Below are 72,089 nucleotides of genomic sequence, written 5' to 3' on the forward strand. Positions count from 1 at the left end.
ACAGTCTTATGCACTCCATCACTCCTCCTTGACCCCCTGCCCCTGGGTCGGTGCTTGTTTATTAAGGGGTGAATTGAATAAGGGGGCCTCTGTCCCCATTAATTCACTGCTTTCTCATTTGGCTGGTCATCCCTTTTTTTTCCTACTCAGAGAAATCATGTTTCGGATGCTTGAGTACTGCAAGTCCTCTCTGAAGGGTACTCCCTCGACTTTGAATCCCTCCCTCCTCGAACTGGGCCAGTGGACTCTCTCTCCAGTCCCTCAGACCTCCCTGCTCTTTCCCAGGAGATTGCGGATTTGGTCAGCAAGAGAGCTGTGGTTCCTGTCGCAGTGGGGCAGCGAGGGAAAGGCTTTTACTCTCTGGTCTTTCTGGTCCCGAAACCTGCTGGGAAGGTCCAGCTCATTTTCAATCTCAAGCATCTGAACGTGTTCCTACGGAAGCCTTGGTTCAAAATGGACACTTTACAGCGCATTATCCCTCTTGTTCGCCCAAGAGAATGGCTTGCCTCCTTGGACTTAAGGGACGCCTACCTTCACATTTCAATTGCTTATTCCCATCAGATGTTTCTCTGCTTTTGTATGAATTGGGGCCATTGGCAGTTCACCAAAGTGATGCCCCCTCCCAGGTGGCTCATCTTCATGGTCTTGGCATCATGATTCATCCGTATCTGGACGGTTGGCTCCTGCATCATCCCATCCTATCAGTGCTCTAATTGCAGATTTTGCTGTTGTGCAAAACTCTGGAGGACTTTGGCCTGCTGGTGAACTGGGAGAAATCACATCTGTCTCTGTCTCAAGATTTGCAGTTTAACGGGGCTCATTTCCAGATGGATGTGGACGTGGTCACTTTTCCTTTGGACCGGGCACATGTATTGCAAGACCTACTTTGTGCACTAGGTCAGAAGTCTGTGGCGACAGCTCGAGAATGGCTCCAACTTCAATGTCACATGGAATGTAGACTTTGTTTTTGGTTCGCCTTCTTTTGAGCAACTGTCATGTGGTGTCTTGGCCTTTTTTTTTTTTTTTTCAGGCATCCTACATGTTTGCCATCCCTTGGGCTCGTCTGCACCTGGGTCTTCTGGTAAAACATCTGCTCCCTCATTGGACCCCGCAACTTCATTTCCTGGACTCTCTGGTCCCTGTGTCTCCCCACGTTTTGCCCTTGCTCCAGTGGTGGCTCGATCCCGCCAATTTGGCCAGGGGCTTTCCTCTTGCTGTTCCCCCTCCCTAGGTCCTTACTACCGATGCCAGCAGTCAGGGTTGGGGGGCTACTTTGGGCAGCCTGTCCATTCAGGGGAGGTGGTCTCCTCAGGAGAGTAGGTTCTCTTCGAATTGGAGGGAACTGAAAGCTATTTATCTGGCTCTCTTACATTTTTCTCCCTTCCTCCACAATCAGGTGTTCCTCATGAGGACAAACAATACTGTTGCAAAGTCCTGCCTCAACATTTCAGATAGGGTGTTGGGAAGAATCTCCCCTCCTCTCCCTGTCGGCAACATACATTCACGGGAAGGACAATGTGCAAGCAGACAGACTGAGCAGGGTTTTTCCTTCTTCGTCTCGATTGCTGCCTGGCTCCTTGCATTTTTTACCCAGCTGTGTCACAGGTTTGCCTCTCCTATAGTGTAATTGTTTGCCTCGACAGAGAATGCACTCTTTCCCCGCTTTGTTTCCAGGTCCCCAGAACCAGTGTAAGGGGGTGGATGCTCTGTCCCTGCCCTGGCCTCCTGGCCTTCTGTTTGCCTTCCCCCATTTCCTTTTCTACTCAAGCTCCTGGCCAGGCTTCAGAGGGAGTCTGCTTCTCTCGTCCTGGTTGCCCCATTTTGGCCTCAGATGGATTGGTTTCCTTTGTTGAAGTTGATGGCTACTGCACCAGAATGGATCCTTCTATTCCATCCATGTCTCCTCCGGACACCCATTCTTCCCCCTGCCACTTGTCGACAGATGCATCTGATTGTTTGGCTCTTGAAAGAAGGGGTATGATGTTACAGGTTTTTTTCTCTCCGGTGGCAACCTCCATTGAACACTCTTGTAAGGGGTACAATAGGAAGGCTTATGCCCATCATTTGTCTTCATTTGTTCAGTGGTGCATGGTTAGATCTTTGGATCCTGCTTCTTGTCCAGCTACTAAAGCTATTCAGTTTCTGCAAAACGGGTTTCAGAATGGTCTGGCAGTCTCTACTTTGAGGGTCCAATGGGCTGTTATTAGGGCTCTTCGTTCCCCTTTTGGCATGCCTGAATTGCTTCCTTTGGGGTCTCATCTTCAAAGGCTTTTTCTTTGATGAAACTTCACGTTCTTTAAGTGGTACCTGTCTGGGATTTACCCTTGGGCCTTCTGGCTCTTCAGTCTGCTCCCTTTGAACCACTGGATAGTGTGTGCCTGAAATATCTTTCTTTGAAGGTGTTCTTTTTGATGGCCATCACTTCTGCACCTAGATTGGGAGAACTTGGCTCTCTGTTTAGCAGACCCCCCCTATTTGCAGATTTTTGCTGACAGACTTGTTCTTCTTTCCAAAGTTGTTACCTCCTTTCACATACGCCAGGAGATAACTTTGCCCTCTTATTCCAGAGCCTGCTACTCCTGAGGAGGAGACCTTACATGTCTTGGATGTGGTGAGAGTAGTGTCAACCTTTCTTTCACCCACGCAGGATTTTCATCTTTGTGAACACATTTTTCTGAACTTTGGTGTGTTTCCACCTGGACTGAAAGCTTTTACACCCACTTTGAGGCATTGGATTTGTTCCTTGATCTCCCTGACTTATGATTCACAAAATGTCAGTCGACTAGGCGGTGACCAGGGGCTTTCCACGAGAGGCATGGTTGCTTCCTGGGCTTAGGCACAGGGCGTTTCAGTTCTTTATATTTGGCAGGCAGCTACGTGGGCCACGCCCTCTACTTTTATTTCGCATAACAGGTTGGATGTGCATGAATCCATGACCTTTTACTCACAAATCCTGGCTGCTGTTGTTCAGTGATCAACTGAGTCTCCTATTTGTGGTACTTCTGGTTTGCAATAAATTTGTTCTGCTTCATCCAGAGGTTTTCAGATTCGTTTTTGTGGGGAGTCTAGTTGTTCGGAGTTTGCTTGGTACATCCTCATACAAGTAAGTATTGGGACTAGAAACATGGTATTTGGAGTAATGAGAATTACCAGTAAGTAATGAATTCAATAGAATGAATTCCGCAAGATCTTCCGCTGGATCCCCGCCGACACCAGAAAAACCGTGACCCACGCCCTCGTCACGAGCCGCCTGGACTGCGGCAACACCCTCTACGCCGGGACCACAGCCAAACTCCAAAATCGCCTGCAACGCATTCAAAACGCCTCGGCCCGCCTCATCCTCGACATACCCCGCAGCAGCCACATCTCCGCACACCTGAGACACCTGCACTGGCTCCCAGTCAGCAAAAGGATCACCTTCCGACTTCTCACCCACGCACACAAAGCCCTCCACGACAAGGGACCGGAATACCTCAACAGACGCCTCAGCTTCTACGTCCCCACCCGCCTCCTCCGCTCCTCTGGCCTCGCACTCGCTGCTGTCCCTCGCATCCGCCGCTCCACGGCGGGTGGGAGATCTTTCTCCTTCCTGGCGGCCAAGACCTGGAACTCCCTCCCCACCAGCCTCAGGACCACCCAGGACCACTCCGCTTTCCGGAGACTCCTAAAGACCTGGCTGTTCGAGCAGCGATAACCCCCCCTTTTTCCCCTAGCGCCTTGAGACCCGCACGGGTGAGTAGAGCGCTTTATAAATATTAATGATGAATAGTCGTCAAGTGCAATGACTGTGGACTGGAGGGCCATCCAGTATTGACATTTTTTGCTCTGTTGCGGGTCTTGCTCTTTTAGAATGTTTTTTTAATCTTGGTACTGCTTTTAATGCGTTTACATGTTGATGTGTTTTGTAAAGATTTTAGGTAATCATATAATAAATTCATGCATTCATTCATTATCTCTTGGCTATAAATCTGCTGGGTCCAAGCCAGGTAATATTTATCTCCATTCTCCTGGGTGCGAGCTGTAGAAAACTACAAATACATACACAAAGTACACGGTGCAGCCTCCTTGAAGTGGAAGGACAAGCTGCTGGCTCGGCTCCTATACAACGTGCATCCTCCTCCGCAGTGAGTGGGAGAGCTCTTGTACCTTTTGCATTCTCGTGCAGTGTGGGTGGATGGGCTGGGCCCAGCAGCTATGCGCTGTTCAGTGTAAGAGGAGGAAGCTGTCTGTGGTGGAATAGGGGGGAGGGAGAGGAGGAAGGCAGTCATTTATCGTTAACACACGTCGTGCTGTTGCCCTGACAGTAAGCAGACATAAGAAATGTTTGTACAGAGTGAATAAACAGTCTCATGCACGAGGATCGTCGCCTGCAGGTGGGGAGTGTGGGCGGGGCATGCGTGAGCGAACAAGGGAATAATGGGGTAGCAGATCTAGCCAATGGAGACCTCAGGATATTTTTTCCCTTACAGTGGAAAGGGACACCAACTCCCGGGGTGAGCTTCCCCTAATAGAGAGAAGTCGCAGCCTGCAGCTTCAACTGAAAGCAGGCTAGCAGCATTTACGATATGTTATTTCACCGTCCCTTGATATCCTTGCGCTCGCTAGCAATTCATGGTTTGTTTGCAGTATTTATTTAGTTTAATAATATTTCACATTGTTATTGGTATTTAAATAGTCTGCATTGCAATGTAGCCCAGAAATATTTGGGCGTATGATGAGGGCATTGACTGATATATATACCCCTTGACGCCTTCAGCCGGAGCTGGATCTAAGAGGCTGGTGTGGCTAAATGAAAAACTCTGTTTATGTGCAGATAAAAGTAGGAAGGTGAAATAAGGCTTATGTCCTTTTGGATGAGGTTGATGGGGGTCGATAAATCATAGGCGATAGAGAGAGATCAGACTGTAGCTGGGGCAAACTCGAGGGTGGTTAGGGCATATGATGCGGGTGGGTAGTAGCTCCAAGGAAGGGTTTACAGGCAGACTACAGTGGTACGCAGAACAGGGGGAATGGGTAATCGGTGGTGTTGAAGATCACTGGAGGTCCAGGATGATCAGAGGGCGTTATGCGCAAATGGGAGGATGGATTGCTCAGCTCACAGTAGAAGGGCAAATCAAAGCAGATTGAGAGCGGACATAAACAGATGAGGGTGTCTATATGCATATTGCGGGTAATCTCTGGGGGACAGGGCGCACATCAAACAGGTAAAACAAGGAAGGTTAACATAATACATATACTCGTGAAGCGCAGGTTCGCCTTGAGGTCTTGCATGAGTAACAGATTTTCTTATCGCCCAACTCAATGGTCCTCATTTTATTGACCGTGGAATGATGAGTGGAAGAGAAAGGATTTGAATTCTATGTCAGGACGGGAGGCTCCGATCATGTTTCCTCTTTCTTTTACTGTTCCAAACAGCAACCAATAAAATAACAGTAAACAAAAAACTTCAATACCCATGAAGAATAGCAACAGTCACATGGTCCAATCAACACACGGGACCTCTCTCCATAAAAGCCATGACCTCGACAGTCACTTCCTCTTTCTTTGCTGCTCAGCAGCAGATAAGTACTCTTTACATTTTCTCTCACATTTATGTAATATTTTACAGATTGCTTGCGTGTGTCAGCTTTTATTGTACGGCTATCAGCAGGTTTTGGCATTCTTTGTGGAGCGGGAGTGGGAGCGGACTACGTGCGTTCTACGTAGTCATTTTTCTATTTTTAACATCACGTTGTGTCGTGCGCACACTCAGCTCTTTTTCATTTCAGGGTGAAGAGCTGGTGTTTTGCTGCGACACAACGCTGCTTTGTTCCCCTGCTTTGTGGCCCCTTACTGTGCTCCCTGATGCCCCACAGCTCTGCTTGGGGTTGTAAAAATCGAATAGGCTCTGCCTAGAGTGTTGTTTTTTGTGCCAGGCTGCTCCCTCCACACTTTATTACAGATTCGCTCTGTTTTGACCTGGCAGGGTTTTTTTACACTCCCGCTCTGGATCCCGTCTTTACTATATTGCTCTTCAGTCATATAGTATTATATGTATATTTTTATACTTAACACAGGAGCATGGCTCAATGGTATGAAGATGAATCAGGATTTTTTCCTGAAGATAATTATGACCAGCTGGAAATGAACCTGGTCGAAGCCCTTGACACTAGGGTGCAACAATCAGTTAATGATGCTCTGGTTAAAGCTTTGGGGCCCTTTTCGGGCCAGCTGCTTGATTAAGCTTGTAATCAAGGTTGGATGCCGGGTCTCCCAGCTCCTTCTGAACATCCTATCTCTAGGGACAAAGGGAAACAGAGCGAGTCCAATACCTCTTCTGACCAGGCTGATGCTTTTGAGAAATTATGCCGCAAAAGAGAGGGTGAACACAATTACAGCAGTAAAAAGGATGCTGATACCTCCTCTTCCTCTAGCGACGACGCTTCTTCTGATTCTGATTCTGATGTCCCAGGCCCTAGCAAGAAGGCCAAGAGACAGCTGTCTCCGCCTAAAGTTCTAGACTTTGATCCCACGGATATTATTCACCCTAGGGCGTCCACCTGGATTCCTCCTTCTGAGGTGGTTAACTATGTTCAATGGTATTTGCGTAAAGCATTTGATAAGGAGGTTCGAGCTCGTCTCCGGGCCGAATGTCCCAGACCCGACCTAGATGGGAAGGTGGCAGATATGCCTGAAGTGGATCCCACGATAGTAGTTTTTATGGAAAAAAATTTGAAAGATCTAAAAAAGGGTTTAGACAGAGCTTGGCGCGCTTGTCAAGATAAACTCCTGGACATGTCTGGTCCCCTTACAAAAATCTTGGAGTTGACCTTTCATTCCAAAGAATCGGGTATGACAATAGACACTGACATTCTTATTGGTTGGGCACAGAGGGCCATTTGCCAACTCGGCAACACTATGACTGTGCTATTTCTACTGAGCGCAGACTGACTTTTTTGATGCGCATTGACCCCAAACGTAATGATCTGTCTTCCTCGGAAGCTGGCCCTGCTGCGAATGGCATGCTGTTTGGTGCACCGTTAAAAGGAACTGTCTAAATTTTGCTCTACTTGCACATCCATCGACAAGGCTCAGATGTCCTCAAGAAAGTTACGGAGAGCGTATGCCCGGCCGAGGAGCCTATTCTAGCCCTCATGCCTATTACCCCAGAGGTCGTGGTGGCTGGTATGAGGAACCAGCTAAGCCCACCTTCTATCTAAACTGTTCTCGTGGCGGACTAGCTAGATTCCGCAGAGGTCCCAGAAGAGAACAACAGGGTGCAATTCAAGACGCAGGATATTCTGGTTAGTGTTATTCCACATTCACCTGTAATATTGGGGGGCAGAGTCAGTTCCTTCCTCCACATTTGGAAACTGATTTTGGGGGACCCTTGGGTTCTTCAAACAGTGACAGGTTTCAGACTAGAGTTTTTCAGTACCCCGAAACAAACTCTCTTTCCTACTCCAATGTATTTTTCCCTAGCAGATCTCTCCATTATAGATCAACAAGTGCAATCTCTTATAGACAAGGGAACTGTGGAATTTCCCACTCCCCATCCAGGGGGTTTCATCAGCCCTATTTTTCTGGTCAACAAGAAGGGTGGAGGTCATCGCCTTGTCTTGAATCTCAAAGAATTCAATGGCTGGATTGTATACAGACACTTCAAGATGGAAGGAATTCACATGTTGAGGGATATTCTGTTAGAAGGTGACTGGTTGGTGCGTCTAGATCTAAAAGACGCCTACCTGGCAATTCCTATTTTCGCACCTCACAGATGTTTCCTCCAGTTTCTGTGGAGGGATCATTGCTTGGAGTTCAAAGCATTCCCATTCAGCCTGTCGTCTGCCCCATGGTTCTTCACAAAATTGATGAGACCTGTGGTAGAGTCTCTTCGTGCCATGGGAGTCAGGTTGATAATTTATCTGGACGATATTTTGCTGATGGCTCGGGCCACCCAGACTCTCCTGAGGCATTTGTCGTGAACTATTCAGCTGTTACAGGCTCTGGGATTCATTATCAATGTGCAGAAGTCACTATTGATTCCCACCCAGTTGATAGACTTTCTGGGTTTCCAGATAGACTCAGTGCGAGCCCAGCTCATTCTACCCTCTCCCAAGATTCGCAACATCAAGAGGGAACTGAGGTCGGCTCTGTCCAACCAGACAGTATCTTTGGGAGCCATTGCCAGGATAGTGGGACTCCTGTCCTCCTCTATTCAAGCAATTTTTCCAGCTCCCCTTCATTACCGGGCTTTCCAGAGGTTAAAGATTCAACATCTGCGCAAGGGCCTTTCCTACTCGGAACAGATTCCTTTAACCGAGGAGGTAAGGTCGGAGATTCTATGGTGTTTGAACCATATGGAAGCCTGGAATGGCAGGGCCATATTTGGTTCTCTCCCGGAAGTTGTAATAGAGTCGGACGTCAGTCAGTGGGGCTGGGGAGCACGTTGTGGCTCGATTGCGACGGGGGTCGTTGGTCCCAGACAGAAATGAAGCTTCTCATCAATTGTCTACAACTCCTAGCGGGTTCTTTCGCCATCAAGAGCCTCTTTCCCATGAAGGGAGATTGTTGTATCTTGCTGAGGATGGACAACATATTAGCAGTGAGATACATCAACAAACTGGGGGGTACGCAGTCCAAAATGTTAGCAGAGATAGCAAAGGAGTTTTTGCATTATTGCCTTACTCACCACTTGAGTGTCACAGCAGTGTATCTCCCGGGGGATCAGAACGTCATTGCGGACTGGAACTCCAGGTATTTGAGGGATGCCAGCGATTGGAAACTGAATCTGGATCTCTTTCATCAGATCCTTCTGGAACTGGGTCATTGCAACATAGATCTTTTTGCCTCACGTCTCAATTGTCAGATTCCGATATTTTTCAGTTGGTGCCCAGATCCGATGGCTTGGGCGACAGATGCCTTCCTTCAGGATTGGAGCCCATTTTGGGGTTATGCCTTCCCCCCCCTTGTGATGATCCCCAGAGTATTAGCCCAGGTGAGAAGACAAAAAGTAGAGCTTGTACTTCTAACCCCTCTGTGGAGAGCACAACACTGGTTCCCAGTAGCTCTGCAGTTAGCTTGCTCTCCTCCTCTTCTCATTCCTCCTCGTCTGAATCTTCTGATGAGTCCGGAAGGCCTTCAACATCCCTTGGTTCTGTCGACCCAGCTTTGGTTGATGGCTTGGACGATTTCAGGGTGAGATGGAGCTCCCCAGGCATTTTGCAACAGGCTGCGGACTTCATTAAACAGGCCTGGTCTTCAGGCAAGCATAAGCGGTATGCTTCAGCCTGGCGGAGATAGTCCAGTTGGTGTGATGGACGGAGTATCAATCCCGTGGGGTCGAATATTGACATGATTTTGAAGTTTTTAGCACAACTTGCTAGATGGGGTCTGGCCTATCGTTCTGTGAATAATTTCAGGTCAGCTATTTCTGCAGGTCATTCTCATGTAGAAGGGAAACCAGTAGGTGAACACCCTTTAGTATGTAAGGTGATGAGAGGTATTCGTTTGGCGGCTCCTCCGCAATCTAGATATACTGCCCTTTGGGATGTGGATATCATTTTAAGATTTCTAGATAAATGGCCTTCTAACCGTTATTTGTCTAGGAAACAAATTTCAGCTATGTTACTCTGTCTTATTTCTTGTAATGTGTTTCAGACGTTAGGGCTTTAGATTTGGCGGGTAGAATTTATTCACCGGAAGGAGTTACTTTTAATGTCACCAGGAGAACTAAAACTAATTGCAGGTTGATAACTTATCCTAGGTTTCCTGATAATCAACAATTGTGTGTAGTTCACTGTTTGAAGGATTATGAATTGGCTACTGTGAACACTAGACAAAATGGTAAAGGGCAGGTTTTAATCTCTTTACAAAAACCATTTAATCTGGTTTCAGCTGCCACTTTGGCTAGATGGATGAGGTGGTTGATGAATGAGGCAGGTATTGACACCTCTAAATTTGGAGCTCATTCAGCTAGAGGAGCTATGGCTTCCAAGACTTTTGCTCTTGGGTCTCGTCTGGAAGGCATTATGAGAGAAGCTGATTGGTCTTCAGAATCTACTTTTAGGAAATTCTATCATAAACCAGTAGTTGATGTGGCATCTGTGGTGGTTGGTCAGCTTTAAACAAGCATAATCGGAGCCTCCAGTCCTGACATAGAATAAAAGAATTTCTAGCTTACGCGTCAAGATTTTTCAATTCTATTAAGGACACAGAGGCAAGGATTATCCCACCCATATACTGATATGTCACTTTATGTTTCATTAATGTAAATAATAGCATTCAAAGGATTTTGATATTTCTTATTGTATTTCCCACCCTGGTGTATCTTGACAAAGTATAGATTGCAAGTGGATGTTATATCCAATGAAGATATTACTGGTAACTTTGTATCTCTTCTAAGAACAGATCAGAAGCCTCCGTGAGGTTTTCGAATGTTTCATTTCTTTGCGCTGCACAACTACAGTTCCTGAGCCTCTTGTTCGTGGAGGTGCTGGTTGGTGTTACAACCTGTTCGGGTCGCTGGTAGTTCTGGACCATGATGTTGGACTGCACAGAGTTTTTCCTTGGACTGTTATTCCGTAAGGAGTTTCGTTTTCATTCAGTGTTGGATTCTTATCTATTACAAAGAAAGAGGAAGTGACTGTCCAGGTCATGGCTTTGATGGAGAGAGGTCCTGTGTTGATTGGACCATGTGACTGTTGCTATGCTTCATGGGTATTAAAGTTTTTTGTTAATTGTTATTTTATTGGCTGCTGTTTGGAACAGTAAAAGAAAGAGAAAGCATAATCCTCGCCTCCCTGTCCTTAATAGAATTGAAAATTCTTGACATAAACTAGAATTTTTTTTACTTGTGACCACTGGGTAAAAAAAGAGAGGGCTGAAGTTAATGCTCAAATCCACTAAAACACCTTTGGGATTATAGGAGGCGTATTGACAAAGGGAGTTATTTGGCAGTAAGGAGTGAGGCACAAAAGTGAGATTTATGGGATTATTAGGTGCGGTGCGGTTAGATGTAACTGCAGATGTAATCGAAGCATGGTTACATACTCGGGAAGCCCTTATCTTACATCTGTGCAACTACTTTAGGAATACACACATTGCGTAACCGCCTCTTCCCTAAAGTCAGCGGGTGGACGGTTCCCGAAGGTTTCCAACGGTAACCTCTGGCTGTCCCTGCGGCCCCGCCCTCCCGAGCAGCCAATCAGGGCTTGAGGGTGTAGTCGCAGTGCGGGGCTTGACGCTCTTCTAGAATTAGACTTTGCCCGGTCCCGCTGCTCGGTTCTGCTCGCGCTCAGCGTTAAAGTGCACGTGAACCAACTACAGCAACGCGGCCGTGGTCCCCCCGTACCCCGAGAGCTGCTGCCTGACACAGTGCCTTCGACCATGCTGCCCGTCGTTCGCTCCCTCGGGCTCCTGAGGAGTGCAACCCGCCGCCCGTTTCTTCAGAGAGCTCATATCTCTGCCAAGCCCGCCAAGGAGGTCGTGACCCCCGCGGTGAGTACACCAGCCCAGCAGGTGGTGCTGGGGCGGGGGGTCAAGGTGATCCTAAAATAAGCTTTTGAGACAGAAGATGGGTTTGACGTGCGGAGGAGTGCGGGTTATTTTGGGATGGAACAAGTAGCGCAAAAAAGGAAAAGAACGTAAAGATGCCTTTTTAACTCCTAATTAGTAAGTAGCCTTCATCCTAAAGTGACTTTTGCCTTGTATGTACCTGACATGGGGCTGTTGCATTTTGCGGGTTCATTCCTGATATATCCCGTGTTTATGTACTGTGAGCTGGCCACTCCTATGCTCCAAATGGCTCTCAGAGGCCCATCGCTCGGATGTGATGGGGTCTTGTGTGGGGGGGGGCTTCCCCTGGAGTTCAGGTGAGCCTTTCAGTAGGACTTGCGCTATTGTACCCCCAACATCTGAGGCGAGAACTATGAACTTTAATTAAATCACAAGGTCATTGTCAGGGTCGCCGAAGAAGGTCAACGTGGCGACAAATATACTTTTTTCTCTAAGTGATTTGCCTGCATTTCCGCCTTGATCGAGTGGACAAGGAGGAAAAGAGTGGGGGTGTCAGGTCAATTTCGTTCTTAAGTGATCAGTGACAAAAGTATATTCAACACAGTAAGCAAGTGCGGGTAAAACTCGTGTTGGGTTTTGCCGACGAAACGTAATATAATGACTGTTTAAACCGGCAGCAGGTGCACTTTGCTCACTAGCGACGAGCGTTGCGGTTACACCCAGACGGGAAAAGCGCACTGGGCAGCCGGCCGAGAGAGCCGCGTGGGACAGCTGCGGCGCCTCTCCTGCAGTCACATGCCGCATACAGAACCGGAAGAACACATTTGATAAGGGGTGGCGTGTTGTGTGCTAACGCATCCTCGAGGTCACATATCGAGTGCGTGGAAAACACAAGGCGGCAGGATGTGCCTGTGCCTTTTTATGGGCATTATGATATGCGTTGAAGACTTCTGAATAACAGTGGCCGGAGCTTGATAGCGCTTCGAGCTGCAGACTTTCACGTGGCATTGTCTTAACTTTTTTATTTCTTTATAGTGCGCTATGGTTCGTTATGGACGGCCCCTTAGCGCTATTGGATAACATCGGGGCATGTATCTTTAACTAAATGAGCGAGACTGGAGTGTTGTTCTTTGTTGCGAGCACTCCCAAAGTTGGGGCTCCGAACGGAGTATTTATTGGCACTTGGCTTTGCTTACTAGTGTGTTTGTGTGTCTTCCTGTTGTAAGTAGACAGTTGTCTCCTGATTTGGAGTCATGAATGTGCGTATTTTTTTACACTAGTTGATTAGCTGAGGTCGTAGGGGTGTCGAGGCGGTGCTGGGTACTTCGTCCTGTAAAATACACAACGCCCTGTATAACAATCCTCTCTAAGATAATATGGAATCGACGTGCTAGATGTTGCCTATTGTTCGTCGGTGACACTATTGTTTTCCAAATGCGTGCCTCCTGGGGCGCAACCAAGGGTCACTGCGCACCTGTGAGTGAGCATTTCCTCACTGTTTATTTTGGGCTGGGTTTTTTTATAGTTACATCTCTGCGGGGCCATGGCGCTGCTTCCTAGTAGCACGTACCAGGAAGAGGCAGAAGGCAATGTTATCGTACAAAAGCCAGAGCGCAGAAACGTCGTTCATAGGGGAACGTGGGGGTTCTTTTTCTCTGACGATTTCGGTCTGTCAACGCACCGCACTCACCACAGCATAGTCAAAGGACCACATGAAGTATGATCAATGCACCCCATAAGCAACGGGCCTATTATTGTAGTTCAGGGATCACAAATCCTGCCAATGCACCTCAGTCTTGCTCCTTCATTGCGCGTCGTTCCCGTTATGTACATGGTTGAGGGACCACAAAGAACTCGCAGAATGCGATTCGACCCTGTCGTACAGGAACATTCGTTTCTAGTTTATGGCCCACATATCCTTCAAGGAACTTCACTTTTTATGTGCAACAAACCTGCTAGTCGAACTGTACGTGTACGGCACATCCGAATCAGGTCTGCAAGGTACCCTTAACCTACACCACAACATGCAAGTCCCGCTGCTTTAGAAGCGTATCCAGCACTTGGCTCTGTTAATCGCAACATGCAGCATATCTGATGTGGTGATGCTCGGGCCACGTTGTCAGCGTCTATGTTTTAGGCTGTACAGAGTGAAGTATTCCCCACTCTCGGATGTATTTACTACTCCAACATTGAGAACTAGGTGTAACCCTGTCCAGAAAAGCCACACGTGACTTTAAACACTGCCGCACAAATTCAATAGTGGGGCCGCGGCACTCCCCAAAGATGAATCTCAATCTTGACCCTTAGCACTCATGCTAGTCTAGGGTGACCATGCGTCCCGGATTTGCCGGGATAGTCCTGGTTTTCACTTGCTGTCCCGGCAGCTTTTGGCAATTTGGTTTACGTCCCGGTTTTTAGAGAGGTTAGACTGAAAGAGTGAGACACGCAATTCTGCTAATGCGCATCCATCTCTACCAGCACCACTATGCTCACAGCCCAGTGGTGCGTCGCCTCTAACAACCACTCTCCCGTCCTTCTCCTGCTTCCCTCGAGGAAGAGAACATCACTAGCTGCGGCCTGGGGGAGGGCGTGTTTCAAAGATAGCTTTACATGCCCGTGGATCGCGTTTCATTTGAGTGGCAGAAAAACAAGCAGTTAATCAGTAACTGCGCCGCGGGGCTAATGCATGCTGGGAGCATGTATTGCTCGCCAGTACAGTACGATTTTGCAAGGTCATTCGAGGCAAAGCCACCTTGTTAATGTTAAGAGCTTCTGCCACCATTTCAGATTCGAGCCCAGACAGGATCCGTATGACCTGAACGCGCCCTTTTTATTTTTAATTATCACCGACTGGTCCACAAGTGAGTCCAGGGAATACCGAACATTGGACGACCCGAGACAAACGATATCAACCTGGCTCTTGTGGCGGAAATGAACGCGGGGCCTAAATGACCTAGGACAGACCCAGATTGACGTGAATAGGCCCGGCCACCACTAGGCAGGGTAAACCAACGTCCACAACGGAGATTAATTGTACCCAGATCATAATCCACACTGCATGGTGCTGTGAAGTTTAACACGAGAATGCGATGATTTTGAGGCAAATGTTATTGCTAGGGTCACTCAAAGCCCTGTGTTGGCATCCTAAGTGTGAATAAAGTGCTTCCTATGTGTGAATACATTTTTTTTTTTTTTAAAGCAGACTTGAGTGATCAGTGGTCGCCACGCCTTCTAGGGTTGGCTACCGCGAAGGTGCATTGGTACCTAATAATAACTGTGCCTCTTTCCTTTGCATTTTAATTGCAGCATATAGTGCGTCCAGCATAGAGATTGGGTCAAAACAAGTACACGGGCGTTAACTATAGGAACATACACATTTTCGAACCAAACAGGTGAGGTGAGCAGGTGTATGGTATCTTATGCCCATTTCTTAGCTACTTTTGGCATCAAACACGTTGACGGATAAAACATCAGTATTTAAACACTCCCAGGGTTGGACTGGGACAAAAAAATAGGCAAGGACACCAAAATAAAAGGAGCCACCATTTACACAGATGGCTTAAAAAAAAAAATTGGGCCATATTTGCAAACAGGCCTGGTTTGAATTTGTAAAGACACATGGTAGGGGTATTCTGCAAAGTATGAGAGGGTACATGCATTTGTGTTTGCTGCAGGCAGTGTCTGTGGTAGGGAAATCAACAGTAAAAACTGGACACCTGCCCACAAACTGTTTTTAAAAAAGTGTCCCTCACTCTTGTGTCACATTTCAGACGCCCATTAGTTGGCTTTCTTGTCAATCTTATTTGCTCGCTTCTTATTCAATAGCTTTCTTACTGTGATTCCATGCCCTTTAACATAGCTCTTCTTCTTTACAGTTCTTTTGATTGAATGACTTGTTTTCTACTGCTTGCATTAAGGGAACTCATTTTTAGGTCAAAGCCTACCAGACAGCACAGCTATCTGGTTTGGTTACATCTTCTTGTGGGGATTCTGAAAGCTTCCCTGAGAATACATTTTGCTCATTGCTTTCTTTTGGCTTAGTGAGTGGTAACTCAGTTGCTTGCTTTGTTTTTTGCTGGCTTTGTTTACTTTAGACTGTCCGGCTTTGTGTGCTTTCACATAAGCATCTATTGTTTACTGTATCCTTCAGAGTTCTCACTTTCTGTAAACAGGCTTTTAAATCGTGTTCTTATCTTGTTACATTTGCTGGGCACTTTAAAAATAGAGGTCACATGTCATGCTCTGTCTTAAACGAGGAAGTGTGGCGTTTACCTTTCTCCTATTTAAAGTGAGAGAATTTCTGTGACAATCCTGTTGAGTACCCATGTAAGAGGAGAGGACGTAGGAAGTTTTTTCTATTAACTGTGCTGATGTTTTCAGAATTAGGAAAGTACAAATGAAGCACATCTTTTGTAGTTCTGAAATGTGATGAAAACAATTTTTTTAATATGGTCAAAACACCTCAATATACTGGATGATATTTCCAGATATTAGCATTTGTGTGAAGTAAAACTGTATATTGGTGCACATGTAATGATCATTTCTATTGAAAAATGTTGTCTGTAATGGCACAGTGCCCTCACGTCATGCATACTCCACACCACTCCACTTTACACCAGTCCATTCTACATCTCTCTACTCAGTGCCCTTCCACTCTACACCACACATTTCTACGACACTCCTCTCTAAGACACACTGCAACACAAAATGCCCTTCTACTCTACGCAATTCGCTCCATGACTTTATCCACCATTCACTCCTCACTACTGAACTCCAGTCCAGTCTACCACACACCATTCCAATTTCCACACTAAACCACTCTAATCTACTCTGCCCACTCAAGTCTACCCCCACATACCTGCTCCTATCTAATCTATCCCACAATAATCTACCCTGCCACAGTCTACCATCCCAATCTCCTATACCCCACTCCAGTCTACTGTACCCTACCCCACTTCACTCCACGCCACTGTTAGCCATGCTGAACAGCAGCCACACTCCTGTACAACATCACTAAAACAGATTGCCAAAGCCAGTAGCTCTCTCATAGGTGAGCCCTTTTGTGTTTGCCTGTTTGTTTCTGTTAGGACTCCATAGAAGTATTAGTGTTTTCTTGCTCCCATATCTGTATGAGCACTCGGCTCTCTCACCCTGCCGGCTCACTTATTGCTACTTCCATCCCTCCCAGTCCTGCTCAGCTTCTTTTTATAACCTTCCTGAACTGCTCTCCTGCTTGACCCTTATTCTTTTTCTAAATGCTCTTTCATGCACTATTGCATTTATTTATTTTCATGTATAACTCCAAAGGCTTCAACCATCTTTGAACTGCAAATTGAAAAGACAACACGGGTACTGTGTTATGATGTATGCATGCATTATGCTGTCATCAGGCAGATGTATCCATGAGGGTGCATCCTCACACATGCAAGCATAAACAGTCCGACTTTTTTCTTTTTGCTGATGTAGGTACTTTTAATGTCCACCACTTCAATGTGGTGGACAAACTACGTATAGGTTGTCTAGATTTTCTAGCGACATATAGGTTTTGTGTATGGTGTGGTGTGCTGTTGTGTTCTTCTTTTTTTTTTTTTTTTTTTTTTTTTTTTTTTTTTTTTTTTTTTTTTTTTTGCGGTCGTAGTCTTACACTAACCGCCCCAGCCCCACTTTCACCAATGACATAGTCAATGTGCAAACACAAATTAGAAAAACAGTTGTACTGCACCAAAACACACAGCAGTATGTGAGCGAGATGCTTTTCAGGTAACAGTCAATTCCATGATACATTACAGGAGTAATTAGTAGTACATCCAAACTTTCTTTCATTAAGGAATAACATACCCAAGAGCACTAGAAAAAAAAGGGTACATTTTAAAGACTTATTTTAAATCAAAATCCTAGCCTAGCGCACATGATAAGAATTGTAACTACAATGAAGGCAATTAAAATGTCTGTAGCTGTGGTCATCAAAAACATAAATAGAAGGAACAACTCCTCCACGATTACTATTTATTTTCTCATGGACGTTGGTGTTCACTTTTATTTCTCTGACTGCAAAGTTAGAAAATTTTGTTAAGTGAACTGTGACAATCGTGCAGGGATTGTGAAAGGAAATGCCTTAGGATGCCAGTCTTTTTCCTAACACACTTGGGAGTACATTGTAAATCAACTGTGCACATATTTCAAAATATATCAGCTGTTAGGATAACTCATTTTGGAAATGGAAAGTGAACTGTGATGGAAATAACATAATAATCAGAGCAAAACTTATAAGTGATGTGTGAGCTGAAACACGATTTACACACGTTATCGTTTGCATGCTATGCAGTTGTATCAGTAAAACAGCAGGTCAGATGGAAATGTCATATAAATGGAAAATGTGGCGTCTGTAAATCTGTGTGCTACCACTACATTCTTTATTAATATATTTGTGACCGTGTGCTCCAAAATGAATCACTGGCTATATATCAAGCCCAGGCATGGCTCACTTGCTGTACTTGTTCGTTGTATGATGCTTGGATTTTTCATAATTCTTATGACTTCAGTAATGTCACATTGATGGCAGCCGACCCCCAACTCAGAAAAATGTGTCACGCTCAGACTGCAAAGCCAGAAATGCAGTCAGCTCGCAGCTCACACTTGTGTTTTTGGTCATGATATAAAGTGCTTCTTATTGGCTGATCTATAAGGCGGGATAAACAGCCGAAGACTCGTGCACACTACTTCTGCCAGCCCTTGAATGCTTTACCTCAGTGCTCAGCCCAGCATTGAGCAGCAGCGTCAGTGGTCTGTCTTAGCCAGTACTTCTGTACTTTAAGACCCAACTTCTTCAATCTCTTGAAGTGGCAGAGCGTGACACACTTGCAGGCGCCTCTGTGTGAGACTCCTGTGGTATCCAGCTAAATTACACCACTTCATTGGGAGGAGAAGTACTGAAAGTGGTCGTTTTTAATCATTCACCAAGAAACATTCCAGCCTACCCCACCCAGTTTACAATGCAAGAAGGGGTGGAATGGACCAGACTTCAAAGGACCGATGTTCTGTCTGTCCTCCTTTAATAATGGCACAGAGTTCAAAGCACATTTCACTGGATAGACCATCACTCAATTTAAGATATTGTTTAACTTTTGCACATGGGCCCTTAATTGTAATCCAAGTTGGGGTGCAGCTTGCTGCCAATATCGGCACTCTAAGTTTTAATGACACCGTTTTTGACTTGGTATCCCTATCTAGGGACCTAGCTTTAGTTACAGTGGGATTCTGGCCTTTGGTCAGCAGATGGCCTTCAGTCGTCTTGGAAAGTGATGCCTCCCAAAAGCTAGGGAACTGAAGTAAGCAAACTATTTGGGAACTTGACCGTCGTTGCTAATTAGCGTCTTTTTCTAGCTATACAGCTCAAATGGCATAAGTGAAACTGCTGTGCTTCCTTCATCTCTTTTATTTGTTATGTAGCGGGCAGCTGGTGCGGTCGCTCAGAGTAGGATGAACTGGCTCTGGATCTCCGAACACCCAGGTGGCCCAGCCACTGCTGAAGGACATAGATTCCAGCTAGAAGTCCGTAGTTGGTGACTGGTTTTAGGAACGAGGGGGAAGGAGTGCCGGAGGGGTGAAGGTCCATCTATGATGAGTACTGTATTACATATAAGCACAATGCCTTAAACTGGTGCTGCACCGTGGCAGGTAAAGATCCAGGGCAGTGTAGATGCAACATCAAGGCCAGACCAGGTATAGAATTGAGATCATTTACAGCACTGAAATAGCCAGGGCATACCTGTCTTTTTAAGTATGATGAGTGGAGGCAGTACAATTGTGCAGGCCAAGTCCTAAATCCATCTGGCCTATTCTGGTCACTCCTTGGTTAGTTACAACTCTTAATTTAGGTTCAGCACCAAGCAGAAAGACAGCACTAGCCCAACACTGAGATCGGAGTATCAGGCAAAAATAGCTAGCTAGGGGACCTCTCCCAAGGTACAGAACTTGATTGCAGACTTTATACGAGTGTGCAATATTCAGGTCATAAGTCTGGCTATTGGTTGGCCTGCTAAGCCACTCCTTCTGAAGTGGATATAATGAAGGCCTCAGTGTTGGGTAAGACTAAGTAATTCTGTTATTTGCTGTGACACAATGCTGCATGACTATTTTTGTGTCTTAAACACTTGATGTGAGCATTGGTCCCACGTGTTCATATAAAAAAAAAAGATATATATATATATATATGTGTGTGTGTATGTATGTGTGTGTGTGTGTATATATATATATATATATATATATATATATATATATATATATATATATATATATGTATGTGTATATGTTCCATTCTACCAAAACTGACATCCAAGATGCTTGTTTGTGTGTGTGTTTTTTTTTTTTTTTTTTTTTTCTTTATTTTTGGCACCTCACCAACCTTCTGCTGTGTGGAGGTGGGCGAGTCAACAAATTAACAGGGAGAGACGACTGCCTCTCTTGGTGAGCACATGCAGTCTTTAAAATATTTGTGTCTAAATCATGCACCAGAGATGATCAAATATGACATTGACTCCTAAATTCATTTATTAAAAGTGAGTTTTTAAACCTAAACTGAGGATTCATCACGCACCCACCCTGATGACCGTGCTATTAGTCAACAAAGGGTCAAGTCAGGGGTCATGTGTATCCTAATGTGGGCTGGATTCTTATGATGCATGGAACAAAAGTTTTTAGTGTAGCAAACTTGTGTGTTTTTTTTTTTTTTGTGTACAGCACGCATGCTGAATGGACATATTTGAAGGTGCTCTCACAAATGGAAATGAAGAAGAGTCTCGGAGAAATAAAATATTTACCTATGATGAGACAAGTTATGGGCCCAGAGCTTTACAGTTAGGTTGAGTAGAACAACTTACTAGACTTGCACGTTTGGTAACATTTTAATGATTTTTCAAGGTCTTCGTAAGCGTTCAGATAAAATATGGACATAAACTTGCATATCACATTGTAAAACATAATATAAAGTAACCGTATGTCATGTTAATTCCACATTCATATTTTAAGTGATTTGATATATTTAACTTGAGCAGCGTATTAACCGGAATAGAAGATGTTCCATTGCCAACAGTTGATGTCCATCTCTTATAATGCGGTGGACATGAATAGTTCATCCACCATACTGGCAAAGAAAATCCTTCAATCCGAGCTCCAGAAGTGTTTTAAAAAAAAAAAAAAAAACAGTTGAGAACACGAGGGCCAAGTTTTCCTCAGATCCTGGATTTTCATTCATTTTTATTTTTTGCTTAGACACAAAACGCACTGTCGTCCCAGTAACAAATGTGAAAGGGGACAGTGCCATTATGTGTGGTCTATTTTCACTTTCAGCAGTGCTTTGGAGGGTTGCGGGGCATAACTTTTGTCACAAGCACCACTCTGTGTTGGAGATATACCACATGAAGGGGGGGAGGGGTGTGTCCCTTCTCCAGGGTTACTTCTCCTTAGTGTATTTCTACCTGGGAATTGCTCCAGGACCATGATTTACCCCCCAAAAAGCAGTGATCTAAAAAGAGACAGGGAAAATCAACTCTCCCTTCAATCCGAATGAAAAGGAAACTTGCTTTCCAAGAGAAAGACAAACAGCCACAAGCAAAGGTGGCAAGACAAGTAACTCTGCCACCATCACCACATCGCTCACCACAACCATCACCATTGGCCACTCTACCAATGATGCAGTCCCTAACGCATACAGGGATGAGCCAAGATGATCCTGACGCATGGGATCTTTATGATGCGCCTGTATCAGATAACAGTCCCGACTGCTACCCAGCGAGACCATCACCACCTGAGGACAGTACTGCTTACACACAGGTGGTGTCCAGAGCAGCCGCATTTCACAATGTCACCCCGCACGCAGAACCAATTGAAGATGACTTTTTGTTTAATACTCTGTCGTCCACACAGTCAATACCAGAGTCTTCCTATCTTACCGGGAATGTTGAAACACTCCAAACAAGTATTTCAAGAGCCTGTGAAAGGCCGAGCCATCACTCCAAGGGTGGAGGAAAAAGTACAAACCACCACCAACAGACCCTGTGTACATCACGCAGCAATTAACGCCGGACTCAGTTGTAGTATGTGCAGCTCGCAAAAGGGCGAACTCACACACCTCGGGAGATGCACCACCACCGGACAAGGAAAGTCGCAAGTTCGACACAGCGGGGAAAAGGGTTGCGGCACAAGCAGCCAACCAATGGCGCATTGCCAATTCACAGGCCTTGCTATCAAGATACGATAGAGCTCATTGGGACGAAATGCAATACTTCATAGAGCATCTACCCAAAGAGTTCCAAAAGCGTGCGCAACAAGTGGTGGAAGAAGGCCAGAGTACCTCTAATAACCAGATACGGTCGGCAATGGATGCAGCAGACACAGCTGCAAGAACTGTAAATACAGCGGTCACCATACGGAGACACGCATGGCTACGCACCTCAGGATTCAAGCCAGAAATTCAACAGGCGGTGCTGAATATGCCTTTTAACGGACAGCAGTTGTTTGGGCCGGAAGTGGACACTGCTATAGAGAAACTTAAAAAGGACACAGATACGGCCAAGGCCATGGGCGCACTCTACTCCCCACAGGGCAGAGGCACATTTCGAAAAACACAGTTTAGAGGGGGGTTTCGGGGACAGAGCACAGAACCCCCAACCTCACAAACAAGGCCCACATACCAGAGCCAGTATCAGAGGGGAAGTTTTCGGGGACAATACAGAGGGGGACAGTTCCCTAAAACTAGAGGAAAGGTCCAAAGTCCCAAGACCCCGCAAAATAAACAGTGACTTTGGTGTCACAAATCCCCAACACATAACACCAGTGGGGGGGAGACTAACACATTTTTACCAAAACTGGGAGGAAATAACAACAGACACATGGGTCCTAGCCATTATCCAACATGGTTATTGCATAGAATTCCTACAATTCCCTCCAAATGTGCCACCGAAAACACACAACATGTCCAAACAACACCTGGATCTATTACAGCTGGAGGTCCAAGCGTTGTTGCAAAAAGATGCAATAGAACTAGTACCAAATCATCAGAAAGGAACGGGTGTTTACTCCCTGTACTTTCTCATACCCAAAAAAGACAAAACTCTAAGACCCATCTTAGATCTCAGAACCTTAAATCTTTACATCAAATCAGATCACTTTCACATGGTGACACTGCAAGACGTGATCCCATTGCTCAAACAACAAGACTACATGACAACATTAGACCTCAAGGATGCGTATTTCCATATACCCATACATCCTTCCCACAGAAAATACTTAAGGTTTGTAATCCAAAGGGTACATTACCAGTTCAAAGTGTTGCCATTCGGAATAACAACAGCGCCAAGAGTTTTTACAAAATGCCTTGCCGTAGTGGCAGCCCATATCAGAAGACAGCAAATACATGTGTTCCCGTATCTAGACGATTGGTTAATCAAAACCAATACGCAAGAACGGTGTTCACAACACACAAAGTATGTTATAGAAACCCTTCACAAGCTAGGGTTCTCACTCAACTGCAAAAAATCACACCTACAGCCGTGTCAAATACAACAGTACTTAGGAGCAACAATCAACACAAAAAAAGGGATTGCCACTCCAAGTCCACAAAGGGTACAGGCATTCCAAAACGTAATACAGGCCATGCACCCAAACCAAAGGTTCCATGTAAAATTAGTAATGAAACAACTAGGCATCATGTCCTCATGCATAGCCATTGTCCCAAACGCAAGATTACACATGTGGCCCTTACAACAGTGCCTAGCATCACAATGGTCACAAGCACAGGGTCAGCTTCAAGATCTAGTGTTGATAGACCGCCAAACACACCTCTCGCTTCAATGGTGGAATACTATAAATTTAAACAAAGGGCGGCCTTTCCAAGACCCAGTGCCTCAATACGTGATCACAACGGATGCTTCCATGGTAGGGTGGGGAGCACACCTCAACCAACACCGCATCCAAGGACAATGGGACACTCACAGAGACAGCTTCATATAAATCACTTAGAACTACTAGCAGTATTTCTAGCGTTGAAAGCATTTCAACCACTAATAACCCACACACACCTTCTTGTCAAAACAGACAACATGACAACAATGTATTATCTGAACAAACAGGGAGGGACACACAACACAATTGTGTCTCTTAGCTCAAAAGATATGGCATTGGGCGATTCACAACCACATTCGCCCAATAGCGCAGTTCATACCAGGAATTCAAAATCAGTTAGCCGACAATCTCTCTCGGGATCACCAACAGATCCACGAATGGGGAAATTCATCCCCAAATACTAAAAACTTACTTCCAAAGATGGGGAACACCGCAAATAGACCTATTTGCAACAAAAGAAAATGCAAAATGGCAAAACTTCGCATCCAGGTAACCACATGCTCACTCTCAAGGCAATGCGTTATGGATGAGTTGGTCAGGGATATTTGCATACGCTTTTCCCCCTCTCCCACTCCTTCCGTATCGAGTAAACAAATTGAGTCCAAACAAACTCATACTGATAGCACCAACTTGGGCACAACAACCTTGGTACACAACACTACTAGACCTATTAGTAGTGCCTCATATCAAACTGCCAAACAGACCAGATCTGTTAACTCAACACAAACAACAGATCAGACACCCGAATCCAGCATCGCTCAATCTAGCAATTTGGCTCCTGAGATATTAGAATTCGGACACCTAGACCTTACACAAGAATGCATGGAGGTCATAAAACAAGCTAGGAAACCAACCACAATACATTGCTACGCAAATAAGTGGAAAATATTTGTTTATTACTGCCATAATAATCAAATTCAACCATTACACGCATCTGCTAAAAACATTGTACGCTACCTACTACACTTACAAAAGTCCAAGTTAGCTTTTTCATCCATTAAAATACAGGGAGTGCAGAATTATTAGGCAAGTTGTATTTTTGAGGATTAATTTTATTATTGAACAACAACCATGTTCTCAATGAACCCAAAAAACTCATTAATATCAAAGCTGAATATTTTTGGAAGTAGTTTTTAGTTTGTTTTTAGTTTTAGCTATGTTAGGGGGATATCTGTGTGTGCAGGTGACTATTACTGTGCATAATTATTAGGCAACTTAACAAAAAAAATATATACCCATTTCAATGATTTATTATTACCAGTGAAACAAATATACATTTCTGACATTCAAAAACAAAACAAAAACAAATCAGTGACCAATATAGCCACCTTTCTTTGCAAGGACACTCAAAAGCCTGCCATCCATGGATTCTGTCAGTGTTTTGATCTGTTCACCATCAACATTGCGTGCAGCAGCAACCACAGCCTCCCAGACACTGTTCAGAGAGGTGTACTGTTTTCCCTCCTTGTAAATCTCACATTTGATGATGGACCACAGGTTCTCAATGGGGTTCAGATCAGGTGAACAAGGAGGCCATGTCATTAGATTTCCTTCTTTTATACCCTTTCTTGCCAGCCACGCTGTGGAGTACTTGGACGCGTGTGATGGAGCATTGTCCTGCATGAAAATCATGTTTTTCTTGAAGGATGCAGACTTCTTCCTGTACCACTGCTTGAAGAAGGTGTCTTCCAGGAACTGGCAGTAGGACTGGGAGTTGAGCTTGACTCCATCCTCAACCCGAAAAGGCCCCACAAGCTCATCTTTGATGATACCAGCCCAAACCAGTACTCCACCTCCACCTTGCTGGCGTCTGAGTCGGACTGGAGCTCTCTGCCCTTTACCAATCCAGCCACGGGCCCATCCATCTGGCCCATCAAGACTCACTCTCATTTCATCAGTCCATAAAACCTTAGAAAAATCAGTCTTGAGATATTTCTTGGCCCAGTCTTGACGTTTCAGCTTGTGTGTCTTGTTCAGTGGTGGTCGTCTTTCAGCCTTTCTTACCTTGGCCATGTCTCTGAGTATTGCACACCTTGTGCTTTTGGGCACTCCAGTGATGTTGCAGCTCTGAAATATGGCCAAACTGGTGGCAAGTGGCATCGTGGCAGCTGCACGCTTGACTTTTCTCAGTTCATGGGCAGTTATTTTGCGCCTTGGTTTTTCCACACGCTTCTTGCGACCCTGTTGACTATTTTGAATGAAACGCTTGATTGTTCGATGATCACGCTTCAGAAGCTTTGCAATTTTAAGAGTGCTGCATCCCTCTGAAAGATATCTCACTATTTTTGACTTTTCTGAGCCTGTCAAATCCTTCTTTTGACCCATTTTGCCAAAGGAAAGGAAGTTGCCTAATAATTATGCACACCTGATATAGGGTGTTGATGTCATTAGACCACACCCCTTCTCATTACAGAGATGCACATCACCTAATATGCTTAATTGGTAGTAGGCTTTCGAGCCTATACAGCTTGGAGTAAGACAACATGCATAAAGAGGATGATGTGGTCAAAATACTCATTTGCCTAATAATTCTGCACCCCCTGTACATCTGACTGCAATTTCGGCTTATCTGCAAATTACGCATTCAACTTCATTATTCAGAATCCCAGTCATAAAAGCATTCATGGAGGGTCTGAAAAGGATTATCCCACCAAGAACACCACCAGTTCTTCGTGGAACCTCAACATCGTATTAACACGGGTCCACCATTTGAACTCATGCACTCATGTGAGATACAGTACTTAAAATGGAAAGTAGCCTTTCTAATAGCTATCACATCTCTCAGAAGAGTAAGTGAAATACAAGCATTTACCATACAAGAACTCTTTATACAAATACACAAACATAAAGTAGTTCTACGCACAGATCCAAAATTCTTACCTAAAGTCATTTCACCGTTCCACTTAAATCAAACCGTGGAACTCCCAGTGTTCTTTCCAGAACCAGATTCTGTAGCTGAGAGAGCATTACATACATTAGACATCAAAAGGGCACTAATGTACTACATTGATAGAACCAAACAAATTCGCAAAACAATTGTTTGTTGCTTTCCAAAAACCTCATACAGGGAATACAATATCCAAACAAGGCATTGCCAGATGGATAGTTAAATGTATTCAAACCTGTTATATAAAAGCAAAAAGAGAACTGCCTATTACACCAAAGGCACACTCCACTAGAAAGAAAGGTGCCACCATGGCTTTTCTAGGAAACATACCAATGACTGAAATCTGTAAGGCAGCCACATGGTCTACGCCTCATACATTTACCAAGCATTACTGCGTGGATGTGTTAACAACACAACAAGCCACAGTAGGACAAGCAGTATTAAGAACATTATTTCAAGCAACTTCAACCCCTACAGGCTAAACCCCCGCTTTTGGGGAGATAACTGCTTACTAGTCTATGCACAGCATGTGTATCTGCAGCTACACATGCCATTGAACAGAAAATGTACACTGGGTAAGTGACATCTGTTCGTGGCATGAGACGCTGCAGATTCACATGCGCCCTCCCACTTCCCCGGGAGCCTGTAGCCGTTCGAAGTTGACAATTTTTTTTTTTTTAAAACTTGTACATTTGTAAATCTGTAAATAGATCACTTTTAGTCACATTATGTACATACATACTCCATTGCATGGGCACTATTACTATATACACACTCCTACCTCACCCTCTACGGGGAAAACAATCCAAGATGGAGTCCACGCCCATGCGCAATGGAGCCGAAAGGGGAGGAGTCCCTCGATCTCGTGACTCAAAGACTTCTTCAAAGAAAAACAACTTGTAACACTCCGAGCCCAACACTAGATGGCGGGATATGCACAGCATGTGAATCTGCAGCGTCTCATGCCACGAACAGATGTACACTGGGTGAGTGATATTTTCCATATATATATATAATAATATTTATTCATTGTAGTGGCAGTCACTAGGTTGTTATAGTTAGGACTTAGTTTCTATACAAAAGGTGTGTTTTTTTTTGTTTTTTTTTGTTTTGTTTTGTTCCTTTTTACTTGCCAAAAAGAGGGTGGGGGTCACAAAACACTTTTTCCTTATTAATTTTTTCCATAGGGATTTTGGACAGCGATAGCGCCAAAACTGCTGGACGGAATTTCTGCCAAATTTGGCAGAAACATAGGTCCTGTTCCAGAGAGCGACCTTTTTTTTTGTTTTGGTGTAATTACACTCAGTAGTATTTGAGAAATGAAGGGGAAAACAAGTGTGTTTGTGTGTTTGTGTGTTTGTGTGTATGTGTGTATGTATATATATATATATATATATATATATATATATATATATATATACACACTTCAGCCAGGAAGTGTTGGCAGCCATCTTGCTACTTGATAGCAGAGTCACAGATTTAAAAAAAAAAAAAAAAAGTCGAGGTGCAGCGTACAGACACCTTGATACCTTAGCTCTGGTGGTGGGGTCTCAGAGGGCTGTGCACAGCATGGGGGTTGGGTGGTTGATCTCAGGGTCAGGCTGCAGCAAAGACTGTGCACAGTTCAAGGTTGGGTGCTTTATAGGGGGGTTGGCCTCCAGAGGTAACAGGGACGTTGGTTAGGCTCACATTTTAAACATACAAAACTATAGAAATTCACCAGTTCTAGTTAGTTACTTCAAGTAACTATAACGTGTGCCCTAAGGTAACTGACTTGCTGGGCAGATCGGTTTCGTCGACTGTGGCCTTACAGTGCCACACCTGGCTGAGAATATCTGGCTTTTTTGGGGATGTCCAGGCAAACCTTATGGACATGCCCTTTGATGGGACTTGCTTGTTTGACGAGAAGACAGATACGACTCTAGAGCACCTTAAGGACTCAAGGGCTATGGCCAATTCCTTGGGTCTCTTGGTGACCCTCTCGTTCACTGTCTTCCTTTTGCCTCGTGGCCACAGAAGGGGTGTACCACCACGCCAGCCATGGTCCTGCGCAAGCACCTCCAGCTATGCGAGGACGTAGGCGGGGTGTCTCCAGACCTAGAGGGTCTGGAAGCCAGAAGTCGTCCACCACCCAGCCCCCGGCAGCTGCAGCCTCAAAGCCCTCCTAGTTTGGCTCTGCAGGATCATGCTTACCCTGTTGGACGGAGAATTTAACATAATCTTCATCGTTGGCAGTCCATTACATTGGATGCTTGTATACTACAGATTAATCGGAAGGGCTATGCCCTGCATTTCTAATCCTTTCTTCCGCCAATAATGCCAACATTCGAACAGCTGCCGGAGGATCGTTTGTCTGTGCCATAGAAAGGGGTCCCAATATTAGAAGTAGGCAATGGTTGTTCCTGTTACTTTCTGATACCCAAAAAGAACAAGGGCCTTTGCCCTATTCTACACCTACCGTAAATCTCTTCCTCAAGAAGGAAGTGGAAGAGGCTCACGTTGGCTCAGGTCTTGTCTGTCCTGGACTTAAGACCGGTTGTTAGCGCTGGACTTGGAGGATGCATATTTTCATATTCCCATCCTGCCTGCTCAAAGGCATTACCAGCAGTTCAAGGTATGCCACAAACACTTTCAATTCACAACGGTGGTCGCAGTTAATCAGTGCAGGTTAGGGGTTTCAGTCTTCACCCTACCTTGAAGACAGGCTTGGCTGAGGCTGTTGTCTCCCACGTCCAGACTACGACGAACCTTCTGCACTCGCTGGGGTTCACAATAAATGTGCTGAAGTCACACCCGACTCCCTCTCAGATACTCGCTTTCATAGGAGCTGTTCTGGACACAGTGCAGTTTCGGGCTTATCTTCCTGGGCAACAAGTCCAGGATATTCAGGTTATATCATTGATGTTTTGGCCTCTATCCTGGGTTTCAGTGAGGCTGACTCTGAGGCTGCTGGGCCTCATGGCTTCCTGCATCCTACTGGTAAATCATGCCAGATGGCATAAGCGGGCTCTGCAGTGGGACCTGAAGTTCCAGTGGGTGCAGCATCAGGAAAGTCTCTGAGACATGCTCCAGATCTCGGAGAGAACAGTGAAAGACCTGCAATGGTTAATTACAAACCACGATTGGTCAAAGGCCGACCCCTTTCCCTTCCCCGGAGTTTTGTCTAGTGGCAGTTTTGACTTATCTAAGGTAGCACAGAGGGTTAATATGCCTGCTGCAAAATATATGTACTATGCAGATCACAGAACAGTATTTTATGAGGATAGCTCAGTGGGATACTGCACTTACCACAAATCATTTTGTTACTGTGCGGTTCATAAATTGCAACCGTAATCTGGTACAATAAGCCAGGAACTGCCATCAAAGAGCTGAATGCAAACTGCATGTATCTGTATGTGTGTATCATGTAAAGTGCTCCAACAACGCACGCTGGTAAGGGATGCACTATAAAACAAATGAAATACATATGACAGGGGCTATGGAGAAATAAGTGGCGCTGTTAGAGGGTGATGGTGTGGGAATCATCGAGGAGTCCTAATGAAGATTGCTGTTTCCTGGTGCACTGCAAGGACATTATTTACCATTCTTTAAAAACTAATACAATTAAATACATAATGAAAAAGGTGTAGTGAAATGCACAGTTTTTGATATTTTCCCCAAAATTTTATTTGGGGGGGGGGGGGACAGGAGGTTGGAGAACCCCACCAAGCCCCATTGGTACCTGTCAGGCCTTCTCTCTATGCACCCTTTGGGGGCTTGTCTAACAAAATTTGCCAGAGCTGCTTTGGGTTCCCAGCTCAACCCTGGAGCACTGTCATTAAAGGAAGGAGGGCCGCATGTTGAGGTTTGGTGGTTCCAAAACCCCTATCGTAATGGTACAGCAAAGTGGTGATGAATTGGATGACATTTGTAAGAAGGAACAATTTTTGTTTTGTTTTAGGAAGAGTGTGAAGTTTCGAACACTAAATTATATTTAAAAAAAAAAAACAAGTACACAAAGTCACGATACCCGATAGTAAAAGGATGTACACAAGTATTTAGAAAAGATGTATGTGCAAGGGATAATTGAAACTGTCAGTTCATCTGAATGTGCGGTAGGAAATGCAGTTTCTAAAAGGGGGTGGGGCAAACTAATTTATGTGCGCATTTGCTCTCCTTCAGTAGTAACATTCTGGTGAATTGTCACCATTCACAAAATATTCAAGACATGTTAACTGTGTTGGATTGGGGGGCCGGGGGGGTGTATTTTACTACAATAAACTTAAAAATGTCATACCAAAAGGTTGCTTCGGAAAAACAATCCCAGATTCTGACATTTATTACACCATACAGAGCACAAATGCACTTGCATCTGCTGTTTGGGCTTGTTTCATCGACATGAATGAACATGTTTCAGAAGTTAATGAGTTGTTTTCTCAAAGATGTGCCTGTTTTAAAAGCTTCCCATGACGATATTTTAATTTTTGCGGAGATCGTGAAGAAAGACTCAAGATTTTTAAGTGGGCTCTTCACATCAAAAGAGCGTGTGGTATGACTGCGTCCAAGCAAAAGTGCAAGTTTCTTGTAGAATATATTGATCACAGGAATAGACCCAAAGGCATTAAACCAAAGAAGTTTCTAATGGCAATAAAGGAGGCACTTGCACCTACAGACAAGGTAGCTTAACTTGTATTTTAGGTTTATTAATGGAGACGTCTTGCTTATGGAACTGTTTAAAAACAATAAAATAAAGTTAATTTGGACAGCTTTAGAGCAGAAAGTATTTGATGAGATCATCTTAGAAAAAAGTGCTAGCCTTGAAAAAGTATTCCTGGGTACATTTATGTAATCGTTGTTGATGGCAAAGTATTGGTGCCTTTTTTTTAGCATTTGCATCTGTAGAAAAAAATACAATACGATTGAGGGTTAGGCACTTATGTATGTGGAAGATAGAGAAATTTAGAAATGACATCCTGAAAATGCCATTTATGCTTTGCGGTGATTACAAGCCTCTAGAGTTTGGATGACCGCAGTTGAAGATTCATCATGTAGTTTTGGTATAACTACAAGAGTGTAATTGAGTTTAGGAATATTCCTGGGTGAACTATTAAAAGGGCTGACTGCTTGACATATTTACCCCTAGAAATGAACAAGCCTGAGCAGGATGCATGGGTTAACTGTTTTTGTTTGCTTTAGACATTATAACTGATTGTGGTGAAAAAAATGATAAAACAAAATGGAGGAGCAATTGTGAAAAAGATGAGGATTTGATGTGTGCATACAGATACCTGATTGATGGCTGGCCGAATCTGGGATACGTGAGTGGACAATTACTCTGTTCCTGATAAGCTGCTGGTGAGTCTGGTATGTGAAGGAGGTCTGTAAAATGTGCACCTCTGACTAGTTTAAGAAGTAAATTAATGGAATTGGCTCTTTATGGACGTTTGGGTTACTCACCAACTCAGCCCAGAAGATATTACAGAAAATATGTTTTGTTGGACAGGCAGGTGGAGGCAGTGGTTGGTTTGTGCAAGGAATGAGTGGTCAAGCAAGCATTACAAACACTGATAACGCTTTGGAATCGAGATGCCTGAAGGACCATGGTTAAATGTAGCAATTGTTTTTGCAGGGCCTGTGAATGAGCTATCAAATGGAAAAAATATCGAATTGTTTTAATTGACTATTTCCTGAAGTGGATTTATTTGGTTTTGTATAGTCCATCTCAGATGTTATAATTGGTTTTTACAAACTATAACAGGCTTGTCCTGTGAATTGGTTTTGGATGAAGCTGTCCATTTGGTCTTTGAGAAAATGACACGTTTCCTGAAAGGCATAGGAATTTCTCATTACACATTAGCTTTATATTGTCAATCCAGTGGGCATGTGAAGCGAGTAAATGGCTTAATCAGAGGAAGCAAACAAACTGCATTGTCTTGTGGAGGTATACCACAGTTTCCCCATTCTGGTATTGCAGCTTTCAGGTTCACGAGGATGGTCACAAGACCAGGCCTACATGGAAACCAAAAAGGGTGAGTGATAAAGTGGATAAGTAGATTTTGACTTCAATAATGTAAGAGTTGCTAAATATCAAAGCACAAATAAGGTTCACTATGGCAAGAGGAATGGGGGTTAAATAGATCTTTGATATGGGAGCATGGGTGATTTTTAGAAAAAATGGTCATGCAAAGATTTGAGGGACTATTCTTAATGAAAAACGTTGCCTGTAATACTGTGATCTTGGAAAATGGATGTCAGTGGACTGTTGACAGAAAGACCACGCTTATATCTCAGGAGTTAGGGTGCACCCAGGGAAGGGAATTTTTCTTGCCCTACCAAGGGATGGATCGGTTGAGGAATATTAGTGAAGTTGTGAGTGATGTACAGGATGGAGCGCGTGATGGTGTTGCTTAGTAGCCTGCTCCTGTAGTCATAAAAGGTTCCCTTGTAAACGAGGATTTGCGTTGGCGGCTTGTAGTGGTTAACAGAAGTGACACGCATCTGTGTGTTCCTTAGACGTGTGTTTGTGAGGGAATTTTTTTTTTTTATTGAAGGAATCTATGTATTGCCATGTATGTGTTCACCTTGAATAAATGTCATTCAATTCAGTTGGTCGTAATTTCAATTGAATATTATTGGTGCCTTTTTTCAGCATGTCTTTCAGCGCAGCTGTTTGTTGCTGATGTTTGTTTATTTTTTTTATTTTTGTAGCAAATGTTTTTTTCTAGCTTTTGTAAGAAGGGGAGATCCATTTTACTGTAAATTTCTAGTATTTCCTACTCACTGCTATGTATTTTCTAACACTGATATTCCGTTTGCATGCTTCACCATCGTTTGACAGTTAAATCGTCAAGCTGCTCATCAGTGGGCGCTAATCACTTATAAATAAATATACATAAAAAAATACTCCTGTATGCAGCCAGCACAGCAACCCTCGTCAAGGGCCGTATAATGTAGCATGGATTTGCTCTCTGATGTGAGGAATATAGCGTGTATTCTCTGCAATCAAAACGTTTGAAATACCTGAACTTGGATTTTTTTGCTTGCCTGTGGAGACAGTGAAAGGTTACCTGATCGTCATCGCTGCTTATATTTTTGTCTCTGTGCTTGCCAAGTCACCCTCTTTAAGTTGCCTGTTTTAAGGTGTGTTTATTTTTAAAAAATAATCACTTCATGCCTTCACTGAAGTTTGGTGCGACCTCTAGCTGGTTCATACATTTCCCTTAAGAAGCTGCCAGTCCTTTTTGACTGTCCAATACATTGTTTTTGTCATGGGACAAGGTAATCCTGGGTGTCTAACTTTACTTTCTGCAGAAAGTTATATCAAAGTTTCACTTCTAGCGGGTTATTTCTGATGGCTAATTGTACCTGTAGGGTTTTCACCTGTTGAATTATCCCAGGTGCCAGACTGGATCTGGACGCTTCAAAGCTCTTACGTCACTGGTAGTGCGTGCTGACTTTGTAGCAGCCCCTGAAGTGGCATCATATGTCCTCCTCAAAGCCATATAGTGCCCACCCTTGTCCAGCGGCATCAGTCCCCCTTTTTTCCATGCCTTAGCACTGATCCATACCTTGCATTCAGATGCAAATTTTCCCACACAGAATTTCTTTAAATGCAAAGCCATGCCGTCTCCCAAAATAGCTACGTTCAAGCCATTGTGAGGGACAGATGTCCAAAACTGATTCCCCCCCCCCCCATTTCATCTGCTTTTGGTCCCTTGGCTCAGATCACGACTCCCGCTCCTGTGACTCCTGCTATAGCATGCATCCAAAGTTCATCAGTTGGGGGGAGGCCAAGGCCAGAGATGAGAACCTCGTCCAAAGTTGCTCTGACCTGGCTCCAAGTCAGTCCTTGCAGTCTTCAGACGGTAAAAGGACAAAGCACAAAAAACATAACATAACCACGACCCCAAACATAAGTTACCCCAACATCTTGCAGCTCCCACAGGAGCCTCCTCTTCAGAGCCAGAGCTAGTTGTCATGGAACCAATAGACCCCACTCAGAGTTACCCTGCTGCACGGAGTACACTGGACCTGGATTCGGCCTGGGAACCACTTTGACGTCCACTGGATACCTTGATGTCTTGGCCCTCTCTCCCAGAATTGCTTTCCCTAAGTTCCAAGCTCCAGGTTCTGACCTGGTGGCATTCCTGTCAACGCTGAAGAAGGCAGTTGAGGTCCTATAATTTCAGCTTCCAAGCAACATGTCTTCTCGCCTGCCACATCATGCTCCCCGGTTTATAGCTCAGATGGTTGCCCCTCACTTTCCAGAGAATATGAGGGCACACCTCTTCAAGGTAGTCCAGGATGGCCAGAATGCATCATACCACATAATCAAGTCTACACTGGACACTGCTAGCACTGGGTAGGAGTACATCCATCTCCATCCGCAGGCAACGCATATCTTCCTTCTCCGCTGATGTTCATTCCAAACTTCTGCACCTCCTGTTTGACAAGGATATGCCTATTCAGAAATAAGGTGGATTTAGCATTGGAGAGGTTCAAGGCCAGGAAAGCTGCAGCCCTCTTCTTGGGACTTCCACTGCCATCTCCTAATGCCAGTTTTGGCGTTTTCCGTAGCTTCTCGAAGGGATTTTCCTTCTGCCATCTTCAACTTACTAGCCCCAATTCCAGCAGCAAAATCTGCTGGGTATAAGTAGCAGTGGGGCAGGAGCCAGCGAAAGCCTACATGTTCACCCAGCAAGCCTCCTCCCCACCCCCTCCACCCCTGCACCTACAGGAAAGCAGACCTAGTTTGCTCCACTAAACCCACTCTGAGCCTTCTTGGTGAGAGGGTAGAGAGGGTTTCACTTCTTTCTCTGGGCATGGAAGGCAATTAGTTTGGACCAGTAGGTCCTCCCAATCGTAGAAAGAGGCTACACCCTTTCTCCTGGTGCAACCCCTATTCCACCACCCCTCTGCCATCTTATCAAAAAAACCTTGCAATCCTTTTATGGAAAGGAGCTGTGGAGCTAGGGCTGGAGCAGGAATGAGGTCAAGGATGTTACTTCCTTGTCCCCAAAAGGAAGGGTGTCTGAGTCTAATCCTGGACCTCAGAGAATTGAATGTTTTCCTCATAAAGGAGATGTTCAGAATGCTGACCTTAGCTTGTTTGTTGCTGGCTTTGGAAGTCTGAGACTAGATGATGTTACTCGACCTGCAGGATGTGTATTTCCACATTACTAACTTGCAGTCGGAGGTATTTCCATTTTGTAGTGGGCTCTATGCACTACCAGTTTGCAGTGCTGCAGTTTGGGTTGATCTCAGCACCTCGTGTTTTCAGAAAGGTGATGGCAGTGGACACGGCCCATCTCCGAAGGTTGTTCATTCCAAGTTTTCCATACTTGCACGACTGGCTAATCAAAGTTGGGTTGCCGGAGGTAGTGTCTTGCATCTGCACTCAACAGTAACCCTACTGTTGGGCCTGGGTTTATCGATCATCGAGCCCAGATCCCACCTGAGGCCCTCCTAACGATTCTAGTTTATAGCGTTGGTACTGGACACCACTCGTCTCTGCGTCTTTTCCCAAACTCTAAGGATTGCTGACACCCAGGAAATGGTTCCTCCTTTTCAACATTGCACACAAGTTCTAATTTTGACAGTCCTTGTTCTGTTTGTTTTCTGCATTCTTTTAATTAAGCATGCACACCGGCCCGAGGGCCTTATTGTGGTCCCTGTGAAGGCAGTGGGTACAGTAAAGGGGGACCTGTTGAACTCCATTGTAAAGCCCCCATTCCCCCCGTGCTGCAGCAGAGGTGGTTTGGTGCAGGAACAAGGTGAACCTGAGTTGTGGTATGGCTTTCGCCCTCCCCATCCCCAGCAGTCACTGCAGTAGTGATGGATGCTTTTGCCTCAGGGAGGGCCGCTCCTCATGAGGATCTGGATCACAGGCTTCTGATCCACGGAGGAGCAAGTTATTCGTATTAATCTGTGGGAATTGCAAGCAATTTAGCTGGCGCTCTAGGCCTTCCTCCCCCCTCTAACCAAGTTAGGTCTGTCCAGATCTTGACAAACATGACAGTGATGTGGTACATCAACAAGCAAGAGTAGGTAGGGTCTCACCACCTTTGGCTGGAAGTGTTGAGACTGGGCTCTTGTGCACACCATCAAGAAATATGGCTCACTGCCATTCACCTAGCTGGTTCCTGAATGTCAAAGCAGACAGTTTGAACTGGCGTTATCTTGCTGACCAGGAGTGATGTCTTACCAGAGGTTGTCCAGAACATCATTACCCACTGGGGCACTCAGGTGGACTTGTTCGCCCCCTCAGAATATTCTCCATGCCAGCAGGTTTGTGCCCAACATTATACTTTGAGGGGAACCCTACCCCCAATATTCGACTCCTGTAGCATTGAGAGAGATTCACCAAGAACAGGCCTAAATAATTCTCATAGTCCAAGATTGGCTGCCATTCACACTTGACCTTCTGAGCCGAGGGCAGGATCCTGTACCCCATTCTCTAAAGCTTCCATCTTGATGCATGGAGATTGAGCTGAGGACATCTGAACTCTTACCAACTATCATTGAAGGTGATTGTCATCTTGTCAGCTCATCGTGCCTCCACTAAATCGGCTCACTCTGGGAAATAGGGTAACTTGGTTGCTTGGTGCACGGAGCACAATATAGATAGTTTAGAGGCAAAGTTGTCTCGGGTTTTGCAGTTTTAAAGTTTCCCTTGCACAGAAGGGATGTGTGGTTGCCACTGACAAGGGGTTTTTGTCAGCATCGTCTGAGTGCCTTTTGTCTCCAAGACCAACCTTCCCTGTTTAAATCTCCTATTGTAACATGTTTTTTGAAATGGTTGGCTAACCTGTCTCCAATAACTCCTTTTGTTGTACCCTAGTGGGACCTTAACCTTGTATTAACTTTATTTATGGAGGCTCTGTTTGAGCCCTTCCATAGTTCTCAGTTACAAATGTTAACTTTAAAAACAGTGCATTTGGTTGTAATCATTTCTGCCAGTGAATTACAGGCCCACGTTTCACCTATGTTTTACTCCCCTTCCATAGGTTGTATATTGGGCTGGTGGTCCGTTACTACCGGGACCACACCAGTGACGTACAACTGGATGACCAGCTCTTCAGTGTGTACTCTGGTGCCAAGAAAGACAAAGCTGTGCAGATGCAAACTCTCAAGGTGGTTCATCTTCGGCATCAAGCCATACTATGTTGTGGCCAAAACGTCACCTCCTGAAGGGATAAATTGGTCACATCAGCCCTTGCCAATAGAGTGCCTATTGCAGAGACCTGCAAAGCCGTTATATGGTCATCCCTACACAGTTCGTCCAAACCACCACCTTCCCCCTGCCCCCTCCCCCCTAGGGAGGGCACTTCTTTGAATCTATTTTACAGGTGAGAAGGTAGCAGTATCTATCAGAAGTATTTACCTTCGGATAACTGTTTCTGGTGGATCCCAAACTATTTTGGTTCTGCACTACTCTGGAAATAAAATGGATGGAAACTGATGATTTTGCAGCGGGGAGGTCATCTGCTGCCACTTCTTGAATTGCCACAAGGTAAGCACACCCACCCCTCCCCGTTCTTTACTGGTGACTCCAGAACTTTGAAGTTCTGGATCTAGTATGACATCGGGGATAATTATACAGGTGAGGAATCTGCAGGTAGATAGAGTATCCACCAAAAAGATTGTTACTTTTTGTTCCCTGCCAGCTTTTTTTCAATCTTGATAATTGAAGGGCCTTAGGCAACTATATTAAGAGAATTTAATATTTCCATGTGGATGACCGTTCTTTCTTGTTGGTCACACTGGTGACAAAGCACTGGGTCAGCAAACCGTTTTCCCAGGGAATTCTCTCTGCATTATGCATTATCAGTTGGCAAGTAAAGGATTTCCTGAATGTCTAGGTTCTCACTCTGTTCAAATAAAAGCAACCGCATATGCGATGCTTGGCCAACATATTTATTTTGTCAACTATGACCAGTACAGATGAATGTTTTAGTCCGGTAAGGGTCTTTTTCTGAGTTTGCTATAGCACAGTGGCATCGTCAACACTGTTTCCAGTAAAACTTTGGAACTAGTTCAAGTGAAGAAAAAAATGTAAGTGTGAATTTCCAACAGAAAAACAAAAATACGTTCTTCGTAGGGTTATATTTGAGTATGGCAGCTCCCCCAGATTCAGTATTGCTCTTCCTCTAGTTTTATGCCAATGTTATTTCTGAGCCCCACCAATTGCAATGCTGCCTCTGCGGAGTGCAGAAAAATCGGGTGGCATTAAATTCACTGACGCAGTAGATAATGGTGCTTAACCTTTGCTCAAGGCTTTATGTAGAAAGTAAAGCAGAGAAACCTGGTGCCTGTGAAGAAATATCACTAGAAAATGTTACAGATCCACGTCCATAAAAGTAACTTGCTCTTCCAAAGCTGTGTTGTATACTATCCAGTTACTCTTCCGTATGGACAAATTTTGTGTATGCACATGCCCGGCTGCATGTCCCGAAGTCTCTAGACTAGTTTACAAAATGGGTAAAGTGTGTGTATAAAGTACAATAATGCACCTTCTGTTGCATTGAAGGGATACTTTGCTGACCAATAAAGCATGATCCATTGGATGCACGTTTGCTTGGGAAGGTCTGGCATGGAAGGTTTAGTTGAATCTGCTACCTGCTATGGGGAAAGTAGGGGGGACTTTTATTGACCAATACTTTTAAGCTAACTGAAAAATGAATATCTTTTAAACAGTACGCCTTTTGAATACTACAGATTGCTTAACCTTCTATAACATTGCTCTGTATTTAGTGGCATAGCCCTTAAGTGATTTACATCCTTCCTCTCTGTGCTCACAGATTATAAAAATTTATAACTTCTTCTCCAATCCAGCTCCTATCATTTGTGGTGTGCCTCAGAATGTACAATTTCCATAGCTATTGTGAAGGAAAGTTTCAGTTCTATTAAGGACATGGAGGCGAGGATTATGCTCAACTTTGTTTCCTTTATTCAAACAGCAGCCTTCAAAGTAACAAACACCCTTTCCCACAAGTCCTTTGGAAAGAACTACAAACCTCAGGAGCCAATTGTGTCCCCAACAGTGTCCATTTAACATGGTCTGTGTGACCAAACTTCCTCTTTCTTTACGTGTCCGAGTACCTCCCAGAATATTATTCTGTCTTGTTGGAATCAATACCTAAAATAGACAAGAGGGGAAGGGGATCACCCAATTTTCCCATTACAGGACTCACTACCAAAAGCCAACAATTAAGACTCCAAGATAGATTGCACATTATGTCATGCAAATCACCATTGACATTTAAGCGTGAATCGTCCATTATAACAAGAACGATAGCTTGTGAGAAAAAAGCATGGTTACTCCTTACAACTTCCCTGAACAAATCGTTGTGCCAGCGTGGGAGGTACGGGCAACATCTTTGGGTGGGAAATAATTCTCACCTCCGTATCCTTACTAGAATTGAAAGTTTCCTTCACATTAGCTAGGAAATTTTACATTCTATGTCATGTCCGCACTGGAGGCGAGGATTATGCTAGTTTAAAGCTTATTGACAACCAGCGATGCCATGTCTGCTACTGGTTTGAAACCAAACCTCTTAAACATGAAGTCTGAAACCAAACCTCTTAAACATGAAGTCTGACAACCAATCAGCCACATTAATGTCTTCAAGCCTGACTCCCAGGGCAAAGGCTTTTGAGGCCATCGCTCCTCTGACATAGTGGGCCCCAAACAAGGACACATTGATTCCAGCTTTGTGCATTATCCACCTGACTCTTCGGGCTATGGTGGGGGAAGATGTTGCCTTGAAAGATTTCCTTAAGGAGATCAGAAGTTGCTGCTCCCTGGGGGGGACAGTTCTTCTGTCATATTCTCATACTCCCTAAGGCAACAGACCACGCACAACTTTGGAACCTTGTCAAAAGCTGGATAAGAAATTGACCTAGAATCTGTCTTAGTCCTCTGGGAAATAAAAAAAAGTTCTCCCCTTGGGGAGAAAACTCTATTGGACACATCCAGGGCCCTAACATCAGAGACCTTCTGGCAAGGAATTAGACATAACAGCATTGCCAACTTCACTGATAATTCTTTGCGCTACCAATATTCATTTCTTTGCCAAAATAAGAAAATAATCAACACAAGGTTGACATCCCATAACTTTGAGTATTGAGGCTCCGGGGGCAAAAAGACAGATTTCCACGCGCCCCTCCCCCTGGAGTTTACAGATCAATGGGTGTTCTTCCACAGGAGATCCCTGAATTGGAAAATGACCTGCCAAAATCGAAAATCTATAGGAGTTGACCGTACAGTGAGCCATGCCTTGTGCAGCCATAGACGCTAAAACATTTAAGATGGAAACAACTTCACACCCATGGGATCCTTTGTGTTGAACACACCAACTTACCCATGATCATTGCTAAACCGTATCGCCTAGACGTTCCTTCTGCCCACTCTGAGGCCAAAAGGCGTTCAGCTTCCTGTGATCATCCGGCGACTCCATCTCTCCCTGTAACCCTCCAAGCCACTGGAGGCAGACGGCCCTGAAGGACCATGGGGTATCTGATCCTGTGGATCCCAAAGAATGTCTGGATCATAGGGAAGAAGGATTGGAGAATCCCAAGAAAGTTTCAGAAGTACTGGAAACCAAACTTGAGACCTAAAGAGTGGAGAGATTACCACCACCTGTGCCTTCTTTCTTGGTAAGGGTGTTGTCAGCCGCATGATCATCAAACGACGGGCACCCATACCCCTTCGATCAGTCCTGAAGGAATGCCTCTGTTGCCGCTGCCTGTGGATCAGGCTTCCAGCTGAAGCAACGAGGAAGTTGGTGATCCAGGCGAGAAGCAAACGGGTACACTGAGAAAGGTCCCCAGCGAGCGTTCAGCAATCTGAATATGCAGGGATCCATTTGCCACAAACTTGTCAGGCTACTCCCTGGAGCTCCAGTCTGCTATCTGGTTGGAGGACCCCGGAAGATAGTTCACCATGACTGAGATATTGTTAGCCAGACAATACTCCCAAACCTCCTTGGCCAGATCTGCTAAGAGTTTAGATCTGGGACCTCCCAAATGATTTGTGTATCGCACTGCTGATCAATTGTCCATCTTCAGTAGGACACAAGTGTTCACCTTGTCTTTGGTCCAACAGACCACGAAGGAGCCCGCCATCAACTCAAGCAATTTATGTGAAGGGACTGTTCGCGAGTGGACCATTTTCCACCTGTGACTCACTCTCCGCAGCAAGCACCCCAACCGGAGCAGTGGGCATCAGACTCTATAACCAAGTCCTGGTCAGAACTGAAGATGGCCTGCTGGTTCCAAGCCTCCAGGTGTGCTAGCCTCCAATTCATCTCCGCTTTGAAGTGCGTAAGAGGAACGTGTTCCGAGTACTGAAGGCCCCTCCGAAGTTGGAAGGCCTTGAGTCTCTGGAGGGCCCTATAGTGCAGTGGGCCCAGAAAGACTGCCTGAATGGAAGAGCCGAGGACCCCTACTATCCTGGCAACCTGCCTCAACGAGATTGAAGACTCAAAACCATCTTCCGCAATTCTCTGCATATCTTGGCTATCTGCGGAGGTGGTAGGATGTGTCTCCTGTCCACCTAAACCATGAGGAACCCCAGGAAGACAAGTTGCTTGGACAGGATCAGGCTGGACTTTGTGTTGATGAGGAAAACCAGGCTCTCCAGAAGAGAAATTGCATATTGAAGATGGCCTCAGCCTGACAAGGCCTGGTCCATGAAAAGAAAGTTGTCCAAATATATGATCAGATGACGACTGCAAGCCCGAAGATGCTTCACTACCAGTTTCTTAACCTTGGTGAAGCATCAAGGAAAGTCCGAAAGGCAGGACCTTGAACTCGTAAACTGAACCTTTCCATTGAAACTGCAGGAAACCGAGGCGAGGTGGGAAAATGGGAATTGTCGAATAAGCGTCCTGCAGGTCGAGGCAAGCCATCCAGTTGTCAGGGCAGAGTAAATCCCGAAGGAGATAAATTCCCTCCACCTTGAAATGATGGTAAACCTACCAACCATTGAATTCTCTCAGGTTGATAACCGGACGTTGCTCGCCATGTCGCTTGTCGACCATGAACCGATTGCTGAGAAATCCCCGAGGATGTAAAGATGAAGGGGCTATGGCCTCTTTGGCTGTGTTAAAGAGTTGTAGAATTTTTGATGGCGCATGGATGGAGAACCCTCTAGATAGTCAACTGGGCATTGCCAACTGAGGTGAAAGTCGCCACGAACTTGGACAACTCTTTGAAGAAGGACTTGCCAAATAGCTATCCTTGCATCACAGCTCCTGCTTCCATGTGAGCAAGATCCCCAAGCTTGGGGTCAACTGATCAGTAACTATCGCCACATCTCCACCAAGAGTGCAATTCGCATTGCCCAAGAAAATAACTGCTTGCTGGGTCCACCTCAAAACTCATGAGAGCGGGGTACCAGAAGCCTTGGCCTGTTCTGCCAAGTCTAGAATCTTTGTGGTGGGCCCTGAAATATCCAAGAGTTTGTCCTGGCAGAACCTCCAAGACCTATCGATGCTCTTCTTGGACTCCTGTAGAAAAGTGGCCATCCTAGGGTCCATCTCTGAAGTTGAGGGGACTTTCCCTGGTAAGGACGGGTGGGGGCACTCCGCTCTTAGTTTGGCCCGGCCGTCCTTGTCCAGGGGCTTTCTGAGGCATTGGGCAACGTAGGCGCTTCACCCTGTCAGAGGGGTTCCTCTGGGTCTAACATGCCAGAGGCTTTGTGGGGATCTTAGGGCACCCAGGAGACAGGTGCTGTGGCCTAAGGGGCTCCTCATTGGGCAAGTCACTGGTCGAGTCATCGGCGTCTGTCAAGGGCAGCACGGGAAGACTTCCCACATTCTGGCTGAGGTTCCAGTTATTGCGTCAGACTCTTTGGTTAAAGTATTTAGTCTAATTAAATTTTGTTTTATTAGTTTATGGTTACTTATAATTTTTTTTATTTTTTTTTAGGTATGGTACTAGGCAAGGGGGCTGTTGCCTCACTTACCCGTGCTAAGCACACAGTTTAAGGCCTGGCAGCAGCCAGGGATAAGAGGGTGACGAGGCACCAATGTGGGAGGCTGATCTCAGCCAATTAGTGGGGAAGGGGCTAATCCCCTGGGGCCAAACCTCCCTCATGTTCATCTGGGATAGACCGAATGCGTGGCTGGAACCGGCCTCGCAGTGGCCTGATCAGTTATGCACTGTGGGCGCTTGCAAGAACTCTGACTACTGGCAGGAAATATAGACCCTCCCAGCATTGGCCACTGAAAGTAATGCAATACTGACCCCTTTTGTGGGGCGTGAAGGCCTTCTAGGTAGGGAGTTGAAACGCAAGGGAAGAGCACCTCAGTGCAGATGAGGTGCTCGTCCCATGCAACAGTAGGAGACTGTGCGGAAAAGCACATGTCATCACAGGCGCTGCCCTCTACGGGCTGACAGGGTTCACTGCACCCCGCTGAGCTCACCGAGGACGTTAGGACCGTGCGGCGAAGGGACTGTGTATCCTGAATGCTCCCCCGTGCGGCCACGCAACAAAACAAGCAGAAACAGAATAAAAATGCAGCTGAAAGAAATAATGTTGTGTTCAACAGAAAACAGTATGTATCTTCCCTGTAAGCAGGAAAGAAAGAGGAAGTTTGGTCACGCAGACATTATATGGACACTTTTGGGGACACTTGATTGGCTCCTGAGGTTTGTAGTTCTTTCCCAGGGACTTGTGGGAAAGGGAGCTTGTTACTTTGAAGGCTGCTGTTTGAATAAAAGACAAAGTTGAGCATAATCCTGACATAGAATAAATGTTATCTCCTCCACCCTCCAATCTATACATTGAGCCACCAGCTGAAATACTGCAAAGATTCACCTGTCTCCATTCACCAATATGCTGACAATACTCAAATCTGAAGATATCCACCATAAATGATATTCTCACCTTGACCGCAATCCTGCTCAGCATTCGATCTTGGATGGAAAAAAAACCTCACCCTCAATCCTCAAAAGACTGAGTTCATCCAAGGCTTAATCAAATTAAAAAAAATTCTTCCAACCCTGATCTTTTACACCGCCTTAGTCCACCCGCACTTTAGGAATAACGGTTTGCTGACTGGGAATAACACTTGACAAAAGCGTGAACTTACAACTAGACAGGTTAAAGAACCATTGCACCTAACATCAACCAGCCATGCTTTGATATAACTGAGATTAGCTCAATTCTCCAGCCCAGGGAGGGGTTCAGATTTAGGTCCAGGTTCTGTTGGTGGGGCAGCCAGGAGTGCTTGTTGAGGGATTCATGGTGCTCCCCAAAGACTTTACAGGGAGCATCTACCCCTGGGCCATGCACGGATAGAGAGATGGTTACTAACCTTTTTATATGGGGAGTTCGCAAACAGACTCCTGCCCTAGAGCTACGTAGGTGTCTCGGATACAGCGCTGTTTCTCTCTGTTCTTGGCCAAGAGAGCAGTAGCCTGGAATGGAATTCTACCTACGATTTATTCTAGGATTGAAGGTGTGAATTCAAAGAGCCTCTCTCCTATGTGTTGTCAAGAGTTTGGGATATTGGTGTATTACACAGGAGGTGAACAATAGATTCATCAGAAACCAAACTTGAGTGTACCAAGCCAATGTTCTAGGCTATAGGCCTGACTTGTTTATTATGAAAAGTTATGATCGCCAATGGCAATAGGCCTGACATTTATTTTGAAAAGCTTATTTTAAAGTCTGTGTATTTAGGGTGGATTGTTTTCACTCTGTATGAATGCATGGTAAGGGATAGTGTGTTTCTTTGAATCCCAGATTACTATAATAGGCAAGGGTTTTTGTGTTGATCACTCCCTCTATTAAGAATAGTGGGTAGGAGACTTTCATTGTGATGATCCTTGTTATGCAATATTAGTAGGGATTTTATATTGTTTTTACAATCTTAATTTCACACATTTGTTATGTATGTGATGGTTGTCTTGAAATTTTATGATCCATACAGGAGGTCTGGGCTGGTTATAGTGACAAGCCGCTTCAAAGGCTGTAGGCTTACCGGTTCATTGCAAGTATGGACTGATCTGTTTAGTATTAACCAAATAATGACTCTGGCAGTAGACCTGACTACTGTATTTTGAAAAACGTTTGGTATGGCTAATTGGCCTTTAAAGGTGGATTGTTACTGCATGACATTACATTTTATTACATGAAGTTTCACAGATTACCATTGCAATGATTTCAGTATTGATTACTCCTTTCACAAACTCAGTTTTGCTAGAATCCCTTTGGGAAGCCTAGTTCTTTTCTTGAATCTTTTTATACAAAATAATTAGAAATGTGGTTATATAGAAACGCAAGCATATGCTTTGGGTTGGCTACTATCTGCCACTCATTTACCCTCTGCTTCCATCTTTTAATGCATGAGGCTTTGGGTCATTCCACATAAGCCTCTTTTTTTTCTTGTTGAGTGCTGGCATTTGTATGATCACATGTGCACAACCACCTAAAAATGTCCTTGAGGGTGATGGGCCAATCAATTTTAGTGTGTGTGTGTACCTTTTCTTTTTTTTTTTCTTTAAATAGATTCTCCCCTCCCCCCCCTTTCTTTTTTTTCTTTAGGGTATACTATAGCTAACATGCTGCTCAATTCATCTGCGACCAGTGCCTCCAAACTAGGTGGTCGTAATGGAATGGTATTGCCCATAGTTTATTTTACCATTCCAAGATGGTCAGCACTTTGTTTATAAAAGCGGCAGCCTTGCTGGAACTTTAAAACGGTGATGTAGTACTTGCACTACCATTCCAACATGGCCATCCACTTCTGAGTTTAGTAATATTTATTGTAAGATCTACCTGCCATGTTTTGGTGGCAGCATGTTTTCTTCTACTTTTCATCTATTAATTCATCTTGCATATGTTGCTGAGATTTAATGTATGTTTTTTGTGGTTGTGTAAGTAGGTGAATACAAAAATGAGCTGGTGGATGTGTAAACTCGAGTGACAATGCATTTGAGATGGCTTGAGGTACTAAACCCATAAATAACTGAAGATACACTTAAAAAGCCAGATATATTGGCATGCCCTTGGCACAGCCACTGATTTATACACCTTTAGTCAAACCCACATGCTCAGTTCAATCCATATGGTAGCACTTTGTTCAAGAGATTAACATTCCTCTGAACCCAAAGTTGACACCAAACTCTTGCACCAGCTGTGTGCCACAGAGATTACAGTATTTGTTTTGGTCTGACAGAACAAATGTACAGCCAGAACTGGGATGCTGTAAAAAAGTGGTCAGTACATTTTGCCACAGCAGAGCAAGTGTTGAAAGTTGTCCAAATTGGTTTCATTAAAGCATGTCCACAGAGTAAATGTTATGTCTGGATAAGAACTCCCTTTCTTTCCTGTGGCTACTCATTCTTGTAGTCCCCAGGGCCATCAGGAATGTAAGAGTGATTAAACTGAACATGTCAACAGAATTGAGCTGCAGCTTATTGAATCTTTCCTCAAGAGAATTATACGATGAAGGCACTTCTGTGATTTTCCTGTATTAGGCCACACAGACACATTGATGTGAACCATGTATTTTGAATTTAGCGCCTCTGTCACAACCAGAAAAGTAACTATTACACTAGATCACCCTGGGGTATTTCAGTGATGCCCAACTGGAGTGAATCTGAGGCCACACTACCAAAGGTAGTGAAAGAGAAGTCCTAAAAACACCTTTAGAACGAAAGGCACCATGGGTAGAAATGTGGATGTGTGGTGAGACTTGGGTACTCTTAAGCTGTCGCTGTTGGGGTCAGCCACAGAGGATCCAAGTAGCATTGGAACCACAGTCCTTAAAATCTGAACTAATGAAGCATAACAAGGAGGTATGGGAGTTCTGTGGGCATTCAAAAAATCTTGAAACAACTAAAAAACGGACAGTTTACATTTTGAGGGTTGCAGGCAACCATTATCTGTCTAGGTGGAGAAAGGGAAACTGAAAGACAAAGGGTTTAGGTAAGAGACACTGAGGTGCGTGAGCTCGGGCCCTATCTGTTCTCCTATGTGTATGTTCTGCCGGGGCTACATAGGCACTTTTGCCAGCCACAAGTTTAGGTGGGGGGGGGGGGGGGGTCAAATTCCGATGTATAATTCCATATTTGGGTGCCCTAGCCATATCCTAGTCTACAACAGGCACCATTGATGAGTACTTAAGAGACACCAGTGTGCCAAACTCTACTTAGGGTTATGTAGTTGAAGGTGAAAAGCTGGAATCTGACTGTGGTGGTGGGAGGTGGAGTGGGGTACAAGTTATCTGCTGTAACTGATCTGTTTGTTCTCCTTTTTTTCAGCAACAAGCTGTGGCTCTCGGTACCATGTTCGTCATATTCTTAATTCCCTCCGGCTGGATCTTGGCTCACTTGGAGGATTACAAGCACCGCCCAGAGAATTGAAGCAAGGATCCAGAAGCCAGGAATATCACAAAGCCATTGTGTCTACATTGAGCACTGGACAACAAATGCAGTGTGTGGTCCCTTCTGTATATTTATAATTAAAATTTCTAATACTATTGCAATGTCTGTGTTCGATCATTGAGTCCCAGCCAAGCACGCGTCCAAATGACCGTATTATCCCTCCAAAAGTGACATTGGTATGATGAGCGCCTGTGTACATGAACCACTGTCAATTTTTTTTTTTATATATATATATATTCAATGGCATATGTAGCTGCAGATACACATGCTTTGCACATCCCGCCGTCTAGTGTTGGGCTCGCAGTGTTACAAGTTGTTTTTCTTCGAAGAAGTCTTTTCGAGTCACGAGATCGAGGGACTCCTCCCCTTTCGGCTCCATTGCGCATGGGCGTCGACTTCATCTTTGTTTTTTTTTGTTTTTTCCGCCATCGGGTTCGGACGTGTTCCTTTTCGCTCCGTGTTTCGGTTCGGAAAGATAGTTAGAATCTCGGAAAATTCGACGGTATTGTTTGCGTTCGGTATTGGGTTAGTTACAACAGATCGACACAGACTTTTGAAGAGCTCCGGTGGCCCTTCGGGGTTTTTTCGATTCCCCGTCGGGGCCTGGTCGGCCCGACCACGTGTCTCTTCAAGGCTGATGGAACGGACCCCATTCCGCTTCTGCCCCAAATGTCACAACAAGGTATCCTTATACAGATCAGCACCTGGTCTGTAACTTGTGTTTGTCTCCAGAACACAGAGAAGATACTTGTGAAGCCTGTCGAGCGTTTTGGTCGAGGAAGACACTAAGACCGAAGAGCAAGAAGACTGCAAATGGCGTCGGCGCCGACAGGACAAAGACACTTGGAGGAGGAAGAAGAAACCTTCTCCATCCAGGACTCGGACTCGGAAGAGCTCGATCCCGAAGAGACGCCTAAAACCGTGAGTAAGACGTCGACACACAAAACTCACGAGGACCGCAAAAGCCCAGGGGAAGCCACCGCCAGCAGGCCATGGCTTAACCCGAAAAATAGGTGACCGACCATCGGCACCGAAAAAGGGCACGCATGTGTCGAAGTCATCCGACTCCAGTCGAGATACCGGCACACAGCAAACTCGAGCCCGAGACAGCAGGTCTGAGCAAGTTCGACACCGAGAGGGCGGCACGAAACAAGTCGGCACCGAGAGACCGGGACGCCGAAAATAAAGAAGGTGTCGTCTGAGCCGAAAAAGGCTACCGAAAAGGTTTCCATTCCGAAACATCCAGCCTCGGAACCGAAATCAGGTTCCTACACAGAAGAACAGGGACTGTCCTCCCAAGTGCAAGGACATAAGTTCGGACAAGAACTACAGTCAATGGAGCCAGACTACACTCAGAGAAGGCTCCACATCCAAAAGGACACAGGGAAGATAAGTACTCTTCCCCCAATTAGGGTGAAAAGAAGACTTGCCTTTCAAGAAAAGGACAAACAGCCACAGGCAAAGGTGGCAAGACAAACAACACCGCCACCATCCCCACCACAATCAACGCACACATCACCGGTAGCCACTCCACCACTGATGCAATGCCCAACTCATACTGGAATGAGTCAGGATGATCCCGATGCATGGGATCTTTATGATGCGCCAGTGTCAGATAACAGCCCAGACTGTTACCCAGCGAGGCCGTCGCCACCTGAGGACAGTACAGCTTATACACAGGTGGTGTCAAGAGCCGCTGCATTTCATAACGTCACCTTGCATGCAGAACCTATTGAGGATGACTTTTTGTTTAATACACTATCCTCCACTCATAGCCAATACCAAAGCTTACCTATGCTACCCGGAATGCTAAAACACTCCAAACAGGTGTTTCAGGAGCCTGTGAAGGGCAGGGCCATAACTCCAAGAGTGGAAAAAAAGTACAAGCCACCGCCAACCGACCCTGTATATATCACGCAGCAATTAACACCAGACTCTGTGGTAGTAGGGGCAGCTCGCAAGAGAGCAAACTCTCACACCTCAGGAGACGCACCACCTCCAGACAAGGAGAGTCGCAAGTTCGACGCTGCGGATAAAAGGGTTGCAGCACAAGCTGCCAACCAATGGCGTATTGCCAACTCACAGGCACTGCTGGCAAGATATGATAGGGCTCATTGGGACGAAATGCAACATTTCATTGAACACTTACCCAAGGAGTTCCAGAAAAGGGCACAACAAGTGGTGGAGGAAGGACAAAGTATCTCAAATAATCGGATACCATCAGCAATGGATGCAGCAGATACAGCTGCTAGGACAGTAAATACAGCAGTAACCATAAGGAGACACGCATGGTTGCGTACGTCAGGATTCAAGCTGGAAATACAACAAGCCGTGCTGAATATGCCTTTTAACGGACAGCAGTTGTTTGGGCCGGAGGTGGACACTGCTATCGAAAAACTTAAAAAAGACACTGATACAGCCAAAGCCATGGGCGCACTCTACTCACAGAGCAGAGGCACATTTCGCAAAACGCAGTTTAGAGGGGGGTTTCGAAGACAAACTACAGAACCCACAACCTCACAAACACTTATCAGAGCCAATATCAGCGGGGAAGTTTTCGGGGACAATATAGAGGGGGACAATTCCAAAAGAGTAGAGGGAAGTTCCAAAGTCCCAAAACTCCTCAAAACAAGCAGTGACTTCCACGTCACAAATCCCCAACACCTAACACCTGTGGGGGGGGGGGGGAGACTAACCAAGTTTTACAAACATTTGGAGGAAATAACAACAGACACTTGGGTCCTAGCAATTATCCAGCATGGTTATTGCATAGAATTTCTCAAATTCCCTCCAAACGTCCCACCGAAAACACACTGTCAAAACAACACATGGATCTTCTAGGACTACAGGTACAAGCGTTGCTACAAAAAGGAGCAATAGAATTAGTACCAATTCAACAGAAAGGAACAGGAGTTTACTCTCTATTTCCTCATACCCAAAAAGGACAAGACTCTAAGACCTATATTAGATCTCAGAACATTAAATAACTACATCAAATCAGATCACTTTCACAAGGTGACATTACAGGACGTAATCTCACTGCTCAAACAACAAGACTACATGACAACACTAGACCTAAAGGATGCATATTTCCATATACCGATACATCCTTCACACAAAGTATTTAAGGTTTGTATTCCAAGGGGTACATTACCAATTCAAGGTGTTGCCATTCGGAATAACAACTGCGCCAAGAGTTTTTACAAAATGCCTTGCAGTGGTAGCTGCACATATCAGAAGGCAGCAAATACATGTGTTCCCGTACCTAGACGATTGGTTAATCAAAACCAACACACTAGAACGGTGTTCACAACACACAAAGTACGTCATAGAAACCCTCCACAAACTAGGTTTCTCAATCAACTACGCAAAGTCACACCTTCAGCCGTGTCAGACACAGTAATACTTAGGGGCGACAATCAACACAGCAAAAGGGATTGCCACTCCAAGTCCACAAAGAATACAGGCATTTCACAATGTAATACAGGCCATGTATCCAAGACAACAAATACAAGTCACAATGGTGATGAAACTCCTAGGCATGATGTCCTCATGCATAGCCATTGTCCCAAACGCAAGGTTGCACATGCGGCCCTTACAACAGTGCCTAGCACACAATGGTCACAAGCACAGGGTCAACTTCTAGATGTAGTGTTGATAGACCGCCAAACATACACCTTGCTTCAATGGTGGAACAATATAAATTTAAACCAAGGGCGACCTTTCCAAGACCCAGTGCCTCAATATGTAATAACAGATGCCTCCATGATAGGGTGGGGAGCACACCTCAATCAACACAGCATCCAGGGACAATGGGACACTCAGCAAAAACAGTTTCACATAAATCACTTAGAACTACTGGCAGTATTTCTAGCGTTAAAGGCATTTCAACCCATAATAAGCCACAAACACATTCTTGTCAAGACAGACAACATGACAACGATGTATTACCTAAACGAACAAGGAGGGACACACTCTACACAGTTGTGTCTCCTGGCACAGAGAATATGGCATTGGGCGATACACAACCACATTCGCCTAATAGCACAGTTTATTCCAGGGATTCAGAATCAGTTAGCAGACAATCTCTCTCGGGATCACCAACAGATCCACGAATGGGAGATTCATCCCCAAATACTAAACACTTACTTCCAAAGTTGGGGAACACCACAAATAGACCTATTTGCAACAAAAGAAAACGCAAAATGCCAAAACTTCGCATCCAGGTACCCACAAGATCAGTCTCGGGGCAATGCGTTATGGATGAGTTGGTCAGGGATATTTGCATACGCTTTTCCCCCCTCTCCCACTCCTTCCATATCTAGTAAACAAGTTGAGTCAAAACAAACTCAAAATCATACTAATAGCACCAACTTGGGTAAGACAACCTTGGTTCACAACACTACTAGACCTCTCAGTAGTGCCTCATGTCAAACTACCAAACCGACCAGATCTGTTAACTCAACACAAACAGATCAGACACCCTAATCCAGCATCGCTGAATCTAGCAATTTGGCTCCTGAAGTCTTAGAGTTCGGACACTTAGACCTTACACAGGAATGTATGGAAGTCATAAAACAAGCTAGGAAACAAACCACTAGACATTGCTATGCAAATAAGTGGAAAAGATTTGTTTATTACTGCCATAATAATCAAATTAAACCCTTACACGCGTCTGCCAAAGACATCGTAAGCTACTTACAACATTTGCAAAAGTCAAAGCTAGCTTTTTCATCCATTAAAATACATCTCACCGCAATCTCAGCTTATCTGCAAATTACGCACTCAACTTAACTCTTTAGGATCCCAGTCATAAAGGCTTTTATGGAGGGCCTAAAAAGAATGATCCCACCAAGAACACCACCAGTTCCTTCATGGAACCTCAACATTGTCTTAACACGGCTCATGGGTCCACCGTTTGAACCCATGCACTCATGTGAGATACAATATTTAACATGGAAAGTAGCATTTCTAATTGCCTTCACATCTCTAAGAAGAGTAAGTGAAATACAAGCATTTACCATACAAGAACCCTTTATTCAGATACACGAGCATAAAGTAGTTTTACGAACAAATCCTAAGTTATTACCAAAAGTCATATCACCATTCCACTTAAATCAAACAGTAGAACTACCAGTGTTCTTTCCAGAACCAGATTCTGTAGCTGAAAGAGCACTACATACATTAGACATCAAAAGAGCATTAATGTACTACATTGACAGAACAAAACAAATTTGAAAAACAAAACAACTGTTCGTTGCTTACCAAAAACCTCATACAGGGAATCCAATATCCAAACAAGGCATTGCCAGATGGATAGTTAAATGCATTCAAACCTGTTATCTCAAAGCAAAAAGAGAACTGCCTATAGCACCAAAGGCACACTCCACTAGAAAGAAAGGTGCTACCATGGCCTTTCTAGAAAACATTCCAATGACTGAAAAATGTAAGGTAGCCACATGGTCTACGCCTCATACGTTTACTAAGCATTACTGCGTGGATGTGTTAACAACACAACAAGCCACAGTAGGACAAGCAGTACTACGAACTTTATTTCAAACAACTTCAACTCCTACAGGCTGAGCCACCGCTTTTGGGGAGATAACTGCTTACTAGTCTATGCAAAGCATGTGTATCTGCAGCTACACATGCCATTGAACGGAAAATGTCACTTACCCAGTGTACATCTGTTCGTGGCATGAGACGCTGCAGATTCACATGCCCCCGCCCGCCTCCTCGGAAGCCTGTAGCCGTTTGAAGTTGAACATTTGTAAATTTGTAAATATATCGCTTTAAATCACATTATGAACATACATATTTACTCCATTGCATAGGCACTATTACTATAATACACAACTCCTACCTCACCCTCTGCGGGGAAAACAATCTAAGATGGAGTCGACGCCCATGCGCAATGGAGCCGAAAGGGGAGGAGTCCCTCGATCTCGTGACTCGAAAAGACTTCTTCGAAGAAAAACAACTTGTAACACTCCGAGCCCAACACTAGATGGCGTGATGTGCAAAGCGTGTGAATCTGCCGCGTCTCATGCCCCGAACAGATGTACACTGGGTAAGTGACATTTTCCATATATATATATATATATATATATATATATATATATATGTGTGTATGTATGTATGTGTATATATATTATATGAGCACAGACTGTTCATTGTTCAAGCTGCATATTCCTCTGTATATGATGATCAGTTGTGCTTCCCTTTCATTCCACAATCTGCCCCCTCCTCACATGTTGTTGATCTCTGGCTTTCCTGCAGTCTCCCTCTCTCCTTACAGTGACCATGCTTTCCACGCTTCTCCCAAATGGCCCTCTGTCCACCTCCCCTAGTACTTTCCCATTTATTTTACTCCTAGATCAGTTGTACTTGGCACCCTCAGGGCTTCAGATTTAACTGACATTATGGTATGACATTGTTGCCTAATGCTTGGGGGACATAAATTGGTATAATCTGTACATTGGTCTGGTACTTTGCTATACGGAGTACAGCATTTAGGCATGGGCACCCTATAAATAAAATAAATGCCAGAAATCACACTTCACCGTTTAGGGAATCTTGATCCTTATTGGGTCTGAGTCAGGACTGATATTCGTATGGGGGAGCGCTCTCTGATACGATACAGTTGGTGTAATCAAATGTTTTGGAGTGTACAAAAGGGTGATTACAAATGTTTAACATTAAAATATTCCATCCATCTCATTTTTTAACTCTTACCATGTACACACAGGCAGCTATGCCATACGGATTGGTACGTATACCAGCATTGGCAAAGCCTGATAGGTTTCACCTCTGATTTTCTTTTTCTTTTGCATTCTATCTTACTAACTATATTGTAAATATTAGGAAACTGTAATTTTTATTTTAAAATTTGATAAACCATTAATAGCTTATGTTGTCATGTATTTTTAATTAATATCCTCTGATTCCAAGCTCGTAATTTGTACCTTATTAAATTTGGCATTGTATTAGGGTATAGTAATGTGTAGTTAAGTGCCCCTGTACCTGCTGCACCATTAAAATTGTTCCCCTTTTAACTGCAAGGTAACCACATTTGCGACTGCCTGTTTAGTAGTAAAATACTGCTATATTTGGTGTTTAGAGGAGCTCTGACAAAGTTTGGCCCTGGTGCCGCTGCACCATTCAAATCATTACCTTAATTCTTGCAAGATAACTGCACTTGTGGCTGCTTGTTTAGAAGTACAAATTGTTAATTTGTGTTTAGTGTGGTTCCTAGAGCTTTTGGGCCTGGTGCCACTACACGTGTTGCTGCCCATTTAGTAGTAAAATTTAGTACTCTGTGTTTAGAGGGTTCTGACACCCTGTGGTCCTGGTGCCACTGCACCTGCTGCACCACTCAAATCCTGACCCTAATACCTGCAAGATAACTGCACTTGTGACTGCCTTTTAATAAGTCACTGAGAGAATAGCAATTCGAAATAAAACATCACCCAATTATACAAATGTTTTTTCTTTAAAACAAAAAAAAAGTGGTAATTTAAGAAATTAACACAAATAATTTGAATATTTACAACTGTTCATCAGAAAAACGAAAAACACAGCATAGTGAGCCCACTCGCTGTTTGCTTTACATCTGCATTCAATACTGCATTGCAAGACGACCGACATGTTTACACACATTTCCATGCGACTTGACTTGTGTTTGTACGCGAAAAGATTAACTGAACGCAAGTAACCAATCAACAAAAAACGGAAGGTGTACATCGGCCACCCTCCACCCGACAGCAAAAGCAGAACAGAAGAGCAGGAAGCGACCTCCCAGCCAATAAAAAGCAAGTAAATTCAAGCGATGTTTGAATGAACAAACAGCAAGTTCAGGTAAGGGTCCAAAGTAGGGGCGGGTTCTAAGTACCTTTTTAAAGATTATTATTTTTTTTATTTTTTTGTAGTAGCATAAGACTTTACAAGCAAAGAGCAATCGATGTTCAGGCGAAACCTGAAAAAGAAAAGCAGCTCGCCTGCAAAGCCTTTTATATCCAGGGTATAGTAATCAAGCTCATACCCGAACATCTCCTCTTACATAACAAATACGTTTCCCTTTATAAAAAAGAGCTATAATGTAAGGGAATTTTGTTGCTTTTATTTTTTAACTTTAGTGTTTTAAACCACAAACACATTATATATTCATCTTTTAAAACCATATTTCGCAGGTGTCAGTATGCCGATTTTGCATTAGGAAGACTGCATGGGCTCTGTTTTTGTTCTCCGCAGCTAATTGGGCTCTAAGCATAAGAGTACATTTAGATTGTAGCCTGAAAGCACACTACAGACCTTCAGATTCATTTGTTTAAGCAAAATTTTTCTTGTATTAAATATTAGTCGTACTCCGCGTAGGTTTCAAGTTCCAACGTATTTTTTTTTTTTAATATACAGTCCATCGCTCTGTCACAGCAGCTCCTTGTATTGTGGGGTTATTTTAGCACTTTGAATAGGCACTTTTATTTTAGCTCTAGGCCCGTGGCCTGTGCCCTTTTACCAAGATTCATTCCATTTATTCTTCTTTATTATTTTAGTAAAAGCTTCATTTTAGCGGGGATTTTTTTTTTTTTTATCAGCTGCCCTTCATGCAGAATTTGTTGTTAGTCCTTTTGCACACATTTCATCCTGTGCTCAGTCCAAGGCTGTATGAGATGGTACATGATTGTTTACCACGTATTGCCAGTCCAGAGAGTATAAATGTCTACCCTACTCAGAAAAGATGTTTTATCACATCAGGGCAGTGGTCAGAACAACAATACCTTTTATTTACAAAACAGACTGCTACTAACCATGTTAGAAGCGAACATGTAAGCCAGCCATGCTATGCTGTATCCTATCGTTGCTGCTCTGCTACACTTGGCCTTGCCGCTCCAACTACCTGGGAGGACCGCCATCAGATCAACAGTCAGACCCCTGCTTATTATCCAGGAATAGGGATGGGTGTTCCTTGCAGAGACCAAGTATGGGCAGATTAGGGATAATACTGCTATTGCTCTCATGTAGATTTTTAGTAGTGCAGATAGGGATTTTAGATTCACTAGTGTGACTGGTTGTTGGGACTGTTCATCTGTTTCTCATTTTTCATCACAATGATAAGTGTTGTGTTTTATCATTCTAATAATCGTAATTCATGGCTCTTCACTTACAACGCAGTTGCTTGAATAAATATTTTGAACCAGACCCTGCTTCCATTTGTCTTTGCAGGTAAGAGACTGGTATAACTGCGAGAAACGGGAAAGATCTGTTCCACCATGACTTCCCTGAGAAGTCAGTATTGTGCGTCAGACTGCCACAAAACACCTTTACTCCTGGGTTTTGGTGAGTTGCTTCTAGGTAGCCAGAAGGGTTAGGCGGCCAGTTACCAGACGGTGTGGGATAAGAGTTAGTCTCCCACGTGTGGTGGTGGTGGTGGTGCTGCCTGAATGTAGCAGTCTTATACCATGACGAGAGTCCTATGATACTTATTCGTGGCCCTTTACTCCAGCAGCTCTCTACTTCAGCTCCACTCCCTTCAAGGCATTTGCCCAACTCATTCTGGCCACATTTCTAACATGAGCTAATACATTTCCTTGCATCATTAAATGAAGTTCCACAACAAGTTTCTTCTTTAAGGTACACCAAAGATATAACGTTCACATTTCATTCAGGGCACATTAATAGTTGTACACCACAGGAGTAGCTTCAAATTATATATATATTTTTTTATTTATTTTTTATTTAGTTTGTTTCCATACAACTTGACTACAGAATATTCACACACAGTGGCATATTAAATCTCTACATTTATAATGGGTCTGATCAATAGAACAGCAACATCATAATCCTTATTTACATTTGGACGTGTTATGTTCAAGACAACTAGATCGCAGCACTCCTGGGTTACCCGGGTACCAGAAATTATTAAGTGAGGGTCCACAGAAGTCAAAAGGTTAAGAACCACTGTGTTAAAGGAATGATCTAGATAGATATGTGTACGCATGTTCCTTTGTCCATCCATTATCCTATGTATCCAACTAGTTGGCTTGGACTCCTCGCAAACCTCTTTTAGTACTGTGAACCCCCAACCCCCCGCAAAAAAAATCCTTTCTAAATTCTTCCCTTTTCTATCATCCTGCATACTTCTACGCTCGCTCTACTTGTGGCTGCATCCTTCGGCCAGCCCTTCCATTTTATGGGACAAACCTTTCATCAGGCAGCATAACAGTCTACACTTTGCCGATTCAAGCAATATTGCCACCAGTCTCCTTCCAGGCTTAAGAATTTTTACATAACCGAGAAACATTATGAGCGCCGTACACTATCCTTGTCGCCACTATATTGCGAGTTTTCTGGGACCAGTACTTATCCATGTACTTTCTAATGTAATGATTTCCCAACCTTTTGACATCTGTGGACCCCCACCTTATTACTGGATCCCAGGGACCCCCACTGAATAATTATTGGAATTCGGGAACACCCACCACTGAGTCATTAATGAAAGCTGGGGACCTAATCTGTTATTTTTTCGTTTTCTAAGTAGTCGCGGACCTCCTGAGGTACCCAGACCACAGGTTGGGAACCACTGTTCTTATGGATTGGTATTCCCAACCCTGCAGGGTCGTGTATACAGCACATGCACTAAGTGTATTTATCAAGGACTGTTATGTATAGGTAATTAGGAGAGCAGGACAGTCTGTTCAGGAAATTATCATGAAGCAATTTGTGCCTATAGTTGATAAATATTGATTTAGTCATCTTGCTGCAGAATTGTAATTAGGAATCCAGAAGTCTATTTTCCATTTCTTGCCTTGTGATTGGGTGTGAAGTGCTGCATTCCATGTAAAATTGATATAATTTTGAAACCCACCCCCTCTCATCTGGGTTCATGATTAGTAAATTCCCTGGCTCTGTCTAGATGTAGTATGTCGTAAATTAAGATAATCAAATGTATTTATAGATGTCATTATTACAGTGCCTTTTAATCTGTTCTAGTGTAATAAATTTGTTATTACCAAACAATTGTCCTACCCTTATCAAGCCAGCCTTCCTCAATCTGTGCATCACGCACTTGTCAAGTGATAGTGGGAGACCATTTATTTTAATATGGAAAAGTGGTCTTACTGATTTCTTGATTGTCCACAGTAACAAGTTGGTGCAGCGCACAATTGGTTTTGTGAGCTTTATCGCAGTTCTGGTTTAGTCCTTCACTTACACCTGGTTGTTATCTATCATACAATAAGGCATGTGTCTTTCTGGATGAAACCAAAATGAGTAGTGGGAATGTGTTAGAAATTGGGTTCTTGGTTGACTGGGGTGAGCCCTTGTTGAAAATGGCCTTTTCCTCGGGGTCATTCCCAGACTTTTTGCATTCCTCCTCTTTTTTTTTTTAGACTGTTTTTGTTAGCTTTAGGACTCTGGGCGCCTTTTCCACTTCTGACTAGTGCTAAAGCACATGTGCTCTTTGTCTTAAACATGGTAACGTTGGCTTCTCCATGAGTGGCATATTTGATTTACCAGTAAGTCTCTTGTAAAGTGCACTGTGTGCCCAGAGCCTGTAAGGCAAAAGCTACTAGTGGGCCTGCAGCACTGGTTGTGCCACCTGTCTACGGTAGCCTTTGAAACCTACCTCAGGCCTGCCATTGCAGAGCCTGGGTGTGCAGCTCAAAATGCCATGTCGACCTGGTAAGTGTACCTACTTGCCAAGCCCAAACCTTCCTTGTTATTTATGTAATAGACCCCTAAGGTAGGCCCTGGTTAGCCCCAAGGGCAGGGTGCAGTATATTTAAAAAGTTGGACATGTACCTTTAACTTTAACATGCCCAGGTAGTGAAACACTTTAAATTCATTTTTCACTATTGCAGGGCCTATTTCTCCCATAGACTAGTATGGGGACTGTCTTAAAACATCTCGAGTGTAATTTCCAATTAGGAAAAGATAGAAAAATTTAATTTGGTGTCTCTGGATGCAAAATTGAAAAACTCATCTTTTGCTAAAGGTTTTTTTTATTTTTTATTTTTTTAAATTGCAGGCCTGAAAGTGCCACTTTTAGAAAGTTGGCATTTTCTTACTTTAACCATCCTGGGCCTGAGCCTGCCTCCAATCCACTTCTGGTCTGTATAAGGTTAGGTGAACACTAAATACAGGACACTCAACTTAACCTGCATTCCATCTGCCTACTGATGGACCTTCCTGGGCAGGAAAGGTGGAGGGGGCTCTCACTCTCATGTCAAGGGGTACTGGCCTGACTGCACACAAGTGACTGAAACCCCCCCCCCCCCTCCCACCACAGACCTCCTAGCAGACAGTACTGTACTGAAAGGGAACTGGGGCACTTCTTCAGAACCACTCTTGAAGGCTCTCTCCACTTCAGAGGCATATTTGGGTAAAAGTGCTGGACCTCTGACACTATATACTCGGAACACTTCTGGACTGAGAGCATTCCACCAGGAAGGACTGCAGGGCAGTCAGAAGGGACTGCCACTTTGCTGTTTGCTCTATTGTGTTTAGCTGCTGCTAGCTACTTCTTACCTGGGAGTGAGAGGGCTGGATCTAACACTTTACATCCTGAAATCTGAAATTTCTCCAAGGGCCCGACTGAGCTTGCCCCCTGTTTCTGAGGTCTCAGGAATATCAAAGACTTCACCTGCATCTTGCTACCAGCACCTGGGTTCTGGTTCCTCTGCTGAGAGTCCTGCTCTGCCATGTGGTGCCAAATCCAGTCCTGGGCCGTTGGTGGCGAGTGTGGTGCTGCAACACAAGAACTGATTCAACAACGCCTGTGCGTCACTTGGAACCGACATATCCTGCTACAGCAGCTCCGCTTTGGCACATGTGTGCGCCAAAGCTGCGGACACCGCTCACTGACTGCGTGACACAACGACCCTGACTTAGAAACACATCCTGGCTTGGCCGATGCAGAACCAGTGCATCAGAACCAGTACTACTTGACTTTCGACATCACTGCATCACTGATGTTGCCCGATCAGGAAACAACGCATCACCTGCAAGCGTGACTCATCCCCGCCTCTGGATCAAGGCATCATTACCGACCATTGGTGAATCACCAGGTGTGAGGAAATGCTGTTTATTACATGGTGTGGTTGTGAAACCTCATCAAGTAACAAAAACTCTTAACCCTGTCTTGGGTCCAGTCAGGCTTGTTTGTCAAGCCTTGACTCAACCCTGCGTAGCTATGATTGGCTTAAACAAAAAACATGTTGAAAGCATTAAATAGGACCCAAACAATTGAATAGGAAAAAAAACAACTCTCAAGCTATCCAACACCATTTTTTAAAAAATTTATATGTTTTTGTGAATTTGGACACACCAAAACGTACAAGATCCACGAAGCATTCCTGGAGATATAAATACTTGAAGAAACGGTCAATCACAACATTTTACTCAACTAGAAACAAACATTGGCAAATTCAATCAATATAACACCTGAAAACATTCAAGAAAACTTGTCAAAGTTGACTTTGGTCACTTCAGTTACTTTGGGCGACCAAATCCAGCAGGGAGGCAGTGGAGTGGGGGGGTGGAGGGGGGGCTAACAAAGTCCCAAAGAACAGTTATCTCAAAGAGGAAGCAGTCTCCAGGCCAGTTCCTGTGTTAATGGCAACTTGTCATTGACGTTTTGAAGTAGTCAAGATGCTGATGAGGTTTTGGGAGTTCCTGAGGCTATTCCTCAGTCCATGGTCCTTGTGGGGTGACTTTTTCCACAGGGGTCGATGTCCCTATAAGTCGTCTTTGGTCCAGCAAAAGTCCACCTGTCACTGGGCTACTGGTCTCCGGTCACAGTGAAACAAGTGGCTTCTGTCTTCTGGAGATAGATCTTCTTCTGGGCAACCCAAACAGCACACAATTACTCTCCCTGATCCAGCAGACTCCGGTGCATCTTTTGAGTGTCAGAACTAGGTCCCCCAGCCTGATCTGTAGTGGTGAGTGATGATCCCAAGCTCTGGGCTCCCCCAACACGCCAATGCAGGCTTCTCCAGCTTTTGAGACTTTCATGCTGGTACAGGAAGTCATCCAACTGACTATTGGAGTCTCTGCTTCTTTCTGGGCTCAGGGGGAACGGCTTCTCCATGAGCGGGACACCACAGGCACAGTCCTCTTTGCTAGCCTGAGGAGCAGCAGGTGCAGGCCATCTTTGGTGCAGAGTGCCCTTGGGAAGGTTGTGGTCACTAGCGAATGGGCTATTTCTTTTATGTAAGATGTTTATAAAGTGAACCCTCATCCCTGACAAAATATCCTGGTACTAGACCTCATACTTGCCAGTTCCAGACGAGACCCTGGAGCAGAAACAACCAAGTTTCAACATTCTCCAGAAGACTGACAAATCTGGCATCACACATACATTTCGGGGAAGATTATTCCAATGAACAGCTGCCAAAAAAATAAAGCGGCCCCCCCATTCTGAATTTCTTGATTGTTTTCCAGAGTATTAGAGCCTGATTAGCTGACGAGCCCGCATAGGCTTATTAATTTAACTCTATTTAGTAGCATTGCTGAGCCCTCATCATAAAGTGCTCTGTGCGTATTGCACACTCGTTTAAAGACTGTTCTCTTGCAGCCTGGGTGCCAGAGGAGATGATTAATATAGGGTGAACTCCTGCTAGGCCTGTTACAGCTTAGTTGTGCTGCTGCATTCTGAATGGTCTGAAGTGGTGTGAACAGATATTCTACCATGCCCACATATAGCGTGTTCCCATAGCCTAACCTACTCCAAATCAAAGCTTGAACAATACTCCTTTGCCACATGACTGGGATTCAGCTAAATAGCCTGCAGAGTGCGCGTAAGAGGCCAAACCAGTTCCTGCACACCATGTTAAATTGTTCTTGCACTAAAAATAGTCAATTAAAAAAAAAAAAAAAAGGTTCTTTACAACCTTTTTAGGCTAGGGTGCTGGATCCATCAGGACAGACCGCCAATAGTCATTCAAGACCTTGCAGGTCCGATCAAAAAGCAGGATTTCTGTTTTATCTGCATTAAGTTTTAAACAATGTGCCTGCAGCCATCCTGCTACTTCTGAGAGGCAATCATCCAAATTCCTCTTCGTCTCAACATGCTTACTGTTGATGGAAAAATGCAGCTGGGCGTCAGCATAGTAACAACCCCATGCCCTAACAATGCTCACCAAAGGTGCCAGGTGAATATTACACAAAGTGAGACTTGAGCAAGAACCCTGAGGAACTCCTCAATGCAATTTCTGAGGGCTAGATCTGAAAGGGAGCCGCTGTACTGAATGATCTGTTAATTACAAATGAGCTGAACCACTTCAAGGTACATGAATGCTGGCAGATTTCATGCATCCTCTGGAATAAAAGGCAGGGAGATGTGTCAAAAACTGCTGACTCCTAAAAGGATTAGGGCTGATGATTTGCCCTGATCATCTAATGACCTAGAACTGCCAGTGGAGTAGACTCTATACTGTGTTTTTTTTTTTTTTTTTTTTTTTTTTTGCTCTGAACCCCGTTTGTGTAAGGGTCCAACAGATTATTACCCTCCAAATACTGAATTGCACCGTAGCCAGATAAAATCGCTTTCAGAGAGAGCAGTAATTGGACAGTGGAGAGGCATCCACACCCACTTTCTTCATTAACTGCATTACCAAGGCCTGCATCCTGGCCACGGAAAACTCTGCCTCCTTGAAAGATTTGTTAAAAAGTGATGTCACAAATTGAGGAAGGATAGGGGCCAGGAGAATATAAACAAAAGGTAGACAAGGGTCCAAATCAGAACCTGATTTCACCATTATCAATAGAAACGGTAGAGGCGATAACTGCAAATGTACCTCCGAGGCAGCTCCCGGGTGTCTGCTAACATCCTTCAAATAGATCCTTCTCCTCCCCCACCCCCCTCTAAAAAACAAAAAGTAGGGGATTTATCACCAAAAATCAAATAGTCTCAATTTTGTTATTAAAAATGTAGCAAATTCCTTGCTAAAGGAGGCCAAGTGTTTCTGATCCAAGGAGGCTGGATGAGCTAATATTTTAACAATTTTAAATAGTTCCAAATATGAACCACTATTCTCCTCAAGCATTTTATTTATAAAATATTGCCTCTTGGCTTGTCTAGTTTGTTTAAGAATGTCTTCGAGTGCATGTTTATAGGTCACACGATCCTCGGTGTCCTTAGAGCACTGCCACTTAATCTCGAGAACTTGGCAGTCTCATTTTTTGCCCTTAACTCACCTGAGTGCCACTTCTCGAATATAATGGTCTACTTGCAAGATTTTTTTTTTTTTTTTGATTTTTTTTTTTTACCGGGACACAGACAGACATTCAGTGACTGCCAGGCATATCACCTAATTGGAAAAAAAACAGAAAGAAAAAATTACTACAAAGTGGTCCGACCACATGTTCGGGTCAACTGATTGGATAGTTACTGAATTTAAATTCGTAAATAGTTTATCTAGTGTAAGCCCTCCTTATGTATTGGACCCACTATACACTGTAGCTGCAGAACCTTGATCTCATTTTACAATGTCGTGCTCAGAATAGCAGATTGATCCTCAAAATGGAGGTTAAAATCCCCCATAAGGAGAAAGTGTTTACATTTAATGCGAATTGGGACAATATGTCAACCAGATTTGCCTCAAACAGGGTCTATATGGAATAGCACCTCCCAGTTTTACCATTTGAGTGACATTTTAAAAATTACAATTTCGCAGTACCCTACCGAGGCATCACTCACACACTTATAAGTTTCTCTGTGGACAATTGCAAACCTCCTTGAATTTTAACACCTTGTAAGCTGCTGAGATGGCCAGACAACCCCCCATGTGTGTCTCCCTAGGTGAGGAGCAATTCCTACCTTCTTCTACCCCCCCCCCCCCCCCCCCCCAAATTGCCTAGTCAGATTGGGACATTATAGCCATCCTACAGTTGGCACAGGAGAGCAGTCTGCATACCTTCTCTGGGCCGCCGTTAACAAAGATGCCGAATAATTTTTAGTCCCCATCCCAATCAAAGCCTCTTGTGAATATAAAATGTGATCATCCTTACTGCCAATGAAACAGGCAGGGGTCCTGACAACGTGGTATGGCTGCATTTAAATTGCTCATGCCGGTCCAGAACTAGACTATGCACTCTCCTTCCTGCACTGACCCTATCCCCAAAATAGCAGATAAAGTAATGAAAACAGCACTACTCTAACAACTCCCAAATTGACTGAACATTTCTGTAGGTGTGCGGAGCTTAGTATCCCACCCCAGGGGTGTGACTAACTCTGGCCTGCAAGCACTCAGGAAAACCGTTCTGACCAGTGTTTTCCCCTCACTGTCCCTGATGCCCTCCCATCTACTTCAACAAGGGAGCAGCCCCACTTGTGTGAGCATGCCATTTGCTCTTCTCAAAGACGGCTTCTCCTTTGAAGCTCACACTCTAGCTTTTCTGACCAGGAGAAGATAACACCTCCTCCTTTGCAGGCTTACCTCAACGTAGTTTACATTTCTCCCCAGAAAGCCAGAATGCTGTCTTGAGGACAGTCCAATACGTGCAACCGTAAACGGGCACTGAAAAACCTTGGGCAACAAAGTGGCAGCTTACTAATGTTGCACTTTGCCCACTAGTACCATTAAATAAGATTTAATGCACTGATTCTGTTGTTACCTTGAAGTACCATCCTTATTTTCATTCAGAAGTTAACAAGGCTGAGGTGTCAGCCTTTAACTTACTTGCCAATAGGTCTACGAGTCTTTCAACAGTAAAAACAACAACAAAAAACACAATGTGAGGATTTAAAAAAAACAAACATGAAACTGCAGGTCCAAACTGTTAATATAAGACACCTTATGTGCCCTTGGTGCTCAGTAGGCATGCTGTAGAAAGTGACTTGCAAATATTAAAAAGAAGGTTTGGGCTTTGCCATGAGTGTTAGCAGTGTAAAATTGCTCTGCCATCTGACAGTGGCAGGCTGGGAATAATGTTTTTGCCTTGTACCGCTAGTGGTATACAACTAGTGATGCAGGCCACAAGGGACACTTTAACTTACAGGACCTAGATACCCCTGGTAACATGTACTAGGGACTTGAAAGTATGCCAGGTTATGCCAATTGGGGAAAAGCCATTTAAACATGTACCTTTCTAAGAATAAGAGCACATGCACTCAGTACTGATTGGCAGGGCTTAGGGCAATGCAGTCATTAACTAGAACCCAAAAAGTGGGAGTGAACAAAAAAAGGCCTATTTCCTCAGAATTGGTGTCTGTCTCTAGTAATTAACATGCCAAAATATTCATGTCTATTCAAGTCTATAGGTCTTGTAGAAATCAGCAGTAAGTCCATCTGTCCCAGGGGCCTTACCCACACAGACTATCAAAAGCTAGTATAATGTATGTGTATTGGCTCCAGTAGATAGGCTGTAGAACCTCTATTGATACATGCAATGGCCATCTTATCCCATCTAAATATCAATCTAAAATTGGGCTTGGGAGGTTAACCTACTGGTATATAGATTTTTATAAAAGGACTGGAATTCCTGAGCTATAGTAGCATTAACTCCTCTCACTTTTCCAGTATTAAGTGTGAGAGAATGGATAGTGTTCTGTTGGTGCGTTTTCTTTATTAGCTATTTATTAGCAGTGAGTGTTTTTCTAGGACCCTCCCCATATCTTTGAGCTAGAAAATGTTTAGTCAAACATTGGGGGAGGTTGGGTTATTCCTTTTTTAAGCGGCAGGGTACTTGGTTAGTTTTTTGGGTTCGGAGCGTTGGGAGTTTTTTGTTTTTGTTTAAGGGGTGGGGACGTGGTAGTTTTGTATTTAAGAGTGGGTTAGTTTTGAATTCAGGGTAGGGGGTCATGGTGATTTTGTTTTTAGGGGCGGGATGGTGGTGGGTTAGTTTTTGTGAGGGGTGGAAGTAGTTTTGATTTTAGGGCAGGTAGGGGGTCGGAAGGTTTTAGGTCTCAGGGCTGGGTAGTGTTTTTGTGGTGGGGGTGAGGTCGGGGTAGTTGTGTTTTTAGGGCGGGGTTGCATGCAAAAACCACGCATGCCGTTCCACATAAGCCCTTACAACGAAAAATCATTATAAAGGCATTTGTGGTGACAACGCGGTTGTTGATCGGAACACATTGTTCGGGCATGCGTCATTCCATCATCCAACCCTACCCAGGAGTTTAGATAGGAATTTTTCAACAAATGGTTCAGGTTTGCCCATGTTGGTAGTTTCTGGAAGGCCTGTTATGCGACTATTATTCCTGCTTGTTTGGAATGCAAGGTCTTCGTTCTTTGCCACAGTCTTGACTAGTTCCTGTTCCAAGAATTTTATGGGATTTTTGACCCCAGGGGCATCGTCCTCCATTGTATACACCCCGTTTTTTACTTCATCCAAATGGTCACCATGCTTGTCTAATCTGCCCTTCATTAAACCCATTCTTGTGTGAGATGGTGAATCTTGGAGTTTATAGCCGCAAGCTGGATTTCATGTCCAGGTTTTAATATCCACGTCCTTAGCTTCCCAAAGGGAAAGCAGGTCTGGACCATGGGCCAACTTTTTTTATTGCTGAAATGTGAACTTACTGTTTTCCCTATTTGTGTGTATCAGCTAAGTATTGTCCCCAGAATGCTATGGGCAAAGATAACCGAGCTGCACCAGACAAAATGGCACTGTCTCCGCAAGCAGGGATTAAATAAAGCAAGCGGATCTCCCTTGTGCTGTGTTGTTACCTGCAGCCCAGGCCCCAGGATGTGAAAATATTCAGTTCTGCTTGATCATTCCTTTTTTGTAATTTTAGTTAGGAGGCCATGTTTTAGTCTGGTTTTGAGTCACTTTGAGAAACTTTAATAGCATCTGCTACTCTGTATTGGCGCCTTACTCCCAGGCCTGTAGTGTTCGGGCCAGACTGCAACTCTGCGGATATTAGTCTTCAGAAAAAAAAAAAATGCTGTTGATTTGGCATCTGGAGTTAGTTCTCTGGGTTTTATTCCTCAATCGGGGTCACCCTAGGAGGGCAGCAGATCTGTGGTAGAGGCCCATACAGCCACACTTCATCTCAAGAGTCCTGCTGCTCATTGTGACCATCGGGCGAAACTGCATACAAACCACAACTCACCATTTAGGGGTAAAAGGCTGCTTTAATAGCACAGTTCTGGTATAAAACAATAACCTTGGCATTCAAGCCTTAAAAAACTAAAAGTCCTCACTAATACATATATTTTCCCAAACCCCACCCCCTAAAAAAAAAAAGTACCCTAATCAATACCCCCTTCCCATATCCACCTTGATCCGACCAATCCAGTACCCATCTGTCCTGCTGTCCACCTTCGGTAGTTACCCTTGCCTTTTCCTCCCTTTCTGTTCCTTGTCAAAAGTCCCTGACCTCTCATGTTTGTGCATCTGTACCCTTTCTTTCCCCCCCCCCCCCCCCCCCAAAAAAAAGCCTGTCTGTGAAAACCCGCCACAGAAGAAAACCCGCCAGGCTTTTTCCTGCCCCACCCAAAGCAGTTACATATTTTATCACAATCCCACAAGTTCTCATCTCAAATGCCTGAAATTTTCATCCTAAGATCCAATAAATAATGCTCATTGCCTAAAAAAAAAAAGACTTGTTCCCCATCCTGCCTAAAAAGATCTGCATCCTTATGCACAATCTCTTCGTGCTGCAAAATTGCAAACCCCTGTAAATGATTAACTTCTCATTTCCCTGTTCACCTTTTTACATTGTTTTCCTCCCATTCACCACTTCTTGACCCCTTCCCAACTGATCTCTTAGATGACCTAACCACAAATAGAGAACTCCTTCCGCACGTCAGAACACAGAATGCCTTTCTTACCTTTAACACCCAACAGCTCTGAAACTCTGAACACCCCATGAAAAAGCCATGACGTACAAAGGGACATCAAGAGAACTTCCCAGGTTGAAGAAGAAAAACAAAAAAAAACTTCTTTTAAAACTAAGATTAGATCCTTCAACAGGTGTGATGTTATCGGGTGTCTTTGATCACATCTTGCACCCCGTTTTCTACCAGCGAGTATCCTTCTGCAGATTTCTCCTTCCATTGGATCATAACCCCACAAATACTTACAGTAAAAGGAAATACCTGACAACTTACCTGATATGGTTACCACTGACCGCCCCAAATTGATCTGTTGCATAATTAAACGAACCACATCCGCCTGTCTTTCTCTACAATCCACCAACCACCCACCCTCCTAACAGAACCTGATTTGAGAAATTCAAACCAGGCCTGGTCATAACTTTTTTTTGTGTAGACAGAGCAATGGGCTGCTGAATCAGTTCTAACATTCCCATCTCCCATAACTCCACAGGAACTGCTGTCTTCTGTGCATCTGCTCCTTGTGCAAGCCCACAGAATCTCCGCCATTGCGAATCAAGAGAGTGCATCAGCAATGTCACTATTAACACCTGGGATATACTTAGCCTTGAATAGTATATTACATTTCAAACAGTTCACTAAAAACAACCTCAACAGTTTCAACACTTTTTCATCCTTGGCTTTTTGAGAATTCACAAAATTCACAACTGTCTGATTGTACACATTAAAAACCACGTTCCTGTTTGCCAACGTGTGCCTCCAAATTGACCCTGCAACAACTAACAAAACAAATTCCAGAAAAGCAATGCTATGCCAGGCTACTCTCTATGCCACCAGCCAACTCTCAGCAGCCTAATGTCCATCCCAGAGAAAACCAAAACCACATGCCCCAGAATAGGAAAAACAAATTATTTGCCAAAAACAAACCTCATCAACCAACATATTAACTCCATTGAAATTTTGTAAAACAATAAAATAAATCCTCATCCTCAATTCCACATTAACACTTGCTCGAACCCGGATATGATAATGAGGTAACACTGCACCACTCAGTGCAAAACCCAACCTCCTACAAAAGGTCCTACCCACTCTCACGACCTTACAGGCAAAGTCCCAAGCCCAAGCAAACTTTGCACTTGTCTCAACTGGAACCTAGGTCTTTTCATGGCCTCCTCTAACATCGTAACCAGTGTCTGCACTTTTTCTTTAGGTAAACGCAGTTCCATTTTATTGGAATCTAACTCAATGCCTAAAAGAATCAGACTCCTCAAGGGCCCTTCAGTTTTCTCTGGAGCCAATGGAACACCCATATCAAGCATAGCCTTTCCAAATTCCAACAAAGCTGTCTGACATTCACTTGAATCAGCTGTACTAACCAAAAATAAATCATCCAAGTAGTATTACAGATTTATAACCACTATTAAGCTGAACAAACACACTATAAAAATGTACTAAACATTTCAAACCGGAAACAGAGCAAACTAAAGGCAACATCCTGTCAACATAAATGGCATTATCAAACTGAATGCAAAACAAAGAAAAATCCTCAGGATGCACAGGAAGGAGTCTAAAATCCGACTGAATGTTGGATTTTGCCATTTCAGCCCCAATACTGCAGCGTTTTACAAGAGAGATTGCTTCATTAGTTGACGTGTAATGCACCATGGAGTCTTCTTGAGCATGAAATCATTAATGGATGCCCCCATTGGCCATGACAAGTGATGACTCAACCACAACTCACTTTGCTGTTTCTTAGGCACAATGCCCAAGGGGGAACTCGTCAAATTTGGCAATGGCCAACAATCAAAGGGGCCCACAATTCTCCCCAACTCTAGCTCCTTCAGCAGCTTAGCCCTTAGCTTAGCTGACACCTTAGGATAAAATTGCAACCAGTACAGCAGGATTTCCAATTTAATAGGAGTAGGGCCCTTTTCCCGCCATGTGCTGTATGTGCCCCCTTCCCCTGTCACCTCCTCTGTCATGCGCACCTTGCCATCCCCAATGTAACCTACAGAAACATTGGAAAGCGGGATGCCTGCCTCCACAACTGGAGCAATCGTGTCGAAATTGACATTGTCATGAACTCAAACCGCTGCTGAATGACCAGGATGCCCCATTCTGAGGCAGCCGTCCTCTCGACGCATTCCCCACCCCATATTGGGTGGGATGCCCCTGAAAGGGCTTATATTGTAAAGGCAACAAACCCGCTGTGTGTGTTACCAGCGCGTTCCTCGCAGTTTGAAGCCACTGCATCAATAACTCATCAATCTATACGTAACGCTACACACCTTTCTGGATAACGCTCACAATGCATGCTTGCATATATCAAAAAGGCTGAAGTCCAGTTCTCAATAAAATTAGGTACTTTAGGCCTACGTGCTAATTCCCACTCCTCTTCCTTGGAACCTTCCTTAGCCTGAACTTCGCTGTGAAGAAGCTTAAAAACATCAATAAATTCGCCTTTCCAGATCTTATCCTTCATATTCCGAATGAGATGCGTCCCCAAAGGCATTCACACTCCCATGTATGGCAGTTCTTTGTTTGTTTCCCCCAGTAGCCTCATTTATGGTAATGTTGTCATGAAACTGACCTTTCCCGACTTGACTCAAATCTGACTTACCTGAACCTATCTCTGATCCACTCACCACCTGTGTTGAAACATCAATGACACCCTCAATTTTAACACATGTAACCGTTTGAATCCCCATGTCTTTGCCTAAAGCCTTTGCCCCAAACTCAGACCTCCCAAATTGGGACTCTTCTCTCCTTTCCAAATGTGCCATTCGCTCCTCACCTCAAGGTAAGTTTCCAGCCGTGATCGTAAGTCGACCTCCTCCAACCCGATGATCGCTCTGGGCTACCTTCTTTGTTGTTTCCTGTAAAACACCAAAACTCTTTCCTCCATTAGCTTTCAACTGGTCCCTGAAACCTTTCTGCACTACCCTGCGTTGCACAATTTCTCCATCCTCTGGTTCGTCCCCATCTTCATATTCTAAAACTTCATCTTCCAGTTTGTGCTCCTGATCAACACAGCCAGCGCCCCGGCTGGTAGACAGCTCACCATGCACCAACTATCGAACATCATGAAGACCCAGACCATGGGCAAGCCGCTCCGGGTCTCACCCTCTCTTCTGTCTGGTGTCCTGAGTGTGCCCCAACCCCCACCGGCATCCTCTGATTGCATGCTGGCCACCCAAGCCGCATTGATGATGACTGCTTTTTATGCCCACCCATTGCATGAGTGCCTTCACACCCAGTCTGTGATACCACTGGTCCTGGCTGCCAAAACTCCAGCCTAACTTGTGCCATGCCTGCCTTTCTACTTGCATCCATCTTACCATAGAATGTACCTCTCATGCCTACACCACCTCTGTCTACAAATTCAACATGCTGCCCTGCCTAAATATAGTCTGGTTGTTAATGTCCCATTGCTGTACCTTATGTAGCATGGGACTAACTGATCTGGGAATAAACTGTATCATCCTACCATCTTGCATGACTAAAGGTCTATTAATTCAATACCTGCATTAACACGTCCTTGCTGCGGCTGCACCCCCCCCCCCCCATCTGATAGAACTATAACTGTCTCCTGAGTTCCTACAGTAGGCACCGCCATCTTTAACGCAGCCCCTAACAGTCTTTGCTCTAATGCTCTC

At 44.3% G+C, this 72,089-nt stretch overlaps 1 long non-coding RNA gene across 1 annotated transcript; it reads left to right on the forward strand.

Annotated features, from left to right (window-relative positions):
* The first annotated feature begins 11,481 nt into the window (after positions 1 to 11,481).
* Positions 11,482 to 47,760, forward strand: LOC138284443 (uncharacterized). The gene is made up of 2 exons (XR_011201395.1): positions 11,482 to 11,649; positions 47,537 to 47,760. It is a non-coding gene; the product is annotated as an uncharacterized lncRNA (long non-coding RNA).
* Positions 47,761 to 72,089: the final 24,329 nt, after the last annotated feature.

The sequence above is a fragment of the Pleurodeles waltl genome, chromosome 3_1 (genome assembly GCF_031143425.1).
Source record: "Pleurodeles waltl isolate 20211129_DDA chromosome 3_1, aPleWal1.hap1.20221129, whole genome shotgun sequence".
Taxonomy (NCBI): Eukaryota; Metazoa; Chordata; class Amphibia; order Caudata; family Salamandridae; genus Pleurodeles; species Pleurodeles waltl.